At 35.3% G+C, this 72,089-nt stretch overlaps 2 protein-coding genes across 2 annotated transcripts; one reads left to right on the forward strand and one right to left on the reverse strand.

The window, feature by feature from the left end:
* The first annotated feature begins 1,312 nt into the window (after nucleotides 1-1,312).
* Nucleotides 1,313-2,179, forward strand: LOC136041103 (zinc finger MYM-type protein 1-like). The gene has a single exon (XM_065725658.1). It carries the CDS (start codon nucleotides 1,313-1,315, stop codon nucleotides 2,177-2,179), a length of 867 nt encoding a protein of 288 aa, XP_065581730.1.
* A 1,570-nt stretch (nucleotides 2,180-3,749) lies between these two features.
* LOC136041050 (acyl-CoA Delta-9 desaturase-like) lies at nucleotides 3,750-54,714 on the reverse strand. Its single transcript, XM_065725588.1, has 6 exons — nucleotides 54,576-54,714; nucleotides 37,957-38,170; nucleotides 25,020-25,153; nucleotides 14,807-15,012; nucleotides 10,846-11,031; nucleotides 3,750-4,170 (listed from the first exon to the last, which is right to left on the reverse strand). Exons 1-6 carry the CDS (start codon nucleotides 54,588-54,590, stop codon nucleotides 3,918-3,920), a joined length of 1,008 nt encoding a protein of 335 aa, XP_065581660.1. The 5' UTR covers nucleotides 54,591-54,714; the 3' UTR covers nucleotides 3,750-3,917.
* Between the last annotated feature and the right edge of the window lie 17,375 nt (nucleotides 54,715-72,089).

The raw sequence follows: 72,089 nt of genomic DNA on the forward strand, positions 1-72,089 counted from the left end.
TCGTGAACGAAAATCAAAATATTCTTTAATTCAAAAACGTTCAGAAATTAGATGTAAAAGAACAATTTTTTTACTGCAAGTAAGGAGCAACATCAAAAAACTTAAAACGAACAGAAAATATTCCATTTATGAAATGGGTTTTCCCCTCCTCAACGCCTTGCTCTTTACGCCAAAGTTTTTTATTTTTTTATAAAGTAGAGCTGTGAGAAAGAGTCAAACTTTAGTGTAAAGAGCAAGGCATTGAGGAGGGGACAACCCCTTTCATGAATGGAATAATTTCTGTTCGTTTTAAATTTTAATGTCGGTCCTTACTTGCAGTTAAAAAACTTTTTTTTTTCATTTAATCAAATAAAGAACCGTGAAACAGTGTTGAGTTGTGATCAAGTTCAAATCGGATTATTGAAATATGGGTTCATCCGGTACGAGTGGTGCAAAAAAAGGAAAATAAAACCCCAAAGGAAAGAAGCAAAATAAAGATGCAAAATAAAGATTGGCTTCGTTTTTCAAACCGACTTTAAGTAAATTTACCACATTCTATGGGGACAACTCATCGAAAACCGAAGTTTTACTGACAAACGAGCAGACCCTGGAAGTGAGACAACTTTCTGAGGAGACAAATCTGCGCGAACCACAAACGGAGGAAATGGCTTCCAGAACGATCAGTACCAATTTGTCCATGATCCCATATAATAATCCTGCCAACCAGTTTTGACTGACTATCCCGCCACCACCACCGATAGTCGCAAACAAAAATTTAACAGCTCCTGTTTCTTGGCATATCCATGGCTCTAATATTCGATAGAACAGGACTCGGTGTTCTGTTTTAATTAACGACATTTCAGTGGTTCTTCGCTAAGATCAGGCGAAAGGTGTGGAGCTAGAGCATTCATTGACGTAGGATTATAAAGTGGAAAGACATTTCTGAACTGATACAGCAGCACGAAAAGAGCGAACGACTTAGAGGATTATAAAGTGGAAAGACATTTCTGAACTGATACAGCAGCACGAAAAGAGCGAACGACTTAAGGCATGTACCGTTTCTTTGACTCAGTTTAAAGCTATTGACACGGAGGCGGCCAAATCTGTTGCGTCATGCCTCTCCAGAAAACGCGAAAAGGAAATACTAGAGAATAGACAGTACGTAAAAGCTCTACTAAAACCTACAGAATTACTTGCATGGCAAGGTTTTGCGTTTCGTGGCCATGATGAAGGGAAGTCTAGTATCAATCAAGGGAATTTCGTAGAGACAGTTCTTTGAACAGAAATCAATCTGGACATGATGAAAAACTCTCGTAAGGCCTATGGCCATTAGATGTCACACGAGTACCAAAACGACTGCATTGAGGTCATAGGAAATGAAATCAAAAGTTCTATTGTGAAAGAAGTTAGAGAAGCAAAATATTCTGCCGTTCTTGCTGGCGAGACAAAAGTCCTCTCGAAAAAAGAACAACTCGCAATCTTAGTGCGCTATGTTCATGACCTGAAAATCAAAGAAAGGGCCATAGGTTGCTACCACATGCCCAAGGTTGACGCTGAGAGTTTGGCTGACTTCATTTACAACGAAATAAAGGGTACCGGCCTTAACTGGTCAAAGTGTGTTGGACAGTGCTATGACGAGGCCAGTGTAATGAAAGGACACTTTTCAGGAGTACAGGCCCCTCTCCAGGAAAAAGCACCACAAGTGGTGTACACACACTGTCATTCCCATAGACTTAACATTGTCATTGGTGATTGTATGCAGAAAATACAAAGAATTTCATCAGTATTTTCAGTTTTTCAAACAGTTTACAGTTTCGTCTCCAACAGCAACACTCGATACCATTTGTTCCTCAAAGCCCAGAAAACTGCCAAAGTGCCTGTGCTAACGCTTGAAAGGACAGTAGTGACGCGTTGGTCTTACTGGTATAGATCAGTAGCTAAGATCCTTGGTAGAAATGACTGCATACTCGCAGTTCTGTCAGTAGTTCAAGAATCTTCTGACAGGGAGGCAGCAATAGAAGCTACGAGCCTTAAGAACCAGTTAGAGTCGTTTCCCTTCATATCCAGTTTCCATTTCATTCACGAAGTTCTTGCACTGATAAACCCTCTTTCTGAACAACTACAGGCAGCAGATCTGGTCATCTCAGAAGCTTGCACTTTAATCAGTGCAAAAAAAAAGCGAACAGCGAAAAATGCGTGATGACAAGTATTTTTTGTGTCCTATACGGCAAGTCTAAAGAGAAGGCCATTAATGTTGGAGCTGATCTGTCGGAAACAAGTGCTCTCTCTTCAGCAATACCTGCTAAATCAAAATGAGTTCAGAAGATATCCAGAAGACTAAGAGACTACTTAACGACAACAACAATTGGAAAGCACAACATTGACTCCGAAAGCACAACGGAAGACAAAATAAGGAGAGTTTTACAAGGTTTTGGACAGAGTGTTAAATGAGTTTGACGAATTTTTTTCTACTAGTTGCCACTGCTAGAACCCACACGTTGCCTTAACCTCAAATCCAAAGATTTTATAGACTCGGGTTTACTTCGCGATATACTTCGATCAGGCGGGAATCGATACTATGCAGCTGAAGTGTCAAGCTTTAATAGCTCGTGCATTTTTGTTGCAGCTTCCAAGGAAACCGGCAAACGCTTTAGGTGTCTTTGAAAGCCTCAGAGGATTGAAAGAAGCTTATTCTGAACTTCCTAAGGTCAAATGGGTAGTCCTCACACCCCCACTCACAACATGCTCAAATGAACGTTTTTTCTCTGTGTTGACGTTTGTGAAGGACTAATTCCGGACAACGATGGAAACCGAGCGACTCTCGCATTTGCTGGTTATATTCTCTGAGAAAGCTGCAGTGAAGGAGCTCGATTTTGAGAAGTTTGTCAACGACTTCGCAAAAGGGAAGCAAAGGAGATATTCATTGCTGAAGTAACTGTACGCAAGTTTCTGATTTATACAGTTAATATTCTATTTTAGTACTGTTTTTGGTCCCTAAAAAAGCTGCAAAATGCAAACCCCAAAGGTATTACAGTACCTAACGGCATCTTTGAAAATCTTAAAATCTGTAAGGCTGGATGGGGGCCCGAAATCGATGTTTGGCCCCCCTAAGGTTTTCTGAAATGGCGCCACTGACTGATACCCAATAATCTGTATTAGCAAAAGCTTCTGCTGATTACCAAGGGTAAATTGGAGCAGCACTTATTTAAAAAATCGCCATATAAGGTTTTCAAGCCACAAACTATTTCCCCTTTTTGGAAGCTTTTAGTACGATTTGGTTCCTAAATTCCTTTGAAATTAATCATCAGTTGATATGTTCAAAAGCATTTGCTTATACATAATGTGCTAATACTCATTGCATTGCGTTTGTAGTTTTTTTTTTTTTTTTTTTTAGATAACATTCGGTTCAGCTGAATAACGTTCAAGCGTATAATCGTATAATCGACCAATCAGAATAAAGATGTAAAATTTCTTAGGCATAACTTTTTGAATTTCGAAAACTTGAGAGCTTAAAAATACAGATTTCCTATCTGTATGGCGAATCCAGCAAACATAGTAAGACACAATATTAGCACAAAATACTTGGGAAAAAATAAGTGTTTGCACAAACTTTTCAAGTCGATTTTTTGGTCCGGTCAAAAACTAAACCTCTAACCTTCTTCATTTGTTTAATTCACTTTTCTTATCCCAATAATATTTGACAGATTTAAAATCATATAAATATGTAAGAATGCAATTTACCTAGAACATATTCATACAAAACAAAGATGTTGCACCAATTTTGTTTATTCGCAACATTTATTTATTATTATAATTTAAGGAAAAACTTGACATGAATAGCATATAAATAAATTAACATCACTGAACATATCCGAATCGTATATAGCCCCATTTTTGTGCCAAAGTAAATATATCATGGCAACACTGTTATAATCATTTTATTTTACTAGCACCTCAGAGCCATCTCCAGTTCTTTTAGATCTTTTTAAAACATTTTCATCCGATACTGTCTTTTTATCATATACCTGTCCAAAGAAGGAGAAGAAATCAATAAATAGTGTCGTTAGATTGGTTCTTTTCCCTCCAAGTTCGGCTGTTCTGTAGTCTTGGGGAAATGTATGATGGAAGTTATGCCAACCTTCTCCCATTGCGAGAATAGCAACAAGCTTGTTTTCCGCTGGTGCAATATATCTATAATAAAAATTTCTGAATATAAAACAGAGACTGGAAACTGGAAAATAAATCGCTGAGAACTAAACAGGGTCTTTGAAAAAAATAAATAAGAACATCAAAATAATAAAAGTTTCATAGAAAAAAAAACACCTCAGAGAATACCACCTCACACCGACACAGAGGCATAAATCTGCGATGCTTTCTTGTCTATCTTTATCTTCAAGGCGTTAGAATTTTAAGCTCCTTGCGAGTAGGAAGGACTCACTTCCCAAAAATGAAAGAAAGCCACAAAGAATCTAAGATCATATTTGGCTGGCCACGATTAAATATCATTTTGGAGTATTTAATAAAGGTGATATTTGAATAGAGGGTATAACTAGGGAAGGCAATGTACAAGGCTCGGTAAAATATACGGTAAGAATAGAAAACTAAACATACCCCCCCCCCTCTAGCACTAGTTATAATAGTTTTTGTGGGTGTGGATGCAATGGGCTTTTGTTGCCACAGACTCGAATCAGTTTGATAAGTCCATCTATAATTATTATAAAGTAAGTGTTATGTGACAGTTAGGCTTGACCCGTAACTTCCAGGGTTTCTAGGTACCGCTTCATCAGCCCATTAAGGCCGCTAACAGTTGTTAAGGGTTCCCACCCCTAGTGGTTTCCCGCTCTTTCTAGTAGTGTTTTTTCTTGCATAGTCATTTTCTTTTGTCTAATGATGTTTAGTTATTTAAAAGAACAGATATTTCTGACTTTTATTACAATGTTTTCAAAAATTTCAGAAATAATACATAAAATCAATGCAAAGGCCACACAAACGTTCGGTTCAGAATAGAGTTAGAGTTGGTGTTCTCTTTTTATGGAGATAGTCTGCAAGGAGGAATTTATGTACCCACTATCTTCCCGATAAGATTATTTAACTAGATTAAAGAGATGAGACAGATTATTATATAATCGAGCCATGTTCATTTAAAGTATCATATTTAAGTGATCATAACCTGTATCATAGATCGAGAGGCTTAAGGGATAGGTGGGATTCCCCCCTTCTCCCTGCAATATTTTTGATGAGTCGGTAAAGTCATGACAGAAAAGCAGCGTAACTGTGCCGGTTTCATTCAGTTTCATTTCATTCAGTTTCATTTCATTCAGTTTCATTATTAGAAATTCACATTGTGATCATAAGATGAATCAAAGAAGACGGAAATAATGACATGACAACTATTGAAATGTTAAACTGCCAAAACCTTGTGTTCACTCCGTAAATGCCGCGACATTACCGACTCAATTTCAAAATTTGTGAAAAAGATGAATTTGCTAACTAATGATGGGATAGCAGAAGTAGATGATATTACTGACAAAGTATTTACAATTTTCTCCTAAATTGTACCAAAAATACCTTTCTACTAAATTATTAAATAAAAAAATCAAGTTGTTTTTAACTGAAAGTAAGGAGCGACATTAAAACTTTAAACGAACAGAAATTACTCCGAATATGAAAGGGGCTCTTCCTCCTCAACGCCCCGCTCATTTGGCTAAAGTTTGACTCTTTCTCTTAAATCTACTTTTTAAAACAGTAAAAAACTTTAGCGTAAATAGCGGAGCGTTGAGAAGGGAAAGCCCCTTTCATATACGGAGTAATTTCTGTACGGTTTAAGTTTTAATGTCTCTCCTTACTTTTAGTTAAAAACAACTTGTTTTTTTTTATATTTAATTTCTGAACATTTTTGAATTGATGCCATGTTTTTGATTTTGGCTCTCCGCACATAAATAATTAAAATGAAATTTGCATTTTAATTTTTTTGGCTAAATGGTTTTCTTATAGTTTTAATTGGAAGATTTTGAGAAAAAAGAAGCGGGGGAGGAGGCCTAGCTGCCCTCTAGTTTTTTGATTACTTAAAAAGGCAACTAGAACTATTAAATTTTTTACGAACATTTTCATTAGTAAAAAATATACATAACTTACAAATTAACTTACGTAACGAACTTCTATATTCGTATGTTTTTATTAAATATATGAGGAGGTTCACCCCTCGTCAATACCTCACTCTTTATACAAAAGCTTAAATTTTTTCCCAGTTCCTTAAGAATGACCCCTGAATCACAAAGGTCGTAGAAAAAATAGTTGAAATTACTAAAAATACTTCAGCGTTAAGAGCGAGGTATTACGAGGAGATGAACCCCTACTATGCGTAATAATTTCTGTTCGTTTTAATTTTTAATGCTGCTCCTTACTTTCAGTTGAAAAAACTTCATATTTATTTTTCATAGTTTTTTTAAATAATGCTAGAAAATTCTGCGCCCCCTTCATTGAAATTATCTTCCCCCATGACAAATTCCTCCACGGAAAGATCCTCCCACGTAACCCCCTCGTAAGCTTCTCCCCCAACCAAAAAAATCCCCCTGAAAACGTCTGCCCAATAACCATTCCTATATGTAAACACTGGTCAAAGTTTGTAACTTGCAGCGTGCTCCCACGGGGATTGTGGGGGAGTAAGTTGTCCCCAAAGACATAGTTATTGGGTATTCGACTATGGTGAATAAAATGGCTATCTCAGAATTTTGATTCAGTGACTTTGGGGAAAAACGAGCGTGGGAGGGGGCCTAGGTGCCCTCCAATTTTTCGGTCACTTAAAAAGGGCACTAGAACTTTTAATTTCCGTTAGAAAGAGCCCTTTCGCGCCATTCTAGGATCACTGAATCGATATGGTCACCTTGTCTTCTGGCAAAAAATGCGAAATTCCACATTTTTGTAGATAGTCTATTTTCTAAAATAAGGCAAATTTTCTCAGGCTCGTAACTTTTGATAGGTAAGACTAAACTTGATGAAACTTATATATTTGAAATCAACATTTAAAATTCGGTTCTTTTGTTGTAACTATTGGTATAAAAATTCTATTTTTTAGAGTTTCGGTTAGTATTGAGTCGGGTCACTCCTTGCTACAGTTCGTTACCACGAACTGTTTGATGCTAAAAACATTGAAGCTCTCCACTAAATTGTACTAAAATTGTACCATTATTTAAAGAGGGGGATCCAAAAGATTTTACTAACTAAAAACGGTTTCACTACTTTCAACTTTTTCAAGAGTGATGGAGAAATTAATATTTATGAGAGTGGATAGCTTTTTTTCTAGTAAAAATGGATTTTATTTAAAAAAGAATCAGTTTTGTTTTCGTAGAGGTTATTCTGCAGAGGATGCTATCCACTTCCTTACTACAACAGTAAATGATTACCTTGATAATAAATTTAAAGTTGGTTCAGTGTTTCTAGATGTATCAAAGGTGTTTGATACTTGTGACCATTGGACCTTATTGAAGAAACTAGAAAATAGAGGCATTTACGGGGATGCGCTGCGACTTTTGACTTCTTATCTTAAAGATCAAGTCCTTTTTTTGTGAAATTGGAGGTCCATCAATAGATCATAAAGTAAGACGTGGAGTCCCACAGTGGTCCCCCATGGGACCACTCTTGTTTGCTATACTATGTAAATGACCTATACTTGGCATTTGGTGGGCTGTATATTGAAGTTGGAAGGTCCCAAAGATAACGGGACCCTAATCAAGCTATATTGCTGTTTGCAGGTGATATATGTCTTACGGTGGCAGCAAGAACAGAGATTGAATTACTAACTATCACAAGAGATAGTATGTCAAGGATAGACATACTATCGCCTTAAACTGAAGGTTAATGACCTAAAGCTGAATTATAAAAAATCTCAATGGGTAATTTTGGTACTGAAAATGATATTCTTTTGAAAAATGAGCCAATAATCAATAAGGGAATTAAAATTTTACACAATCACCAGGGGACAAGATTACCCACTAGACCAAAAAAGAGTTGCTTCAATATTAGCTTACAAGAGGATTATTTCGCAACAGAATAATTAACTAATTTTCAATTTTCTTAATTTTTCCCCAGTTGCTCTTTGATACTCATTGAAGTAACTCAAATAGCTGCTTTTCCCTAAGTGGATAAGTAGCGACAATTGTATTTATTATTATTGGTGGTGGTTTTTATTTGTTTTTAGATTAGTTTTCATTTAATTTTTATCTTGTGCTGAGGACGCCTTGTTTGGATACAGGCAAAACATCCGCGTTGTTTTAGTCTTTCCTCTCTACTGGCCGTCGTCTCGTTTGAAGTTTTCTTTTTGTAGAGTTTTATCTCTCTTTGTTGTTTATTGTAATTTTTTCGCCAGATTATTATCCTTGGTTAAAGGAATTAAATGTCAGATCTTATTGTATTGAGCGTGTACTGTCTGTGAAATACATTGGAGTAATATTAGATGAGACTCTCAGTTTCTTAAAGAACATAGAATGTATATCATCTAAAATTGCTCGGAATGTAGGATTTCTGAGGAAGTTGAAATATTTTTTCCCAGTTAATATACTTAGCTTGACATATTTTTCTATTGTCCACCCTTATTTGATTTATTTTTTTTCGGTGGGGCCATCTACTTTTCAAACACATTTGAAGCCATTATGCACTCTCCAAAGTTTGGCAATTCGGGTTCTTATTAGTGGTGAAAATAATCAGTTAGAGATAGTTATAAAAAATTTTTTATATTTTACCAGTTTCAGGTATTTTTAATTTTTATAAGGCTCTGCTTATGTTTGATATATTGCACAAAAATGCACCTGAATGTTTGATTGGTGTGTTTGAGAGAAATCAGCCTGAACACGAGACGAGGAATTCGCCTGCAATTACATAACCAATTCTTTTTTTTAGGCAGAGGAATAACTTGAAAATGGTGAAAATGTCTGATTAGTATCGTTTGCGATTTTATAGACATGAACTTTTTGAACTCCAAAACGTTTTTTTTTTATTTCCACATGAGCATGGCTCCATGTGGCTATGACATAAACTTTATTTAAAATTAAAAAATCATTTAAAATAAAATGAACACACACGGACGTATATACAGGATATTTAATTACAGAAATACAGCGTTCATGTTTAATGATGTTGCTTTCAAAGAATATTTGCGCGGGGGGGGGGGGGTATTGAAAAAAGGCCAGAATTCTGATTATTATATCTGCGTTGTGAGTATCAAGTCGTTTCTGCGTAAGCCGGTGTATTAACAATAATCGGATAATTCAATGCACTTTTAAGAGACTTTTGGACACTTAGGACTTTAATGCTTAGAGAAAGTTTCAAGATTGTTAACATTTAAGTTATATTACTTAATATTTGAATATTCCGTTTCTACAAAAATTTAATTTGGAAACGTTCCGCAAAGACAGGCCTATATGCTCGTATATTACCATCTATGTTTTCATAAAAGTCGACTCTAGCTAGTATAAAATTGTTTGGTATAAATATTCTTATTAATTCAAAATATGGATTAAAATTCATATTTTTGATATACACTTAAACTGTAATGCATATGTGACGGCTCTGATTATAATAAAATCTTAATAACAAAATAGCTATATTGTTCATATAGTAAATGCTTACTAATCTTATAATACCGTAATAATAACATATAATATAATCCTTATAATAACATGTATTAAAAATTGAAGCTTTCCATTAGAAAAGCCAATGCAAAATAAAATATTTTTGTAAGGTTTATTTCTCTCACATATTTTTGCCCACTATGTATCCCTGTCACTGGCCTAATCTGGTTCAACATCCAAATTTACTACCTTACCATATCCCTATACAACCGTTCACCACTATAAATTAAAGAGGTACATAAAAAAGGATAGCTAACATTAGGCTGGACCTCAAACATACTTAAGAAACATACTCAGGCCCTCGAGAGTGCCCAGCAGTGCCCAGTGTTTGTCTTCAGCATTCACTTAAGAAAAAAACTTGAGGACCATCTCAAATTTCTAAAGTTGCCAGTTCTTAGAGATAAGAGTAAAAGGGGTGATTAATTGTCCACACCGTCTCATTCTGGATTAGACTTTATGAGCAGACCGTCGCGATGAAAACATCAACTCATTCAAAGCAGGTAGATGCAGCAAAGCAAGCTCAAAGCAAGAAAATTTAAAATTGGGGGCACATCTTGGGACCACATCCAAACATAACAAATCCAGCAGCCAACAAATCCAAGCAGCCAGCAGGATTTCTACTATCCCTTTTTTTCCCTTTTTTTTCTCCCTTTCTTTTTTTAGAAAGGTTTCTATCTCTTTCTCTGGCTAGAAAATGCGATGAAAGCTAATTCTTGATAATATATTCAAAATAGTCGATCTGGCTGTCGTTGAGAATAAACATCAGTCTAGCAATAATGAATCCACACCAAGCCCATATCCAGGGGGTGAGGGGGCTTGGATCCACCGAAATGTTTGCCGACTAACAATGTTTGTCCGACTGTAACAAAAATGAATATAAGCGAATTTTGATAAATTTTAAAACTTTTTTGTTCTCCCACCCCCTCCCCCCCCCACAGAAAAATCCTGGATACAACCCTGGTCCACACTGTAATTCCCAATCACCCAACCACCCCAGTCACCAAGTCTCCACAGGCAACAGAAGGCATTATGGCTGGTAATACAAAAATGAAATATACAGTAAATATTTAACCAAAACAAAATCATAGTTGTCTCATAACTACTTATTAAATAAACAAACTAATTAAAATAAATAATATAGTAAAGTAAAACCTAAGCTTTGTTATGCTAACTGGATGGAGTAAAAACCAATTATAATAAAGTTGTTTAAATAGAAAAGCTAAGCGAAATAAAAACTTACTTATCGTAAGGTTTATTTCCCCACATATGAGCAAAGGAGTTGACCATCCACGTGACATTGAGAGTAAATACCAGTCTAGCAATTGCGGGTCCAAAATATGCTACCCAGTAAGACTCATCCCAGCAGATTGGGGGTATTACAGTTGGTAAAATGAAGCAGAAAAAAATCGCCAAAGGCTTGTAATATCTAGAAGAAAAAAAAATTGCTAAAAATTCTATTAACTATTCCTGTATGTTTGGGTGCATTGTGGTATTTTTGTAGGGATGGTAGATAGATTTTTCCTAGGGTTTTGTGCAAGTGGCAAATTCTAATAAAACATCAAGAATGAAACTTTCAGGGTTGGATCTAGAGACTAAAAGTATATGCTGGGAAGGTATTTTGAAGTACCTACCTCCACTCCTTCTCTCTTTGAGGGCACGGACCTTTGATGAACTTTAAAAATCTTTATTTTATAAGAGTGAAACCTTGCACAACGGATGTCAAACTTAAATGAAGTTCAAGATAAGTATTTTCAGCTTCACAACTTTGCTCAATCCCAATTTGTGAGGTTCCAAAGATCTGCAAACTTAATTCCTAAATTAAAAATGAGCTAATAGCTCATATGGCACTTGTGACGAGGTCGGAAGAACCAAGAGCTCATATGGCATGAGCTCTGCCAAAATTCTAAGAATATATAGATTGACTTAAAAGGAAAATCAGAGGCTTAATGCCGGTCGGGATTTAAAATAAGAGCTCTGAGACACGAGGTCCTTCTAAATATCAAAATTCATTCAGATCCGATCACCCACTAAGTTAATAATACCTCATTTTTTCTAATCTTTCCTCTCCCTTCAGCCCCCCAGATGGTTGAATCGGGGAAAACGACTTTATTAAGTCAATTTGTACAGGTCCCTGACACGCCTACAAATTTTCATGGTCCTAGCACGTCGAGAAGCACCGAACTCGCCAATTATGTCAATTACGTGTCTAGAACTTGTGCTTATTCTTCCCATCAATATTTATCCCGATCTCTTAACTCCGAGTGTTTTCCAAGATTTCCGGTTTCCAAGATTTCTGTTTTCCCCCTCCAACCCCCATGTTCCCGGATCCGATTCGAATTGAAATGGAGCATCTGAGACATTAGATCTTTCTATATATCAAGTTTCATTAAGATCCGGTCGCCTATTCGTAAGATAAAGATAAATAAATTTTCACGTTTCTAAGATTCCCGGTTTCCCCTTCCAACTCCCACCAGAGTCACCGGATATGGTAGGGATTTAAAACAAAAGCTCTGAAGCACAAGATCTTTCTAAATATCAAATTCCGTTAATATCTGATCTCCTGTTCGTGATTTACAAATAACTCATTTTTTCTAATTTTTCCGAATTGCCTCCCCCCCAACTCCCCCAAAGAGAGCAGATCCGGTCCGGTTATGTGATTCACGTATCTTAGACTTGGTGCTTATTCTTCCCGCCAAGTTTCATACTGATCTCTTCACTCTAGGCGTTTTCTAAGATTTCCAGTCCCCCAACTCCCCCCAATGACACTGGATCCAGTGGGGATTTAAAATAGGAGATCTGAGTTACGAGGTACCTCTAAATATGGAACTTCATTAAGATTTGATCACTCATTCGTAAGTTAGAAATACCTCACTTTTTCTAATTTTTCAGAATTAACCCTCCCCCAGCCCCCTAAAGAGAGTGGATCCGTTCCGATTATGTCAATAACGTAACTAGGACTTATGCTTATTTTTCGAACCAAGTTTTATCCCGATCCCTCCGCTCTAAGCGTTTTCCAAGATTTTAGATTTCCCCCTCCAACTCCCCCAGTGTCACCGGATCCGGTCGGGATTTAAAATAAGAGCTTTGAAAACACGATATCCTTCTAAACATCAAATTTCATTACGATCCAATCACCCGGTCGTAACTTAAAATACCTATTTTTTTTATTTTCCCGAATTAACCGACCCACTACTCCCCCCTCCCCCAGATGTTAGAATCAGTGAAACGACTATTTCCAAATTAATCTGGTCTTATCCCTGATACATCTGCCAAATATCATCGTCCTAGCTTATCTGGAAGTGCCTAAACTAGGAAAACCGGGACAGACAGACCGTCAGAACTTGCGATCGCTATATGTCACTTGGTAAATACCAAGTGCCGTAAAAACCATTAATATGGCATAAAATTCTACTCAAATAATAGAAATTGCACTTTAAAAACCAGGAAACAAAGAAAATGAAAACAAAGGTAAAGTATTATTTTGCCAAAACTCCAATAAGTATAGACTCGTCAAGTAGGCAAGTTTCGACATGGAAATCAGAAGATGCTAACATAGTAGCTTGGCAATACCTTCCCGGAGTATGTTTTTGGCCCTGAATTCATTAATGAAAGTTTATTTTCCTAACCTAACCACTTTCCAAGATAGCAAAAGGTAGCTTGTCTAGAATTTGTCTAGAATTGTCTAGAATTTTCCACCTGCTTTTTTGTTCCTATTTCAGACCCTGCGGTAGCTGAGATTGAACTAATTTTCAACCGGAGTTAGTCTTTTATAAGTGTAATCGTTACCGACAACACTGTTTCAAATATTCATCACATAAGTCAAGTTTTTAAATATTTATTGGTTAAAACATAAGGAGCGAAGGACCTACCCCCTAAATTTTGTACTTGGTTACAACATCGTAATTCCTCCTCCCTCTGATAAGGCAAATTTTTCATGAAGCTAAACCCTGACTGAGGATTTTTGTTGAGGGAAGAGATGGATTCCTTAAAACCGTAAAAAAAGGAAGAAAAAAGATACAGCGTTAGACATTACAGTCCCTACCAGGAGAACCAGTGACACCAAGACTCGTACCCCTGTCCTCGTGGACAAGAGTTTTCAAGTCTGGTGTGCCAGCCAATTGGCTTAGCAGATGAAGCTAAAAGCGTTAAACCATGGGGCTTAATAAAAAAGTTGTAAGAAATTGTGGAGAAACCACAGAATATATAATATTTCAGGGACCTAGTAGCCTACTTTCCTCTGAATGGAAACCAATTTTGTAATTACAACATCTATTGTTTCTGCTTAGCCTATAACCCAAGCCTGGACTCAGGATCTTAGTGTCACGGAAGGGAGTCCAAAAATAGCAATAGCCTATATCAACTATTTATGCAATTAAAAACAAGCTTAAAATAAACAACTTGTTATTACTATACTATATTACTGTACTATATACTGTTATTACTATACTATATATTACCTGTTATTACTATATTACTTGTTATTACACTAATATGAGTAAAAACTTTCGCTTTAAACGTTTCGAAAGAAGATTAGCAGGAGTATTTTCTATACAGTAGCTAGTCAAAGAGTAACACTAACTAACAATAACAAATTACTAACATGACAGGTGCAGAGCTAGTATCAAAGTTAGTGAATATCACTAATCATAGTAGTAAGATTAGTAGCGGTAATAAGCTTGTAAAGGTTTCGTGCTGATTCTGTTCTCAAAACGGTTCCTTATTAATTATTAAGCAATTTATTAAGTATATTTTAACAATTTCTAAAATTAATGATTTTTAATTGTGTATTAAAAGTGTAATGATTTATAAATTATTTATTAATCTACAAATTACCGAGCCTCTGCCAAAAGTGAAATTCAAAATTCTCAGACCTTATCATAGTTCCATTGGAAGTTATGACATGGTCTGCGAAACTTGAATATTATTTAAATATCGTTTAGATTGCCTATATTTGCATTTCAACGATTTGTCCCTCCTTCGGGGAAGTTCAAAACGCTTTCAGTTGAGGACAACCACAGTGTGTTTATCAAGATGGAAAAATCATAGCATATTTTCTTCAGGGATTTCCAGTGACCTTGAAGCCAAAACTGGTACCCAAAATTTTAATTCAGGGAGTGGGGACTACATATATGGAAATAATTGATGATAAATGTTTTTACAATTAGAAAACAATCTTCAAATACATAAGCTATAGTCCTTACTGTTTTTGAAAACGTACAACTGGATCAGCTAGTAAGTCTGAATAATCTAGTTTCTTTCCTTTTGCTATGACATCTGGATGCTTTTTTGTTAGAAGCCAGCCAACGTGACTGAAGAAAAGACCACGAGTGGAATTGTGAGGGTCGGCATTCGATTCTGCAAACTTGTGATGAACTCGGTGATCTCTTGCCCATTCATAGATGTCATTCTAAAAAAATAAATGAAAATGAATAAATGATAAAAAATGAAAACAAATGAAATAAATAACATACACATTCAGAAAATCGTACTTTTCTTAAAAGGATAAATTAGTTGGAAAATAAAGGAAAGCGTACAATCTTTGTGATTTCGCGAGGAGTTACGAACTCAGAGACTCACTGTACAAGCCAGGACCTAGCTCGTGTTTTTTTTTTTTCACAAGTAAAGGGCAGGGGATTGCAGTAAAAGATGCTCACGGTTTGTCTCCAATATGTTAAAACTGGGTACGATTACACAAACTTGTGTTTGATAGACAAAGCTGAGACAAAGCTTAAGGAGCTTATGTCATGTTTTACAAACGAACCTTAAAACACTGCCAGACACTTTTTTCTAACAATTACACACTTGTGCCAAAAATTCACACACTTAGAAATACCGCATTTATGATACATTGGATCAAAATGGAGAGGAGATTCACCCCCTACCCTACCTCAACTACGCATGATGTATATTTAAGAAATTGGGGAGATAGCTCCCATTTTTATAAAAACGGTAGTTTTTAACTAAAAACGCAGAAAACTTTAGAATTGTATAATTAAAACTAATGAAAATTTTAAAAATGTAGAATTTGTTTTTTGAAATCGAAGCATTGGGATACTAGAAACTTGATGGTAAAGAGAATGGTGGGTCCGGGGTTAAAACATCTCTAACATTTAAGGCAGTCCTATTTTACTCGGTAAAATAAATTCACCTAAACCAGTTTGTATTTCAATAAAGAAGCATCACTGCAGAAAATAAAACTTTAGTGTAAAAAGCTGAGGGTGGAATGGGGAAGAAGCCCCCTTGAATGTAAGAAATATTACAAGATAAATTGAATCGCTAGAAACATGTTTTTTTTTTTGCAAATGAAAGCAAAGACAGAAGTAAGAGCAGTGACAGAATTGTGGATCTGACAAAGCCCATAGGGGGTATTCCCGAAGCTGCTAGTCTCTCAAGGCGTTATTAATCACACCTGGGTCTTGGGTTTAATTTATCGCACATGTAAAGGTAAAGTACACCTACTTAATAGAGTGTTTTTACTTCTGCTTGTTACATAATAGCTTCTTTTTTTAAAAACCTACCAGACCCCGTCAAATCAAGATGTCTAAGATTGTTACGTAATAATTTTTTCTTGAAAAACCCACAAGGCCCCGTCAAATCAGGTTTTCTTTTCATTATTGTGTTTAAAAACCTGCAAGGGTCCACCGTCAAATAAGGGCATGGTCCTTATATAATCCCAATATTTTCATGCTTTTCCGCCATTTCGTGTCAGCAAACAAGGGATTTTCGCATCCATTTTCTATGAGCAGATCTATTATGAAGATTATTGATTTTTTTAGGAACAAAGGCTTGTTTGTATCCTGCTATTTCCAGGAAAGAGAAGCTGTAAGTCATCCACTACTATTCCAGCGGGAACTGAGTAATTTTTGACTGTCTCCTGGGGCCTATAAAAATAGGTATTGAACAAACTCCCCCATTAGTCTTACAAAATATTTTAAACGTGACACATTAAGATCTTTGAAAAACAGATATGTCTTAAAGCTTTTCATCCTCATGAAAAGCTAATAATTTTCTAAAAAGATTAGTGAATTTTTCCTAGAAAGCCTTTTATGCTTCATCGCATACTGAATCCCCTTGTATATTCAACATATTAAATTTTTAAATAGTTCGCTAGTGACGATTTTGGAATGACGGTTTTGTGGATTTTTAGGTTATCTTAGTGTGTAAGGACGTGTGTAAGGATAAGCATACCGTAAAAGAGATTAACCACTTAGCATAGGAGGTTATGCGTAGTGGTGGTAGTAATATGTATAGAAAGTTAGGGACGTAGTGTAAAAGCCGTTTAAAGCTTTTGCGTTAGCGGCTGCATTAATTTTTGTTGAAAATGCTTTTTTTGCCAGAAATTTGTTAAAAAAATTTAATATTTAAAATTTTGCCATTTCTTTTTCTCGTCTTCCAGGACAGGTACTGGTGGGTGAACTCCAGATTACAAGGTCCATATCTGCTGAGACTTGTATAGTATAGAACATTGAAATCCTAAATAATTGGGGCCTCAATTAGTGGTAAGAAAATTGTTAAAAAGACGTGTGCAGAACAATCTGAGAATATGCTAAATCGTAATAGTTACAGGAAATGATATACAGAAGAATGAAAAAGTTTGTGACGCTTAGGAAGTGAAGGAAGATTTACTTTGTGAGGATGAAAAAAAAGGTACTGTGCATCATTCAGAACACATTCAACAAGTGAAGTTAGGTTCTTTCGTGAAACAAACTACCATGCAGGTGCATTTTAATTCAATATTTTATACATAGAGGTGGATAGGTTAAGTTAAGTTAGGTATTTGATATAATACACCCCTCCCCCCCCCTAATGTGCAAATATATAGCCCAAACTTTTGGTAAAGCTAATGAAATAAAACAAAATAAAATGAATCCTAAATCTTCATTTCAAAATCCATGTTCAGACACTATCTTCTATCCGTATGCGTGGACAACTAAATTGAGTTTTGTCTTTGTGGCTATGAAACCGGATTTTCTCATAAAATGTACCTGCATCGTAGTTTGTTTTACGAAAGAACCTAACTTCACTTATTGAGTGTGTTCTGAATAATACACAAGTACCAAAAACAAATATTAAGGCCCCTGGTTCTAATAGTGCTGTACTTGAGTTTTCTAAATATGGTGTTATGAAGTTAGAGATACTTGTGGGGAAAATTTTCTATGGGGGGATGATTGTCGGCAAGGGGATTTTCCATATTAAAGTGAATTTGAGTCGCATATGTTTTTCTGACTCTTTGCATACGTAATCAAAATAAGTCAATTATGTCATATATGCAAATGTAGGGTAAAAAGCAGCTTTATTCGTCTCTGGAGTCAAGGAAATCCTTCACAAGAGTGTACTCAACAGCTTCTTAAAGTCTCTTGGAAATCAGATGAAAAGTGTAATAAATTCTCTGCTGGGGAAATTGTCAGAGGGGGGCTTTCCATATTAAAATGAATTTGGTTCGCATATATACTTTGTTTATATGTAATCAAAATAAATAAATTCGATAATTTATATAAATTTATGGTAAATGAGTCAGAGATTAAGTCTACTGTGGAAAGCATGACATTTCAAAAAAATCGATGTTCGTGTTTATCGATTCAGCGCATTGTCGTTTTCTTCGGTTAATGCACCATTCCCAAATGAAGAGATATTGTCGGGAGGAGTGAATTTTTCACGGGAGGATCTGTCGGAAGTATAATGGTCTTTGGGTGGAAATTTCTTGGGTAATTTTTTTATTATTTCTAAATTTTAAAATGTGATGGTTAATAATACGAAGAATGAATTCTTAGTGGGTAACGGGGGATTTCCCGCGGGGACGGGGATGTTTTGGGGGAAATTTCCTTGGAGGGGAGTTTTCCGGGGTAGAATTCTCCTTGAATTTCCTTTCCTTTAGGATAGGAGCAATGTGCGACGGGTAGACTAAGCTGGTTATTTATAATACCATTTGAATAACAAATATTATTTGCATATACTACATACCAATGTACATGTACCCACATATGTACGTACAATATATGTACATACCAATACTCATGTATGTATATTCTGGATATCAATGTATATTCAATATATGTACATACTTATTCACGTAATGTATAACCTATATACCAACGAGATCTACGTAGTTAATTTTTCAAATTTATTTAAATTTAAATCCTTGAACAAAAGAATAACTGTATCTGCAAATAGATTTTTTTTTTTCTGTCGCTGGTAAAACTAGCAAAAAGTGACATAGGCATTTTAACTTTGAGCACGATGATACGGCATTACAATTCCATCCCAAATAGAAAACGACCAATTTTTTTCCTTTATGTAAACAAAAAAAAAGAAGAAGAATCCAGAGACTAAGCAGAGATGAGAAGAAAAAAGCAACATCAATGGAAGATTTCAGATACATATATCTCCACTTTGCAGCAGATAATTCTGAAATTATTGTTGTTATTATTAAGAATAATATTAATAATATTATTACACTAATAACAATAATATTTTTATTACTAAACAATATCTTATTGAAACTGTACAACGTTGCATACATTTCTGATGACTTCGCCACGCTTTTTTAATCTTCAAAGATGGACAATGAATTGCCTGTTTTTATCAAATCACGCTTTTTAATGACTTGGGGCAATAAGGAATTGACTGCTAATCTTTGTCATATCGCCAAATAAAATACAAAACATTGTGAAATAATGAGAGTAAATCATATTTATTCAATATCGCCTTAGTATTATTTATCATTATTACTTATTAACAATGAGTAATAATATAATTGTTATTATAATATTCGATATTATTATTATACTATTATAAAAAATTATGTTGCACCAACTATTATAAATGCTACTACTACTACTACTACTGCCGCTAGCTTACTCCAGCACCAAGCCGCCTGAGGCCAACGCAGCTACGCAAGCTCCTTCTCCATCCTAATAAATTCAAAGCCTCCCTCTTTACGCCCTCCCAAGAAGTTCCAATTTCCGATGAATCTTTTCTTATGACATATTGGTATGGCCTGCATTTCGTTTGGCCCTACATAGTCTGCTGAAGTAATAACCGTACAAACTTGTGTCTGTACTTCTCCGCATCACCGGCTAAACAGATTTCTCCTGTAGTGATATTTAATTTTTCTCTCTTCTCTTTTTTTTTGTTTGTTGCTCTGTTAGTGTATTGTAAGTACTTACTTTTTTGTGTTTTCCAATTGTGTATATATATATATATATATATATATATATATATATATATATATAACTTAACCTAACCACCTCTATATATAAAATATTGAATTAAAATGTACCTGCATGGTAGTTTGTTTCACGAAAGAACCTAACTTCACTTGTTGAATGTGTTCTGAATAATGCACAAGTACCTTTTTTTATCCATTTAGTGCTATCATTGATTCATCCTCACAAAGTAAATCTTCCTTCACTTCCTAAGCGTCACAAACTTTTTCATTCTTTTGTATATCATTTCCTGTAACTATTACAATTTAGCATATTCTCAGAATGTTCTGCACACGTCTTTTTAACAATTTCCTTACCACTAATTGAGGCCCCAATTATTTAGGATTTCAATGTTCTATACTATATAAGTCACAGCAGATATGGACCTTGTAATCTGGAGTTCACCCACTAGTACCTGTCCTGGAAGACGAGAAAAAGAAATGACAAAATTTTAAACATTAAATTTTTTTTAACAAATTTCTGGCAAAACAAGCATTTTCAACAAAAATTAATGCAGCCGCTGACGCAAAAGCTTTAAACGGCTTTTACACTACGTCCCTAACTTTCTATACATATTACTACCACCACTACTCATAACCTCTTATGCTAAGTGGTTAATCTCTTTTACGGTAAGCTTATCCTTACACACGTCCTTACACACTAAGATAACCTAAAAATCCACAAAACCGTCATTCCAAAACCGTCACTAGCAAACTATTTAAAAATTTAATATGTTGAACATACAAGGGGATTCAGTACGCGATGAAGCATAAAAGGCTTTCTATGAAATATTCACTAACGTTTTTATGAAATTTATAAGCTTTTTATGAGGATGAAGACCGTGTCAAGGATTTGTATTCGGGGGAGGGGGTATAAAAACTGAAAAACGCATCAAAAGTGTGTTTTATGCATTTTATTATGTTTTTACGAGTCAGGCAAACATTTCGGAGGGTTAGGGTTCAAACCCTCCTGCTAGATACGGCCCTGATGAGAATATTGTGTTTTGTTGTTACTAAGTTGACTTTTCACAGCGTAACATAGGCTTGCGTAACGTGAAATTCTGTGTAGAGCTCGAGTATACTTGGCACTCTAAACTAAGGCACATATGAAAACACCATTACTTTCTGGACGACGACCCTAGCAGTCACGACTAAATTAAATAAGATTATAGCAGACAATCTACTTTTCCATTTTTGCAGATGCCTATGATTCATGCAAAATTGTGTATGCAAAAGAAAATTGCATTTATAGTTAGTAAAACAGGTTTGCTGAGACAGATCTATGGTTCAACTCACTGTTCGCCAAAATATTTGCAATTTTTTGCTTGAAAATTACTTTATCATTATACGTTTAAGGGTACTAATTTAGCGGGGGCAGAGGGGTAATTGCCCTTGTAAATTTTAAAAATACCATTTATGTATTTTCATTTTGAAAAATTGATGTAAACAAAAAACACCATATTAAGAAAACAAAATCCTTGACTCCCCCTCTCCTATATTTTTGTGGATATACTTCAGTGTAAGCACTTTTGTTATAATATCAGAGGTAGTAGTTTCTAGAATTTAAACTCTTAGGACTTTTAGACACCTATAGGGATACGCCATGGGGGGAGCAACCATAACGGAGTAATTAAATTTGTGACCAGAGTAATCTATGAACTGTTCAGTTAAGCAAAATACCATTCAGATTTCACCACAAGGACAAGCTTTCATTTAATGAATATGGGATCATATTCTGAGAGGAGTTATCAGAGTTTCAGACGAGTTTCAGAGTTATCAGACGAGTTTAAAAAAGAGTTGCCACATCAGGTTAGGGGCTAAAAATTTGCTGCTGGGCTAGGAATAAAGGCATATATCATAAAACCCTAATTTAGGTATTTACAATTGATGAATTCTTGCTCAAAATTTTTTGAGCCAGTCAGACCCCCTGCATAAATACCCAAATGGGTATTTGTTTTGGCACTGGATTTTGCAAATTATTCAAAGAATATGACGTCGCCTAAGTTTGCTGCTGGGCTAGGAATAAAGACATATATTATAAAACCCTAATTTAGGTATTTACAAAAGATGAATTCTTGCTCAAAATTTTTTAAGCCAGTCAGACCCCCTGCATAAATACCCAAATGGGTATTTGCTTTGGCACTGGATTTTAGTAAATATTCAAAGAATATGGCATCGACTAAAGAACTGAGGGGCCACCCAAGCTTTCCCAATCGATCTACATCTCTAAGCACCATTTGATCCACCATACACAGAACACTTCCACCATACCAAGTCTCTTTGCGATGAGTATATGAACTTAGCACCATTTATGGCAAATTTCTACCAACTGCTTTGTGCACCGCCTAATGTACATAATTTTGAAAATTGGTTGCCCCTCCTGAAGCAATTCAGGGTCCCACTCCTACAGACTAGAGAAAGTGTTTTTAACGTAAATTTACCATTCATATTACTTCAAAGAATTTTAGTACAGTTAAATAACGTATTTATGATGTTTTAAGAATTCTATGTAAATAGAATACATAATTCCCTTTGTTGCTAACACTTTCACTGTATTAAAAATCTTTCAGGCTTAGTGAATGCGTTTACTTTTTAATAGATATCATTGTCATTTTTCCGTATTATTATTCACATCGTATATGTTATACTATTATCTTATTTTTCACATTATTATTATATGGACTATGAATATTAGTAGTTATTACTAAATTAATGAATTAATGACAAAGAAAATTAAAATAAAATGCAAGGTTAAAAGGAGGAGAAAAATATATCCCATTACAATCAATTAAATCAAAAATATTATATGAACTGTTTAGAGATCAAGTTGACGAACTCCAGCTGGTTATATCCAAACAGAAGATAAAACTAAAGGATGTGCTATTGCTGGTCATGGTCCTAATACACCAAAGCTCTGGTGGTCAGTGCTATGAACTAGAGGAACGCAGGGGACATCGAAATCTGAGATTATTATGCTCCCCTCTTTGCTCCTTCTAGATTTCAAATAATAGCTTTTTGGTATTTTCGCCGAAAAATGTTTTTTTTTGTACTTCCATAAAAAAAAGTCAAGAACAACAAAATTACCCTCCTTAGATTTTGAAAAATAAATTTTAATCTACCCCCCCCCCCCTAAATTTCTAAGAATTCGAGCCACTGCTGGTGGCAATTCAGATTTTCATATTTTTTTAGTTTTTTCATTTGTTACATGAACAAAGGAATAAAAATGAAATCCAAATGCTAGATTAAAAGCAGAACATAACATCTATCCCAATGAATTCAATTAAATGAGAATTAGTATATAAGCTTTTGAGAGGCCAAATTGAAAAAGTACTTAGACATAATTAAATAAAGTGTCAACGCTGGTTATGATATTCATGCAGCAGCCAGCACATGGAGAAGATTTCCAGAATTTTTTAGTATTTCAGTTGTTTCATTAAGCTAGTGTTTCATATTTTCTATGTTTTCCAACTGAAGCAGAACAAAAGAAAAAATAAAGTAAAAAAGTCCATAAAAGGAAATTCCCCGCATGGCTTACGATGCGGCGGATACAGAGACACATCTACACACCTGATCGAAAGAAGAGCTTCAGTCGGTGTTGCCACTTTTCAACCTTTCTAAGGTTCTCAAAAAAGTCTGCAATAACGGAATAATCATAAGCTACATGTTGAGGGAACAATTCACCAAGTATCAAGCTCAACTCAGACATTTTTAATTGGCAAACGTACATAGGTCAGGGTCTATAGCCCTAGAAAAGCACCTATCTACTCAGGACCATCACTAATAAGAAGTGATGCCCCGCAAGGTACTGCTATGGGTTCACTCTTCACTATGCTTATTAATGATTCCCATTGCGTAGCAAAAAGTCTTTTAATTTCGTTTGCTGATGACTGTAGACTTATTAGGAAGGCTGTTGATAAACTTGACACTGAGGCTGTCCAGCACGACATAATTCAACTCAGTAACTAGGCTAACCAGTAGTTGTCAGCTTTAACGTGCACGAAGGTCTCATCCTCAATTTTAGATTGAGAAACATACATTTTGGATACACTCTAAATAATATACCACTGAAGTAATCAATAAGAAAAAACCTCTGAATCATTGCATATAGCAAGCCTAAATTCAATAAAGTGAAAATCCTGTTGCTTCTACCCCTAATGAAACATTATATGAAATACGAAATATTAATATTAATAAAAGTATTATAAACCCCAAATGAAATATTAATAGAGCCATGAAAAGATCCGTCAACAGTCGTGATCCAAAGCCCATCAGTACTCCTTACAAGACTTTTGTCAGATCAAATGAAAGGTAGGAATGCACCCGGAATCCCTATTTTATAAAAGAGGGGATACGTCTGCCCTTGGAACGGTCCAGAGGCGAGATAATAAAATAATTGCGTGGGTTTGTATCCATCCGTTTCAAAGAATGTTTGCACCACCTCATAATACCTAGAATTTCTATATAAGTAACCAAGAGGCATCATCACTGCTTACCAGATTGTCTATGAGGAAGCATTTTCTTGTCATCTCCTCGAGAATATAAATATCTCCCAACATCAACCACAAACTCCAACAATAGCTACTTTCTAGATACCTTGGAGGTATCCACCACCCTTCAAGGCCAAAGTTAATGCAGATCTGAGTAACGCCAAGTAAATGTATAAAAGGGAAGATCACGAATAATCAATCTGATAATAGTAATATATTTAACTGATATATATCAAATATTTAACTAAAATACGCCTATTTCGTAGTGTGTAGATGCCCTGTATTTGTCCGACTTACTCAACATCTACGTTGAGATGTAGAACCAATTAGAATATTCTGCTTCTTTCAGAAGCAAGCTTAAATCAGCCTCTGATTCAGCCTCTGATTTCTAACACGAAACATTGGCGATAAGGAATTGAATTCAAATTTGTATGTAGAAAAAAAAACAGCTTCTACAATTTACTAGCACACAAATAAGATGTAACTATATTTTTACCATAAATTTTTACCATGTTATTACTATTTCGCCATAAATTTGCAGTCGGAAAAGCGAATTTTTCTTACTCTAATCCAAAGCACGAAAGAACAGAATATTCACAGACATGACGACATTTCTTTCATAGGGTGATGTGAAATTCAGGTGCACAAGTGAATAACTCGCTTCTTATCAGATCTTTACTTAGGACTGAAAACCGAACAAAATTTTAAATTAATTGACCTTACCTGCCAAGCAACACAGTTGGCAATCATCAGCATAATTCTAAGGGGCAGTTTAGCCTTGTAGGAACGATGGGCCCATAGCCTATGTGCCCCAGCAGTGATTCCAAGCATGCCACCGATGTAGTACAAGAAAACGGCTGAAAAAAAGAGTTTCAGAATGTGAGTTTTCTCATTTTGTCCATTGCTGATGGTAATGGAGTTGCCCCAATAGTCCCAGTTTCCCGTTCTCATTTATTAAAAATAATCTAAAACCTCTTGTGCACGCAGCGTCTTCTGATTTATTCAGGCACACATGCCATTTTGAGAAATTCTGAAAATCTTGGTCTAATGAACAATCCCCAAGTGCTCCAAGCTGATCGAAAAACAAGACCTAACATGGTCGCCTTTTCAAACTAAACCTATTTGTGCCGAATGAATAAGTTATATAAATTAGTGCCATTACTAATTGTGCTGCAAGGGGGATGTCAACCCCGGAGGAACACTTACTACATCTTTCGATGTTCCGGGACAAAACGGCTATCTCAAATTTTGATCCAAACCATAGAGGTTAGGGGGGACCCAGATAGCAGAAAAGGACACTGGTGGAATGTTAAAATACCCTCCAATAACTTTTGGTCCTTAACAAAGGCACTAGAACTTTTGATTTCCAATTGAATAAGCCCCTTTCCAAATTTCTACGACTACCCCTTTCATGCGAAGTGGCCTTAAAGAAGTTTTCGGCCCTTTTCTGGTTCTCGGTTGCGCCCCCTTTTCAGAAGTGGGGGACCAATGTTCTTTTAATTTTGAACCAATCGTCAAAAAGTTTGTGAAGCCTTTTAGGCTCGCTTCTCGGGGGCAAGGCTGGCTCCAACACAATTATTTATGTACGTTAGGTTCCTCAATGTTCAAGGACTTGAGCTATAAGTTTCCAACTGATTACGGAGGATAATTTTCTGAATATTTTGGAACCCCTAGCTCCCCATAGCATATGTATGATCGCTTTGACCAAAGAAGAATCCCTGAAAATTTGCCATTCACAAACCCAACATTAAACAAACTCCTCTTTTTTCCACTATAAAGACCATATGTAAATAATTGGCAATTTATATAGTATTCGGTGTTTTCCAATAGTGTTTTTGAGGGCCATACTATCCCCTGAGGCATGTTTACCAGACTTTTCGATTATTCTGAATGGAATAGCTATAAAAAAAATTTCGAACATATATCTATCTTGGTGATTAGGAGAAATGGTCAGCAAAAAAGGCATGGGAAGAGAACTGGTTACCCCACAGTCATTTCCGGCTTTTACAGAAGGCACTACAACTTCCAACTTCGTATTTATGAAGTCCAGCCCCAAGGCTCTGTGACCACTTCTAGGCCACGCCAAGAGGACATACAAAGCATAAAATAATGCATGGAAGGTAGATGGTGCCACTTACTCAGGCAGATTCACAGCACCGTCTCATATTTTTGCTGAAAAAATGTCTTCTTTTTCGTTTTCCATGTATAATTCTCAGAAGCAGGGCGGTAAAGGGTCCATTTAAAGAAACAGGCAGTTTGCACACAAGAAATAGTAGTAAGTGAGAGTTCCTTTGTGTTAAGTATAGATGAATTAGCAAAGACCCTGGATAAATTATCGCTAGTCCATAGAAGTCGGCATTAGCAGTTTTCCTCCTAGAGAATTTCAAATAGCGATACATCAGATACTGTCACTTGCGTGTTTATGAGGTGCCTTTAAAGAACGTGTTTTATCATGCACTTGGTGCGTGATGTCGATTGAAAACTCCCATATCAACAGTCGCGAGGTTTATTTAGGCGAAAATTTCAAATTCAATATACAGGTTTTAAGCCATTGCCTATTTATTCCGGTCTGCGTCACGGTTGTTCGCTCGACTACCACCGGATCTCTATATAACTGGTATTGGTAAACGATTATGTTTGATTTTGGTTGTCTATGTAGGGCCAACGCTAATAATAAAATTACAACTAGGTTGAGTATGAAATTATAAGACAATATTTTAATAAAATTATGAAAAGCCCAGTAGGTTAAGAGACAAATAAAAATTATGTAAAAATTTGAAAAAATTATTGTCAAAGTTAACAAAAATTTTTTTTCAATAATTATACTGGGATTTTTGGATTCTCGACCCCGATGGCGGGAGGTCCTTCCGATTGTATATCCATTTGCGGGGGATCTCATTGCACTGTTTTATTAAAAAGAAATCTGTAGCTCTATGCACAAGGCTAGAGACAAGGCTTTGTCGGATGTAGATTTGACATGCAAAGACTGGTCATGACGCTTCTTAAAAAGCTCATCAAAAAGTTGTTCATATGCATTTTGTGACATTTTTACGAGCTAAACCAAAAATTCGGGGAGGGGGGGGGGGCAAAACCTGATCCCGTCTGGATAAGGCCTTGTTCGAACCAATCAAAAATTTTGAAACCAAGAATTAGATGAATCGCTTGATCAAGAATACCAGACACTGGTAAACTCGGAAAACAGTCTAAAGTAAATCAAAACGTTTCAAAACAGTCAACAGTTTCAAAACGTCATAAAGGGATAGGAATGGTCCAAAAGCAAGGTCACAGGGCTTTTGCATTTAAAAACTTATTTTACATTTTTGAATTTTTTCTAAACATCTTTTTGAGTAGGGGGTGATTATTAAACAGCGAGGAAAAACGGTGATTTCTTTTATGATATAATAAAAGCAGAAGTTCTTTTACTATTTCTGATTGGTTCTTGTCCTTGTTTTGTGTGTGTGTGTGTGTGTATCTCTTGTGCATAGTATTTTTTCTATATTTACTCCTCTGGTGTGCATTTTTGTGCACAGAGGGAACATACAAATCATCATTATTATTATTTTTGAGACAAAGGCAAGTGAAACTTCCCCTGGACTCTCTTAGGGGTGATTTAATTAAAAAAACAAAATCAGACAATAGTAGTAAGAGGTGCGTAAACAAAGATGAGTGGGAACCCCTCTGGGCTCAGTACAAGGTAACTTGCTACACTGGCATATCCAAATGAAAAAGTTTGTCAGAATTTGAGACTGCGTTGGTAGGCAAATATCAAGATATAAAAAGTTGCTTGTGAATGTTTTCTAAGAAGAAAGGGCAAAGGTTGTTCCGGAAGAAGAGCACGATTTTAAAGCATGATGAAGTTGCTAAGAGAAATTTAATCGCAAAAAAGGGGAAAAACCCGTTTATATTTGGCCGTTAAAATTTTAAGGATGTTAAAAAACTGAATTGGAACAAAATCTACCAAAAATTAAACTCGATCGTATTGAATAAGGAAAAGCCGTTGGCATGAGATTTCCTTAGTATTTTTAAAGTTTAAATATTTATAATTCAACGAAAGTTAACACTTTTGCAAGAACAAAACTTTTCAGTAAAATTGAAATTAATATTCAAAGACAAATATGGTTCGCAGGAAACCATGATTGTAAAGCAAAAAAAAAAAAAAAAAAAAAAAAAAAAAAAAAAAAAAAAAATATATATGTGTTTGACTATTGCTTCAAAAATGATAAGCTTTCCAAAAGTTAACATTTTGGAAAAATAAAGTTTAAATTACTGACAGAGATGTGGATAAAAATAGGGCTTAGAGACATGATGAAGCTGTTAGAAAAGATTCAATTATGCTAAGCACTCCTAGCCATGGAGCCTTCCAGGGGGGAGGGATATTTGATATTAGATGGGTTTTTTGCTGATTATCAGTACCGTATACACTTTGCTCCGTCTGGGTTTGCAGCAGGTAGTGATCAGCGGATGGTTGATTATTATTTTCTCTCTTAGTATGTGTTTTTCCCTATTTTATTTTATTTTCTTTCTCCCTCCACTCCCAGCCTTGTGGGGGTTATGTGACGTTGATTTTTTTGTGTCCATATGAGTGTTTGTTGTATTTTTTTGAATGTTAAATCTTAATATCTTTAATGCTGCTAATTAAATTCATATGAAATACTATTCTGTCCAGATGACTATTTTACAACATATTCCAGGAAATAATAATCTAATAATGCTCTCTTTTCCTATTTTCAAGATACAGAATTTGCTATAGGACTATTTCAAGGACTTTTGTTTGGAAGTTCAATCTAAGTATTTAACACATGCTATTCAAACTTTTTGTCTAAAGCAAGTGGACAAAAACTGATATTTATTAAAATTTGAGAAAAAGAATTTCCTGGAGCATAGTCCAAGAATTAGAGATGTCTACAATTGAAACGAGAATTATGACAAGAATGATGAGGAATGAAAAATGATGACAAAAACTGATATTTATCAAGCTATGAGAAAAGAGTTTCGAGAGGCATAGTCCAAGAGTTAAAGATGTTTAAGGTTGAAACGAGAATAATGACCAGAATGATGATGAATGAAGAATGATGACAAAAACTGATATTTACCAAGCTTTGGGAAGAAGAGTTTCCAGGGGCATAGTCCAAGAATTAGAAATGTTTAAAGTCGAAACGAGAATGAAGCAAGAATGATGAGGAATGAAGAATGATGATTAGAATCATGACAAAAACTGATGTTTACCAAGGTTTGAGAAAAAGAGTTTCCGGGAGCATAGTCCAAGAATTAGAAATGTTTAACACTGAAACGAGAATGATGACAAGAATGATGAGGAATAAAGAATTATGACGAGAATGATGACAGAAACTGATATTTACCAGGTTTTGAGAAGAAGAGTTTCTAGGGGCATATTCCAGGAATTAAAGATGTTTAATATTTAAACGAAAATGATGACAAGCTTTCGAAGGTTTGACAGAGGAGCTGAGCATTTTTCGAGGTAGTTCGGAACACACATCTAAGAATCTAGTACTATTGTTTTTTTTTGTGGCAACCCTACCAAATGTAAACACCGGTAGTGAGAATTGATCTGTCACTTTTTAGTATCAAGGACATTAAAATGCAAATTTGTTTGTACTGGACCCATTTCAGGTCTATTCCTACCTGAAACTATGATTTAAAAATTTTTTTTTAGTTACTTTCAAATTATGAACTACTATTACTATTAATATTATTATTATTTTTATTGTTATTATCATTATTGTTATTATTATTATTATAATTAATATTGTTATTATTATTATCATAATTACTGTTATTATTATTATTATTAACCATAGCATCATATTTTCGTCAGTTTTGCGGTTCTGTCCCGCTTTCTAGGGCTATAGTGAGAGAACGATTGAGACAGCTAGGACACATTCTGCGGATGAAGACTCACATATTGTCGAAGATAATCCTTTCTGGCCAACCGTCAAGGGCCGAAGGAAAATCTGGTCATCCCCAAATAAGGCGGGAGGGGTTCGTAAAGATAGATTAAAGGAAAATCAGAACTTCTTCGGAGGGTGTAAAAAAGGAGACTTTGAATGCACTGGAGCGGAGGAGGAGAGTGCATAACTGAGCTATAGTGGTGGTGCAGTGATTTGCAAAAAGTAAGCATAAAAACAGGAGTTGCTAAGTTGAGTCACAGAGCAATAAAAAAAAATAATTAGTTAAAATTTACAATACTTTTCGTCCTTAATAATCCACATTAGCAATCAGTTAATTCCAAGAGACAACCAAACCCCAAAAGGTGGAACTAAACCTTCTCAAACTGTTAGGGGCTATACATTTTTAGCCTATTTTTGGATGATTTGATCGCATTATTATTTTTTTATTATTATTATTTTATACCCACTATTACAAAAAAACTAAATGACTGCATATATTTGTCTTTTTCATTAAACATTTAATTTACGATATTACCGTAATTACGCTAATACCGATATAACACCTTTCTAAGAAATATTTAGTAGTGTAAGTTTCCGCTTAACTAATAAAAAATTTGGATTTCATTATCTTTACACCGTTTTGGAATTATCAAGGAAAAACATACCGATTAACGGATTTACAACGAAAGGTCTACTCCACTTTTTAAATACCCTGAAGTGCTGAAATCCTTTATGAAACAATGCTATGGATTAAGATAATAATATTGATTGAAATTGATTGAAGTTAAAAGTGATTAAACTATCTATTAAGTTAATTTAACTAAATTAAACTAATTATATGTTAAATCTGTTATCTATTACTTTTATAACTGTCAATCAAATAAATTAATTTATTATATAAATTTAAAAACAAACTATTAAATCAATAAACGAAATTGATTAGCCAAGGAACAAATAGGAGAAAAGCCAAATATGCTGGAACGACTACCCCATTAAAGACCAAATTCATATTTTGGTTGATTTTCAAATTTGAAGAAGACCTTCTCTTTTATATAAGCTCTGTATATGTGCTGTGACGGCTCATTTCATGTGAATAGCTATCAAAAATTATATTCTCAGATTTTTATGGTTTTCCAGGTCATACGACTGATCAAAGCGAACTTCAACTTCCTGAAGCGCTTTCTAGAGTGTTTTCATTATTAGTTTTAAGCTAGACCACAAATGATTTATAGCGAACATGTTTAAGGGAAACAAGGGATTACTCACTTTCCGTCACGTGGTGTACATTCCGGAGCACTATATGTGCTGCACAGTGCCAAAAAAACATGCGGTGGTAGTGTGCTTCCACGTTTGACAAAGTTCTCACAGCCCTCGGTATACTCTCGCCACGATGACTCATGCACGGCAAGTACCAATTGACGCGCATAATTCCGCGATAGCAAGTACTAATTGACGCGCATAATTTTTGAAAGTTGGCGACCCCTCAATCAGAAACATACAAAACGCTTGATTAGGTAATGGGACTCCCTGAAGTGTGGCGATTATTATTGAAGATATAAAACAAAAAAGGCCCCTTGGAATCAGAATTGACGAGATTTTGGCATAGTTTTATCACTACTTGTTACTTGATCATCAGCACCAAATTATTAAAATTTACACCGTCACGTCCTCTACAACAAAACGCATAAAAAATATCGTGTTTACAACCCATAATTCTATTAAAAAGCGAAACTACGTTCCACAAGAACTATTCACAAAATAACCTTTTTTGAGATTAATACTAAGAAAAAGACTAACCATCAAAGAAGGGGGGCAAAGAACCCTGTGAAAAAACAATCCAGGGGATTTGGTGCCCATAAGGTAGTTTAACATTCTTGCACACAGAAAAAGAGAGAGATTACTTTAAAATAAATGTTATGACTTTAAAGCTTCCCCTAGTTTACATAGTAGCTTCAGATGGGGGAAAAACTATCAGGATCTGCGTTATTATCACCGATAAAAAGTAATTTAAAAAACAAGTTTTTTCAACTAAAAGCAAGAGCGACATTAAAAACTAAAACGAACAGAAAAAGCTGTGTATATGAGAGGGGCTACCCCGTCCTCAACACCTCGCGCTTTACGCAAAAGGTTTTGTGAATATTTTTGAAAAAAGTTGTGAAACCGGCAGAAATTCGTCTCCCACAAATTCCTTCCACAAGGGTGTCTGCAAGAGAGATATTGAAAACTGGCCACCGATACCGATTTTACCTCTTTTCTCAAAAATATAAAAAAAAAGTTGTCCATAAATGCCTATATGATTTTTTTCAGGTTAATGAATTATTAAGTAAAACCCAATTTGGGCTCTAAAAGAGACACTCCACAAATCATGCCTTGCAGCATCTGGTGGAATGTGTAGTGGTGCGTTGGATAAAGGGTGCTTACCAATATCAATTTTCATTGATATGAGGAATGCATTTGATACTGTAGATTTCACGATTTTGCTGGACCGACTCAAGTGTCTGGGATTTCGCAGAACTTCTTTACGGTGGTTTGAAAGTTATCTCCTTGAAAGATCCCTGCGTGTACTGCTTAATGATGTGACTTCATCTTCTTATTGACTAAGATGTGATGTGGAGTACCGCAAGGTTCCTTTTTAGGTCCCTTACTTTATCTTGTGTACGTAGATGCGGTGCTTTTTTAATCTTTTCCCCCTCAGAAAATCCCCGTCGAAGGACACCTTCCGAAAAATGCCACCCCCACGCGGCTGGTTGGTCTCCAATCCTTTGGAATTTAACGAAAAGGATTAAAACTCACCATTTTCATATCTATTGAACTCTGAAGTTTCTGCTACCATGAGGTGGAGGTGTGGATGAGGAAGGAAATTCCCCTCCCACGCAGAATAAATTCTGCTCGTTTTGAAATTTGATGTTACTCTTTACTTTCATAAGAATAGCGTAGACCAGAAACATTCCCAAAAATTATAATGAAGTAGATATTAATTTCACATTTTTGATGTTTTTTCCAAAGTTTCTTTTGCCCCCCCCCCCAACAGAATCCTGGTTATGGATCAGGGAAAAGGCCAGGGGATATGGAATATTACAACGACATACCCCTTAAAAAAAATCTTGACGACATTCACTTAAGGTTTTTTTTGTAAAAACTTTATCCACAAAACAAGTAAAGTGAAGTGCTTCATTAACCAAAAATTAGTAGAAATAAAGTAAAAAAAAACAAAAACTATGAAGTCTAATAGGAAAAAAAAAATTCTGTGAAAAAGAATATGTCAATAAAACGAACAAAAATTAATTTTAAAATTTTGATCACAAACAAGTTTGTCAAAGAACATTAAAGAGCTCCATTCAGACAAAATGAGTAGAAATAAATTCAAAAAATTTTCCCAAAGGTAAAACTACCACAAATCACCATCAGTAAACAAATTAAACCCGAAACAAACAGAAATTATAATAAATAACCAAGTCCAACTCTAAACAAGCAAAAATTAACATGAGTAGGGCTGACAACCCCTACGCCTTCTTAAGACCAGAACAGAATTTGTACTTTTCTGAAACAAAATATGTTCAAATGTTTTCCCTCTTCTGACTTTGATAGATAAAGAAGTATTAAGACTATAAGGAATAAATATCAGAATATGTATTTCAAACAATTAATCCATGTTTTTTTTTTAATAAAGTGCAAATTATGTTCTGGTCTTGTGGTGACATGGGGGTTGTCAACCCTACTCCTTTTAATTTTTGCTCATTTATGGGTGTGACTAGGTTATCTTTTGTAATTTCCGTTCGTTTTGGGTTTAATTTATTTATTAGTGATTGAGGGTAATGTCACACTTGGAAGATGATAAAAACCAACTCGTAGAATCTGACAACTGTTCCCAAATCCAACTATGCTTTCAAAGGAAAATTAAACATTTAAAAACTTTTTTGAACTTTTTCTAGCTTAATTTTGATAGTTTTCACCTCTATTTTTTCTTCCTTATTTTTAAGTTGGCGCCCGCTACTCCAAAAAATTGCAGAAGTTTATATAGAGGTTTTTTCAGCAAGAAAAGATTTGCGGTTTTTTAAAGTTTTTAAGATAGTTATGGTGCGTTAATTCCTGTGTTTAATTTTCTTAGCACTTCTCAATGAAACTAAACAGAAACTTAGACTCCCTATTTGCGGAGGTATTTTCCGAGGGGGGGGGGGTTCTAGGGAGCATTTTCAGCGTTAGAATTTTCCAGGGGCATTTTCCGAGGGGGGCGGGGGTTAAATGCCCAGAACCAAAGAATATATTAATTAAAATGGTTTCATTTTCAATTAAAATGCTGGTCTTTCTTTTTATTTCAATTAAATTTCGATTATAGTGGAATATCAATTATAGAAAAATCCTATTTCTATGAAAGTGGTGGCCTTTCTTTTTATTTCAATTAAATTTCAATTATAGTGGAATATCAATTACAGAGATATCCTATTTCAATTAAAGTGGAGGTCTTTCTTTTAATTTCAATTAAATTTCAATTATATTGGAATATCAATTATAGAAATATCCTATTTCAGTCAAAGTTGTGGTCTTTCTTTTTATTTCAATTTAATCTCAATTATAGTGAAATATCAATTATAGAAATATCCTACTTCAATTCAAGTGGTAGTCTTTCTTTTTATTTCAATTAAATTTCAATTATAGTGGAATATCAATTACAGAGATATCCTATTTCAATTAAAGTGGAGGTCTTTCTTTTTATTTCAATTAAATTTCAATCATAGTGGAATATCAATTATAGAAATATCCTATTTCGGTCAAAGTGGTGGTCTTTCTTTTTATTTCAATTTAATCTCAATTATAGTGAAATATCAATTATAGAAATATCCTACTTCAATTTAAGTGGTAATCTTTCTTCTTATTCTACTGCAAATAGTACTGCATCATCCAGCCATCTGAAGCCTACACAGCTGTAGACCCTCCTCTTCCACTTTTTATTCTCCCTCCCCATGAAGTCTCAATTTCCTTAAAATCCTTTCATATGATAATTTATCATACCATTTTGAAAGGAAAATTAATCCGAGCCTATTTCCTCAATAGATCTGATTGAACTAGTTTGAGTATGTTTAGGAGACAATGAGATAACATCCTAAAGAAAACTAGCGGTACAGCCAACTATATATTTCTGTGCTTGTGACTCAACTGAGGAACGGGGGTTAGTTATCCAAGTAGACAGTTTTGAGTATACAGGATGTTTCGGCAACAATGCAAAATTAAAACGTGTTTTTGAGCTTTCAGAATCAATGTTCAACTTTAAACGATTTTACGAGAGCCTCAAAACTCTCAATAGATTTATCGACAAAAATAAAGATAAAAAAACTATATTCTTTAATATAGTTTAAAAAATCATAATATAACATAGTTTTTTATTGTTTTATAGTTTATTATTTTTAAATAGTTTAAAGAATAATCTTTAATGTAATTTAGTAAAAGTTTTTAATATAGTTTCTTTAAGAAAAAAGAATTTTTAATTAATTAAAGAAACTTTTCAAAAAGTAATTTTTCAAAATAAAAGCATTGAGCTGCATTAAACAAAGGACGAGCAGAAATAAAGTAAAATAATAATGCAAACCTAAAACGAACAGAAATCACTATCAATGAATAAATAAAACCCAAAACGAACAGAAACTACGATGAACAATCGAATCAAATAGGATACGAGAACAAATGAATCAATGTTCTTTTTTTTCAAACAATCTGTAAAATTTCGGTAATTCTCTGTCAAAAATCGGTAGATGATTTTCAAGGTAGATGGTGGAGAGCCATCTATTGGTTTCCGACCAAAAATTACAAAACTCTTACAGATTGTTTGAAAAAAAACAAAACATTGATCAGAATCCAGGGGAAAGTAAGATGTTTCACCGTGAGGAACTAAAATTTGCCGAATCGCTGCAGCGTATAACTATGATAATAATAGAGTTTAGGGAACTCTTGAATACAATAAATATTTACAACTTTTTCCTCATTTTGTCGAGTATACTGGTCAGATTTATCGGGATGCTGAATGCTATTGGTTACATAAATCCCTTTTTTTCGTAACAAAAATGTTTTATTTTGACATAAGTGTTATGCAAAACTTCGTAATAATCAACTTTTGATAAAAAAAAATCCAACATAAACGGTTATTTTGTACTTGTTTTCTTTATTTTCTTGCACACTGTTCATATTTATTTGCTTTGGAGCATACCATTATTTGTTCCCCCTTTTAAGATGTTTTTATTCTGAATTAAACTTCTATTTTGTTGTGATATAAAATTGAATAAACCTTCTTAATAATACAGTTTCGGCACAATTCAAATATAGATAAAAATTATTTAAACACATTTATAGGAAATCGTTATGCTCCAATTTTGGCATAATACATTTATTAATAGCTATTTATATCCTTTTTATTCTTCGTTTGTTCTGATACTATTCAAGTTTATCAATATTGTTTTCAGCTATTGGTTCCGTTATTGTTTTCTGCTATTGCTTTCCTTATTCATATTCTAGATTTGACTTTAATTTTAATTTTGTATTTGGTACTTGAAAAAATTCTTATTTAAACAAAACTGTCATCTTTCATCATCCCATAAAGTTTAAAAAGATAAGAAAAAATGTATAAACACCATTGTTTACAATTTAGCTACAAATATAAACAGGATGGAATATCTCCCAATGCGTACGTGCTCCCACGGGATTTTCTTTTACTTTTCAACTGATTTACAAGAAAAAAAATGATCATGCTTCAATTTTTTTGACTGGCGATTTTGATCACAGAGGAAACATGTAGTCATTTTGGAAGGGAGAAGGGGCATTGGTTAATAGGGAGTTTTTTTTCCCGGGGGAGGATAATAATGCAGAGTTTTTTGTGTAGGTCGTTTAGAAATTATTTCCCATAGATTCTATCTGAAATTAGTCAGAACGGCAAGCCCCACAAAAAAAATTAAGAAAGTAGCCTTAATTACCCCCCCCCCCCGCCCACGCAGACACACTCACTTTCGTATTTTCTTTCACACATGAGAATGCAAACATCGGCGAATTAAATAATATTTAACAAAATTAGCGAAAATGTAACCACTTAAAGTGATTAAATGCAGCACAATCATCATGAGCAAAAAAATTAAAAATCTAAAAAAATAAAAAATACGGAAAGGGATGGAGATTTAAGCTCGGGCCGAGTTTAAAAGTCTTTCTAGGAAAAATGTATTAATTTACTAATAAATTTATTAATTTATTAAACAAATTTATTTATTTATTCTAAATAAACATTATTTGTTCATCAAAAAATCCCATTTCGTAAGCCATACATACATCCCCATAACATAACACATTCTACTTAGCATAAATTAACTTATAATAACGTAAAATAACATAAGACGTAAGTGCTCCGCTACGGGAATGCTATTGTTTCCTATTTACCAGTGTATATAAACTAGTATTCACCATGGAAAGAAGCAACACAATTTCCCAAAAAAGCAAAGATCAACTAGATTTTCTACGAACTAACTGAAAAGAAAAATATATCAATTTCTATTATTTCCCATTTAGCGACAAATGTAAGGAAGTATGTAAGGAAGCATAAAGGAAGCAGAAAATGTAAGGAAAATGTAAGGAAGCATAACAAAATGTAGCAACTAAGTTTCCTGAAATGAAAAAAAAGTAATAAATTTCTCACTTCTAACTTTCTCTTTCTAATAATTTCTCTTCTGTTTTAAGGAGAACCGAAATAATATGAGAAGATGAGAAGAAAAACATACCAAACGCTACGGTTTCCCATTTAGCAGTAAACATTAGCAAGTATACTCCATAGAGAGCAGCAATATGAAGAAAAGTGAATAGAATAACGTTGAACCAAACTATTTCATTTTTTATTTGCTTTCTATCTTCTTCGTAGCTTTCTTTATCCAGAAAATCTGTTGCATCTGCTTTTGCTTCCTCATAAGTTGTAATTGTGCCGCTCGTTGATAATTGCTGGAAAAGAATAAGCTAATTAAGAAACATAAGGATGGACGAGAGGAGAGTGCATGACTGTTTCGGTCGAAGGCGGCTTGTTGCTACAGCCAGCTGTTAGTCGTAGTAGTAATAGTAGAAACAATGTAATTAAGTAAATTCAGTAAATAATGTATATATATATATGTATATATATATATATATATATATATATATATATATATATATATATATATATATATATATATATATATATATATATATGGTTGCTAGAGGGTTAGAATTTGGTGATTTGATTCCTAAAGCACAAATATTCGAAATCGGTTGCTAGAATCAAATACAGATATCCGGTTGCTAGAAGTTAGACTTTGATGATTTGATTCATAAAACACAAATACTCGAAATCGGTTGCTGAAAGCAAACACAAGTACGTGGTTGCTATAGGGTTAGAATTTGATGATTTAATCCCAAAGCACAAATACTCGAAATCGGTTGCTACAATCAAACACAGATACCCGGTTGCTAGAAGTTAGAATCTGATGATTTGATTCACAAAACACAAATATTCGATATTAGTAGGGGAAAGATACGGAAAAAAAATGGTCGAACCAGGAAAAAATTGGTACAGGAATTATTTTTGCACCACTGTGTTCAGAAAAGAAAGTTCTACAACATACCAAAAATCTAAATCTCCATTCCGTTGCGAAATTCCCTTTTTTTCACGTTTTTTGCGCCTATTTTTTAGATATTTCCAGAATCTAAGAATGAGGAACCGTGAAAAGAAAAGTAGTTTATTGATGGTTTCCCTTTTAAGAAACGATTGTTTTTGTGCTCTTTTATTAGACAGAAACATCACGTTTAATCATATAATTTTTTTTATGTTTTGTTTTTGTTTTTGTATGAAGTAAAAAAAAAAAAAAAAAATCAAGCGACACACGATCACGGGGTATTTTTCGCAGAGGAGACTGAATTTTTCGGTTCAGAATGAGGGTTTTCGTTGTAACATTCACCGACAGCTTACTTATTCCCAGTTCTCTTTTTTAGATGGCTGAGACCGCAGTTTTATGTCCCCTTTGTGAACGTTCAATAGACACCTCAGAATCGTCGATACTGGCAGAAAAAGGAGCTACGGCGATCAATGAAGCTAGCAAAACGAGAGGTACCAGCATCTCTGTCGAGGCAGGGAACCAGGTCCATATTGTTTGCAGAAAGACTTTCACAAACAAAATATACTTGTCGAAAATTGAGAATGAGAGACGACGAACCTTGCAAGAAAAGACGGAAGCAGAAAAAGTGGTACTCCGATCACGGACTCCAAGTTTCAACTTCCAAGAGTGTTGCTTTTTCTGCACTACAAGGATAAATCTCCACACTACCCACAGAAAAGGACACGAGTCGGTACAAGGTTCGGACTAAAGACTTTGAAGAGAGTATAAAGGCAGTGTGCAAAAGCCGTGATGATGATTGGTCAAATAACGTTTTCTGCCGAATATGTGCAGTGTCAGACCTGCACGCAGTTGACACCATTTATCACGCAGCCTGTTCTTCTATGTTTCGATTAAATAAGAGCCTTCCAGCCAGATTTGCGACGCAAGAACTTTTTGGAATACTCGAAGATACTGAGCCAGATAAAAAACGTCCAAAAAGGGGGAGGCCAGGTCACGATGAAAGATATCAGGCGTTTTTGAAGCTGGCTACTTTTTTCGAAGAAAATGACGAAGAACAGTATACAGTCAGTGAACTTGTTGTTAAAATGGGAGAGCTTTTGAATGGGACAGACCTTGAACCGTACTGTAGCAAGTACTTGAAGAGCAAGCTTCTGGAATATTTCAGTGACCAGCTAGTATTTGCAACTATTGACGGTAAGGCTGACGTGGTGACATTCAAAGAAAAAGCATCAGCGATACTCCAGAATTTTTATTACTTGGACAAAACCGATAACGAAGAGAGTGAGAAAATCAAGCTTATTAGAGCAGCAGCAAAGATTATCAAAAGTGATATCAAAGGACTGCCAGCACAGAAGGAATCATATATGACCGCAAAGCAGATTTCTTCTGGAGAACAGCTGGAAGGCTCTCTACCTGATAGCCTAATGGTGTTCTTAGATGAAATATTCGTTGGAACTGATATTTCCTTCAAAGTGCTTGCCATTGGCAATTCCATCGTTCAAGCAGCTCGCCCGCGTGCCCTCATTTGTCCACTGCAACTAGGCTTAGCAGTGCAACTGGATCACCATTTCAAGTCCAGATTTCTTATTGACACTTTACACAGCCATGGATTCTGCTCCTCCTATGCTGAAGTCCAGAAATTTAAACGCTGTGCATCAGTCCATGATGAATCTAGCCTTGCAGGAGATACCTCCGCACATGCTGTGCAGCATGTAGCTGATAATGCAGATCACGATGTTTGCACGATGGACGGAAGAAACACTTTCCATGGGATGGCTCTGCTAGCAACAGTCACGCCTCCTCTCATTAACAGCCGATCGCCCATTCCGAGAGTTGAAGTTTCATTAGATGGAGTAGCCCAAAAAGGAAAAATTCCCATCTACCCTTACCGCTTAAGTGAGACAGTGCTTTCAAAGGTGCAATATGAGAAGATCCCTGGCAAAATGTCAACAACCCGTATGCCTCACTCGATCAGCACTGGTTAGCTACCGGGTTCCTGAATGTCCCAAGGCCGAGCTGGAATGGATTCATGCAGTCAGTTTTCTCTAACCAAATACATCATGAAACGGGAAACCTTCGCAGCAAGGCAAGCGTCTTATTTTTGCCCATGATTGACCTCCCGTCTAATAACGAATCCTGCCTTTACTCAACCTTGCGCTTTGTAGCTTCGCAAGGCAGAACCTACGGATTCACAACCGTTCTCACATTTGACCAGCCGCTCTGGTGGAAGTCTATGAAGATCCTCAAGTCCGACACGACGAATGAGCTCAGTAGTATTGTTCTCAAGTTAGGCGGTTTTCATTTGATGATGAGTTTCGTCGGATGCATAGGACACCTCATGGAAGGTTCTGGTCTGAAAGAGGTTCTGGAATTGGTATGCGCGACTGGTGCAGTGCCGCACATTCTTTCTGGAAAAGCGATTTCTAGAGCTGTTCGAGCTCACATTCTCGTGAGCTCGGCCATATATACTCATCTCCTAGAAGAAGAGCAAGCGACGTTGACATCTCTAGACATGTCTACTGTCTTCGCTAACGTACTGGATGGATACCTCCCACCCGAAGATCTCAGTCATGATCCCCAGCTCAAGCAACTTGAAAACTTTCTCAAGCAGAGACGCCAAGACCTGCTGACTCAGAGAACTGCGAAGCTCTGGTTTCAGTATCTTGACATGGTTGGGATACTGCTTAAGTTCATATGTGCCGAGAGACTAGGCCTGTGGGATTTGCACCTACAATCTGCAGTAGAGATGCTTCCGTTTCTAGCAGCATCTGGACATAACCTCTATGTCAAGTCGGTCTTGATATACCAGCAAGAGATGGCTAAGCTTCAAACTAGTCACCCACCAATCTTCGAAGCATTTGAACAGGGAGGTCACACCATTAGAAGATCAGAGCGACGCTGGGCTGGGCTCTCGGCAGATCTTGTCATCGAGCAGGAGTATATGATAAGTCTGAAAACATCGGGCGGTCTTACGACTGGAGGTGGGATGACAGAACAGCAGAGAGCCATTTGGGTTCTGTCAAGACCAGCATGCCTGGAGATCTCAGCTGCTGAAAATTATCAAATGCTCGTGTCGTATTGACGGCTGTGATAGTGAAAAGTGTACCTGTAAGAAAAACGGACTTGAGTGTACTATAGCCTGCCGTACCTGTAAGGGAAGCTCGTGCAACAATTCGAAGTTTCAAGAAGAAGAACTTAGTGAAGAAGAATAGCAGTTAACTGTGATGATGGAAAATCTAGTTCCTATATTTTGATGATGTGCAATTTTTATATATTTGAAAAATAAGATAAAAGCTTTTCTCTGAACACATTAAGTTAGAACCTGCATTGTCTCATGGTGTTTGGCGCTGAGATGTTTCGTCATTCCTGTTTATGGTTGTTTAGTCTTTTTTTTCTAAGCCTTTCGTTTACATAGCCAAATAGACTACAACGCTGGTAAGAGTTTTTTTCCCCAAAGACACAGTTTTTTTCCCCATTTTTTTTGCTGATAAATAGTTTTCTTTTGGTCAGGTAACGAAACGAGTATCAGAAATGAATTCAGAGCCAAAAGCTGATCTAAAATGATGTGTAAAACATTATAGTTTACGTTTTTAATTTTTTTTTCCCGGTTTTTGAGAAAATAAATAAAAAAACATTAAAAAAAACGATTTCGCATCGAGCTAGAGATTTAGATTTTTGATATGTTGTTGAGCATTTTTTTCCGGTCCGGATGGTGAAGAAACCATTTCTGAACCAATTTTTTCCTGGTCAAAACTTATTTTTCTCCTACTATATTGGCTGCTAGAAGCAAACACAAATACGTGTCTGCTATAGGGTTAGAATTTGATGATTTGATTCACAAAACACAAATACTCGAAATTGGTTGCTAGAATCAAACACAAATACCCGGTTGCTAGAAGTTAGAATTTGATGTTTAGATTCATAAAACGCAAATACTCGGAATCGGTTGCATTTGTTGCGTTCTACGATTTTTCAGTTTGGGATGTGATATGATAAGTGCTTGATTGTGTATTGTAACTTTGCTTAAAAACGAAACAAAGATGCAGTTTTCACGTATAGCTTGTGCTTAGTCTTCAGATTTGTGTTTTTAAGTGTCGTGTTTTCAGATCTTTTGTGTTTTCCGATTTCTAGCTTCTACGGAAATATGATAAGAACTTGATGGTAGATATGCTGGAAATTGGAACAAAGATGCAGCTTTCAGACATAACATGGGCTTCGTTTTCATAATTCTTTTTTTAAGTGTTGTTTTTTTAGGGTTTCCAGTTTTTTTTTATGTTATCAGACTTCTAATTTCTACATAGCAGAGGGTAAGGAAATATGAAGAAAAGTGGTCGATTCTTGTAATTGGAAGAATTTCCGAAACATGAGCGCTTTGAAAAGCGGAGGATGATTTGTTAAAAGTCATCGAAAGTAATTATCAAGGATAGCCTTAGGCACTCTTTTGACTGAACGTATATCAAACAATAACCTTTCCAATTAAGTGGTTCGATCCTGCTTTCCTAATCAACAACCAGAAAGCCTAGACCACAAAGTGAAACTTCATACACACACTTCCTCCCGTGAAATTTTAAGTTCTTTTAAATCTTTTCTTATATAATTCTTTCTTATTAGGACCAATAGCGGTTCTTGTCTCTCTTTTGCCCGGGGTAAAATCTTGATTAGCGCCCCAGCCCCTGTCTCCCGCGAAATTTTTGGGCCTAATTTCAACAGCACTTTCATTTATTAAATAAATCATTTTCAATGTATTAATTAATTAATTGTATTTTCTTATTGTTTTTAATTTATTATTTATTTTATTAATAAATAATTTATTAATATTTTTATTTATTAACTGTGCCTTCTACAGTATTTTAATAAAAAAATTAAATTTCAAAAATTAGAAAATGAATATAACCGTTAGATTATTTATCTGAAATCTTGCGACCCAAAGAATATCTGCATCCAGGGCAAGTCCCCCCTGAAACAACATCCCATTAGAACACCTACATTTCGTTCAGCCTCAGATGGATGACAAAAAACTATGATTTTTTCACAAACTGCCTTCCTTCGTCGAAGTGTCCAGTTTTTTTTGTATCTGTTTTTACTATCCAATGAAAGGACGTGTCCCCATTTGAACTTTTATTTTTTTCTTAGAAAGGCGTTTTGGCCTGTCAGAAAAAATACCTAATTTGAGGAATTAATTTGAAAAAGAATGTCTTTTGTTATAGCTTTAACAAATGGAATCGAACCCCAACAAAGCTTAGTTACATACAAATTCATCAATATACGTTTTGTTAGAAATTTAAATAAAAAATTCAAAAATTATCATATCGCTAAATAAACGTCCAGAATTGATATCAAACAGTTCGTGCTAACGAACTGTAGTAAGGAGCGACCCGACTTAATAGTAAACGAAACTCTAAAAACGAGCTGTTCCCTCCTCAATGCCCCGCTATTTACGCTAAAGTTTTCTACTGTTTAAAAAAATAGAATTGATAGAAAGATTCAAACTTTAGCGTAAAGAGCGAGGAATTGAGGAGGGAACTGCCACTTTCATACACGGAGTAATTTCTGTTCGTTTTCAGTTTTAATGTTGCTCCTTACTTTCAGTTAAAAACAGCTTGTTTTTTTTTTATTTAATAAGTACAAGAGAGAAACCACTAGGCAACAATCCAAAAGTCAATAAACTACAGAATGTGTCATTAAAACCATATACACGCCAAGATTATGTCATCATTTGCCTCTTTTGCTTCAGCAAAACTAACAAATCAATTTACAGCTTTTGGAAATTTTGTGATGACATATTTCACACTAATTATAGCATAATTTTTACTTTAGGAAAGAATCTCCCTTGAAAAAAAATAACTAAGACTGGTGATTAATTACAAAGTGTTGCAGCCCTATTCTAGAAATTATGGACCCCCTCCAGCGGAGGTTTTAGGGGAGGGACAGAGGGGGCACTTACCCAGGGAGCAGAAATTTTAGGGGTGAAAAATTTCAAATAACTAAACTAATGGTTATAATTGTATTGCAATCTTGGAATTTCATTTTTATGAAAATAAAGTAGAGGGCATAGTTAATAAATAATTAATTAACGTTTAATTGATTAATCAAAATGAAAATAAGTGAAAAATAAAATATTAATAATAATAAAAACAATCAAGTGAAAATAATTAATGATAATACAACAATTTAAATATTAAAAAAAAAAAAAAAAATATGAATAACTAATAAATTGAAAACAATTTTGTTTATAAATGAAAATGTTATTAAATTTTCGCCTGAAAATGACACTTTCCAAATAGAATTAATATTACCAAAGACACCATTTGGGTGAGGAAAAATTTATGCTTGGGGGGTTTTAAGTGGGGATTGATGCTTGGTTCTCTCCATAAAGTAATAACTCACATAGGTTCCAAAAGCTATCTAACATATGAAAGAATTTGAATCTTCTTTTTTGACACCTACTTGAAAACTAGCACTAATCTCAACCATGAAAAGTTTAACAGCATCTTTAACGTTCATATATGTACGTTAACGTTCAAATTTTAATGTTCATATATGTACGTGCCAATATTAGCACGAAGCTGAAATAAGTAGAATACAAGGGGCCATGGTTCCTCCCTAGTGAAGCTTGGGAGGGGTTCAGCCCTGCTCCCGATGAAACTTAGGGGGCTGCTCCGAAATCTCTGTAGGCCACAAAATTTTTCAGCTCCAAGGCTTAACATTGGGTAAGCCCCAAGGCTTATCCCCCCTGGAAAAATATGCGTGCCTATGATTTAGCTTATATGACACTTATATCGGAAAATTGGAAGAGGGCGTTTGAGAGAAGAGCTACCTTGCAATAAGAACCACTGAGGCCCAGCTGATCATTTTGATGAAAACGTATAACGTGTCAGGCCTAAAACTAAACAATTTTTGCTAAATCGATAAGGTGGGGAACATTTTGCGTCAAATTTTGTATTCAAAACTTTCTACCAATCGAGAGGAAATGAAAAACGTTAATTAAAATATCCTATGCACTTTTTTAAAGGCTGACAAGTAACTTCAGTCTTCTAAACCTTTAAAAGTTATATTATCCATGTAGTTGAGAAATTTTATGATTAAGGAATTCGGATTTTGTAACAAACGGATTCCGTTTATCCAAAATAGTGTACCAATTGAATGAAACTTAAAAACTCAAGTAAAATTATACCAATAAGTTTTTGAGATGATCAGTAATTCCTTAGGTGCATCCGTTCCTGGAAACTGTATTTTTTTTTCTTTTAATTTAAGTTTTTAGGGCAATACCATATTGTCACATCGAAACTTGAAAGTAAGCAAGCAGTTGAATAGCATTTTCGTCCGTAGCAGTTCAAACATTAACAATCTGTTGATTCCTAAAGACAACTAAACCTTCAAAGAAAAGCTATACCTAATTAATCTTTTTAGTCACAAATGTTTTTGTACTGTATTTGTTGATTTTTTGTCCACAATTCGTTTTTTTATTATTTACTAATCAATAAATTATCTATTTTCATTACTTTCTAGTTTGTTATTTGAATTATTTAATTACCATTAATTGTTTTAATTCAGTTATTTTATTTATTATTATTCAGTTTTCATTATTTAACTATTTCTTTATTTTTTAATTTATATTTATTTTATTTATTAATAATTGATTTATTATTTTCATTTATTAACTGCGTCCTCTACTATATTTTAATAGAAATTGAATCTCACAAATTAGAAAATGGATATAACCGTTAGGTTATTTATTTGAGAATTTGAAATTAATTTTCGGTGTTCTCGGTGCTTTGATTTCCTCTTCTATGAGCAAAAAGCGTGCCGAGATGGTTCAGTAATTAGAAGATTATTGCATACAAATGCTTCGGAAAGTGAAATTTTCCATTACGCATGACGCTTGAAATACTTGTAAGCCAAAAAATTTGAATAGAATATTTTATTATAGTTTTCGTTTTCTATCGATTAGTCTAAAAAATTCTGACAAAAAAGGAATATCTTTCTTGTTCACTACCTTATTCCTTTTTTTATCTTTCCCCATTATAAATATTTTCTGCTAAGACTAGAGACTGTGAATCAATTTGCTAAAATCAAAATATGTCTTTAAATATCGACTTATTAGAAGAAAAATCCAAGGGATTGCACACTTTGATACTCATGTATTGACAGTCAAGTTGCTTAGAATATTTTGTTATTGTTTTTCATTTGTATCGAATTGCATGAAAGGGTTTGACACATAGATGGCCTCTACCTTTATTCAATACCTATCTCCTTTTTTTTAACCTTTTCCCTTATGAAAATTTCTCATGCTTTCTGCTTGAGCTGCAGACTATGAATCAATACGCGAACATCAAAATTTCAAATTCAAAAATAGCGACTTGTTATATAAAACTCAAAGGGATTACATACTTGAACAGTCGTGTATGACATGGCGGGTGCCAAGGGTGACCGATAAAATCTATATATATATATATATATATATATATATATATATATATATATATATATATATATATATATATATATATATATATATATATATATATATAAGTTGTTTGTTTTTGTGTCTGTCGACTGACGTCATGTTTGTGTGTCGACTGATGTCATGTTTGTCGACTGACGTCATTATAAGGATTGAGCTGTATGTCGTCATGAAGTTGTTCGTCGACTGACAAAAACTAAAAAGAAAAAAACACCGGGACATAAATGACGACCGGGACACAGGGAATATAAATGACGACCGGGACACAGGGACACAACTACAACGGGGACGTCAGGGGGCACAGGGGGATATATAAATGACGACGGGGACACGCAATGGGACAGCGAAGAATGTTGTATATTCGCAAGTTTTACGTAGTTAAAAACATATATATATATATATCTATCCATATTCACAGGTGGTACACAGGGACACAACGACAATGGCACGTAACGACTTACGCGCGCGGGGGGGGGCTTAGGGGGGCGCAAAGCACCCCACTAACTAGGTGTTGGGGTGGCACGAAGCGTCACTCCAACAGCTAGTTCCTTAATAAAAATCCATTGAGCTCTGATGAATGTGATAAAATACAATTTTGTTATTACATTATTCAACAGGATAACCATAGATTCATTTGGAATAGTCCTCCTGTTTCGTGATGATCATTAGTAATTAGAAAATATTAGAACAAGACTACACCCTTTACTATAATTATTCTGATGGCCTACGACCCCCAGGTTAGGTATCAATGGTGAATTAGGCTAGTTCGGATGGGCCCCCGAGCCACATTTAGTTATAATTTATCAACAATTACACAACATTTATATACCCACAATCCGGTTCAATCGTCAGCAATTACAAAGTAGCTAAAAAAGACATTCTTAATCAAGACTTAATATTTTTAATATTAATTCAGTATTAATTTTTATTATTAATATTAATTAATATTTTAATTAATTAATTAATTAGTTAATTTTTAATAATTAATTTTATTAATTAGTTAATTAATTTAATTAATTAATTTTTAATATTTTAATATTAATTCAATATTAATTTAATAATTAATACATTCTTAATATTTATTCAGATTAGTCCCGCCTATGCATTTTATTACAATCTATCAGCAATTACAAGGTATTTAAAGATTAGCATTCCTTTGCACTCGTCATTAATTACAAAACAGAAAGAACAAATTTGAAGTTTAAATAAAAGTATTAGTTTAAATTACCCCCCTCCTCCATCCAAGGGCTCGGAGTAATTGTTAGCAATTGCAACATATCAAACAGTTCGTGGTAACGAACTGTAGTAAGGAGCGATCCGGCTCAATAGTAACCAAAACTCTAAAAAATTCAATTTTGATATCAATAGCTACATCAAAAGAATTGCATTTTAATGCTGATTTTAAATATATTAGTTTCATCAAGTTTAGTTTTACCCATCAAAAGTTACGAGCCTGAGAAAATTTGCCTTATTTAGGAAAATAGGGGGAAACACTCCCTAAACGTCGTAGGATCTTAACGAAAATGACACCATCAGATTCAGCGTATCAGGGAACCCTACTGTAGAAGCTTCAAGCTCCTATCTACAAAAATGTGGAATTTTGTATTTTTTGCCAGAAGACAAATCACGGGTGCGTGTTTATTTGTTTTTTTTTTTTGTTTGTTTTTTTTCTTTTCCCCAGGGGTCATCGTATCGACCAAGTGGTCCTAGAATGTCGCAAGAGGGCTCATTCTAACGGAAATGAAAAGTTCTAGTGCCCTTTTTAAGTGACCAGAAAATTGGAGGGCATCTAGGCCCCCTCCCACGCTCATTTTTTTCCCAAAGTCAACGGATCAAAATTTTGAGATAGCCATTTTGTTCAGCATAGTCAAAAACCGTAATAACTATGTCTTTGGGAATGACTTACTCCACCACAGTCCCTGGGGGAGGGGCTGCAAGTTACAAACTCCGACCAGTGTTTACATATAATAATGGTTATTGGGAAGCGTACAGACTTTTTCAGGGGGATTTGTTTGGTTTTGGGGGTAGGGTTGAGGGGAGGGGGCTATGTGGGAGGATCTTTCCTTGGAGAAATATGTCATGGGGGAAGAAATATTCAATGAAAAGGGCGCAGGGCGCAGGACGAATCGGGTCACGTTAGAAGAAAACGTCAAATTCAGAGCTTAATATACAATGCTGGGTGTTCGGAGCCTCTCTATTATGGAGTATAATTTGAAAATAACACAACTATACGAGCGATAAAACATATATACCACAACCATAACTCAACTAACGAAAGAACTGCTAAGAGATAACACAACTATAAAGCGAAAACAGGTGAAAACTAACGGGAAAATAAACGAACTAAGAGGTAGAAGGGGCCCAGAGAATAAATATAATCCTTTTCCAATTTTAAGCCTACCGCAAAGGAGTAATAATATCAGAAGCCCCGAAATACCGAATTATTTTCTTTCAAACATTTCGTGGTAACGAACTGTAGTAAGGAGCGACCCGGCTCAATAGTAAACGAAACTCTAAATAATAGAATTTTGATGCTAAAATATACATCAAAAGAATTAGATTTTCATGATGATTTTAAATATATACGTTTCATCAAATTTGGTCTTTGTCATCAAAAGTTACGAGCCTGAGAAAATTTGTCTAATTTTAGAAAATAGGAAAAACACCCCCTAAAAGTCACACAATCTTAACGAAAATCACACCATCGCATTCTGCGTATCAGAGAACCCTATAGCAGAATTTTCAAACTCCTATCTACAAAAATGTGGAATTTCGTATTTTTTTGCCAGACGACAAATCACGGGTGCCCTTTTATTTATTTTTTTTTTTCTTTTCCCCAGGGGTCATCTTGTCGACCAAGTGGTCCTAGAATGTTGCAAGAGGGCTCATTCTAACGGAAATGAAAAGTTCTAGTGCCCTTTTTAAGTGACCAAAAAAATTGGAGGGCACCTAGGCCCCCTCCCACGCTCATTTTTCTCCAAAGTCAACAGATCAAAATTTTGAGATAGCCATTTTGTTTCGCATAGTCAAAAACCATAATCACTATGTCTTTGGGAATGACTTACTCCACCACAGTCCCTGGGGGAGGGGCTGCAAGTTACAAACTTCGACCAGTATTTACATATAATAATGGTTATTGGGAAGTGTACAGTCGTTTTCAGGGGATTTTTTTGGTTTTGGGGTGGGGTTGAGGAGAGGGGGCTATGTGGGAGGATCCTTCCCTGGAGAAATATGTCATGGGGGAACAGAATTTTAATGAAAAGGGCGCAGGATTTTCTAAAATTACTATAAAAAAAAAGAAAAAATAAACATGGAAAAGTTTTTTTCAATTGAAAGCAAGGAGTAGCATTGAAACTTAAAACGAACAGAGATTATTACGCATATGAGGGGTTCTAAAAATACTTTAGCATAAAGAGTGAGGTATTTAGGAGGAGATAAATACCTCGCTCTTTATGCTATAGTATTTTTAGTAATTTCAACTATTTATTCTACGGCCTTTCTGATTCAGGGGTCATTCTTAAAGAATCGGCACAAAACTTACGATTTAGTGTAAAGATCGAGGTATTAACGAGGGTACAAACCCCCTCATATACATAATAAAAATTTAAGAATATAAAAGTTTGTTACGTAAGTTAATTCTTAAGTTACGTATATTTTTTACTAATAAAAAAATTCGTTAAAAATAAAAATTTATAGTTGCCTTTTTGTGTAACCGAAAAATTGCATGGCAACTAGGCCTCCTTCCTCATCCCTTGTTTCTCAAAATCGTCTGATCAGAACTAAGAGAAAGCCATTTAGCCAAAAAAGGAATTAAAATGTAAATTTCATTTTAATAATTTATGTGTGGAGAGCCAAAATCAAACATGCATTAATTCAAAAACGTTCAGAAATTACATTAAAAAAAACTAGTTTTTCTAACTGAAAGTAAGGAGCGACATTAAAACTTAAAACGAACAGAAATTACTCCGTATATGAAATGGGTTGTCCCCTCCGCAATCCCTCGCTCTTTACGCTAAAGCTTCTAATTGTTTTAAAAAGCAGAATTGTGGCAAAGAGTCAAACTTTAGCGTAAAGAGCGAGGGATTGCGGAGGGGACAACCCATTTCATATACGGAGTAATTTCTGTTCGTTTTAAGTTTTAATGTCGCTCCTTACTTTCAGTTAGAAAAACTAGTTTTTTTTTAATGTAATTTGGAATAAAGCTGGAATCACCAACATCATAGGGTATGGGGAAAAAATCTCAAAGGTGAAATTTTAATCCAGGGTAATTTAATCCAGTCGTATTTATTATAGAAATATAATTATATAAGCAAATCATATTATAATCATAATTATTAAAATTTATTTAAGAGGCATGCCAAGAATTATAATAAAATATTCTGAATTAAAAACTTTTCTGTGAGATTTCCTGCAATATTTCGACGATTCCAAATGGCTTCACTTTAATGGTCTATCCGGGGGGTCTTCAAGTTAAAAGGTCCATAGAGTACTGCAAGGTCATACTTTATAAAGAAGCACCGACCCCAATTGAAGAAGCGATTTGCCACCCCCCCCCCAAATTAAAAACAGTTTTGATATTATCATTGAAAAATACTGTTTTTTGATACCGTTTTTTGACACTTTCAGTCAAAAGAGCATATTTCTATGTGTCGGGACACGTAGCCTATAGACCCTATACACTACCAAAAACGGTTTCAACCGTCCAAGCCAAAAAGCTTCAGAAGAGACCAGTAGTTGAGCTAAATTACTTTGACAAGGAATATGACTTGTGCCTTGAAGATTATTCATCAAATACAAAACGAATGTCCTAAACAGGGTTGCCAACTGGAAACATTTCAGCAAAAGATCATATTTCTATGTGCCGGGACACAAGGACACACAAGGGCAAAAAAATGACACATTGTAGAGATTTTGGACAGAAAAGGGCAAAAAGGGAACTAGATACATATTTTGGTAAAAAATATCATTTTTCACCGAAGTAGTGCTTTTTTTGGAATACCTTTTTTTGAATATCCAGGTTTTGCCACAGATAAATAAAGAATCTCCCTGAAGTAAGTAATTTAAATATTTACACGATTTTCGTGCTTTCACACAAAATCATTTTGTATGAATGTTTTATATGGATTTTTTTTTGTTTTCATTATATTTGATGTTAACTGGTCGCTTTGAAAGAGGTTTAAAAAGCGTGTTTTGGTCAATAGTTCAATTAATAAAAAAACAACCTAAAGGTTTAAATATTTCCAGATGGACACATTTTAGCTAAAAATGAAAAATTTTTGGATGCTCAGGGGACACATTCATAGACCAAAAAAATGGAAACCCAAGTCCTAAAAGGTATAAACTCTATCAAAAGGGCTTCAAGCAAAAAGATCTATAGATGCTACAAAGGGATGTTGGCAATTTTTTTCAAGGGAGCCGATATTTAAAAAAAAAATAACAAGAAGTGGCCAAAAATTCCAAAGATTACGACCACTCGTCACTGTGTATTCCTAGGGTACCAGGGTTGGACTGTCCAGCCAAGAATCTCTAGACTCGTGATTCCCAACGTGAGCCAAAGCCCCCGCCAATTGGGCATGGCAATATTTTGTTAGATTAGTGGCAGGACGTGCACCCTTACGCTGACTAGACTATGAGCATTAAATTCGAAAAAAAAGTTCTTCATGTGAATGACGTCACATTTATATCCATTTAAAGAGCAAAAAAGATAGATGATAGTATTGTAATGATGTAATACAATTGTACAAAAAGGTGTAATATTTTTCATTAGTATAAAGTATGCCTATAGGAAGACCTGTAAAAAATACCAATTAAAAAATTTGAATATAACGAGGGGGTATTAGGATTTTAGTAATGCTTAGGTGGGGCATGGCCAGGGGCGAAGCTCCAGCATCTTTATTGGGGGTAAGAGAGGTCCATATCCGGATAGCCAAGGGGCATGGGGTATATAATAATTTATTTTCTCCTAATTATTGGAGGGGGGCAAGGTTAAAAATTCCGCTGTTCATATTGTTGACTTACAAATAAAGCGAACTTACCACTCGATGCTTTTTTTACGCTCTTTCCAAATATAATAATTACTTTTGTCGCCAATGAATTTTACCCCACCCCTATATATACAAATTCAGAATATGCATTTGCACACTAGGGGGAAAGGGGCAAAGCTTAAACTTTCCTTTCATTTGCATCAAATATAAACTTTTCCCCTACCCCCCTAATATGCAAATATATACCTTGAATCGTAAAATTCTAGTTTAGCTACTTTTATATATCTTGGAAAGAGGTATGTATAGGAAAACGAAACTTTCAGTAATGGATCCAGGGCCAAAAAAATACTCAAGGAAGGTATTGCCAAGCTTCCATGTTAACCCTCTTCAGATATTTAAGTCTTAGAAATTTGCCTACTTGACAGAATCTTGAAATTTTGACTAAACAACAATTTACCTTAATTTTCAGTTATCAGTTTCTTTTTCTCTGGTTTTAGTTCGGAAAATGCAATTCCTGTAACTTGAATGTAATTTAATCCATATAAATGGTCGTTTTTTCTTCTTCAAAATTTAGGAAATGTATTTGTGGATCTTTGAAACCTCATAAATTGGGATTGAGCGAAGTTGTGAAGATGAGAACGGTTGTGTGGCACTTTATTTAAGTAGAAGATCTATTTTGCAAGGTTCCACTTTTACAATACAAATATTTTAAAGGTCATCAAAGGTCAGGACCCTCTAGAGGGAGAAAGAGTAGAGGTTACTACTTCAAAAATACCTTCTCGGGACATAATTTAGTCTGTAGACCCATCCCTGAAAGTTTCGTTTTCCTGACCTAACCCCTTTGCAAAATAGTGAAAAGTAGCTAAACTAGAATTTTACCCCTTGAATTATAGGGGTGGGGTAAAATTCATTTACGGGATTTTTGGTTTTTATATTTTGAAAGAACATAAAAAATGCATCAAATAGTATGTTCACTTTATTAGTAACTCAATAATATCAACAGCGAAATATTTACCGCCGCCCCCAATAATTTCGAGAAAATAAATTATTATATAGCCCACGCCCCTTGACTATCTAGATATGGGTGTCTATTGCCCCCTCCCCCTTAAAAATGCTAGAGCTTCGTCCCTATCCATGCCACATCAAGGTACTACTAGAATCCTGATGCCCCTCGCAAGCGCCTCCCGCCAAACGGCGCCCCTAGGTATGACCCAAAATCAGTTGGGAAGCGACCCAGTGCCTAAATCAAGTTATTGGATCCTCAATAAAAATTACACCTACTGGAATAAGCACTATAAAAATTGAATTACCTCTTTGCCTTTCATTCCTCCCAATTTATTCCACTATCAACAAGTCTTAAAGATGAAGTAAAGACTTGGAGCCGGCAGACAGATCAACTCCACAGTGAATGTTCAATAATCAAGAAAGAAACTCTTTAGTCACGTGTCGCAACAGCCTCGTGAGTTTTTCGCCAAGAGAAAAATCGTGACGCGGAAACCCTTTTTTATTAGAAACGAAAACATGGCACAAATATACCGGGTACTATATATTAAATCATTAATGAACCGTATATTTTCACATAGCAATGTGGAAGCGAAAGTTTTTACCTAGGGACAAGGCCATATTCAGGGGGTTATGGGGTTTGAACCTCCCATGAAATGTTTATCTGGCTCGTATAAATATAATAAAAAAGGATATAAACATTTTTTTTTGTTTTTAGGTTTTTTTGTGTAAGTTTCCCTCCCCTGAAATAATTCTTGTGTGAAGCAGCTCCCGAAAAAAAAAAACCTGGATACAACCCTGCCTAAGGATGCCTTAAAGCACAAAGGACACAGAAATTACCTCCACCCACTCTTGAGCCCATCTTAGCTTCATCCCTGGTAACTGAGAGTTGCTATGATTTTTCATTTAAATACTTCAAAATCATGAGGCTATTATTCAGGGCTCCCATGACGTCAGAAAATTTAATAAAGTTTTTCCTGAAACTGCGCACCATACATTTTGTCACATTTTGCTCACACAAGAATATCATCTTTTTTTACTTTACAGCAATTCTATATAGCAAATAACTGAATTAATCAGACGTGTAGCTAAGAAAACCCTCTTCTGGACAATTTTGAGGACTTTCTTGAAAAAAAAGCTGAGAAAACTATCTTTTTAGGTTTTTTTGCTTTTAACAATAGATGATATTTTTTTTTAAATAATAGATAATTTTTTTCTTATCTAGCCCTTATTCTTTTACCAAACAAAATATTTGAACAAGTATTCACTATTAAGTATGAAGACACCATGTTTATGTGTGTTTTATTTGAAATTTATCACATGTCTTTTGCTATTGGCTGAACTTCGCCGACTTTCTTGACAAATTTAAATAAAAGTTCAACTTTTTTCTGACAGCAATAAAGTCAACAAAGTTATGCGAGGAAAACGGTTTGTTAACTTTTTGGACAGCTTTATTAGCTTAAGTAACGTCGTAGGAGTCTCGCATCAAATTTTCGTAACTTCTCGTATTTCATAACATAAAATTTTCGTAACAAATCGGAAACGTCAAATTTCCGGCAGTGTTGCCACGCTGACCCAAATAAAGAAGCAGAATTTGACCCAAATTCCAGAAGCTTTACCCTCAAGGAAAGTTATACGTTGAAAAGCTGTTTAACAGCTATTTTGCTTATTTTCTGCTAGCTTTTCATTCATTTTTTTTTTTAATTTGACACCTGCTATTACCACTATATAAATACATATGAAGATCTTTTTATATCTCCTTTTAAATCTTTTTGAAGATTAAAAACTAAATTTCCTCTTTTTAATAGCCTTTGAGAGATGTATGCTGTCGTATAAGTGTTCACCTAACCAATTCCAATAATCAGATTTCATGTTCACTGCCCTTGGTTATTTAACGCAAGGCCTGAGAAGTAAAGTCCCCGCTGATTGGTGTATGATAGCATACCGTACAGATGTAGCTGCCACAAATCAGGTATTTACAGAAAGAATTCGTGTTGACACAATGTTATATTCCCACTCCCCATGTGCTCCCAACTTATGGCCCCCTATTAACTTTCCCAAAGGTTGTCATAATTAAGAGGTACTATTATGCCAAGGCTGTATCCTAAAAAAAAGTATCTAAAAAAGTATCTGCCCGACTCGTAGAAACGTAAAAAATGTATATAAACACATTTTTGAGATGTATATCAGAGGTTTTTTAGCCCCCCCCCCAAATAGAAAAAATATTCCAACAAAAAAAACTGATATGGCCCTGTATTATTTACAAGCTAAAAAATAAGTAAGGCAAGTTAAAAAAAATGGCTAAAGGAAGCGATTTGTAATAAACCCTATGTTCCAGCAATGAACAAATATTTCCAACCGGCCACATAAGTGAAGACGGAGGTGCTTACCCGCCTCAGCATTATCCAATATTTTGAGGCGTCGCTGGTTTTCTTATAAGTTCATTTCAATGTGATTTTCCTTTTTGGAACATAATTTCAATGTTACACCCCTCCCCCCTGTAGAAGACAAATTCTAAGTATTAGTCTGCTTCAAAACAAACAGCATTGATATTTTTTTTATCTTGAAAAACGGACCCTTTTCTTCTTCTTTTATGCTAATTCGGTTTAATTCGTAGAACTTAATTGATTGCGTCCAGGCACCATCCTATGCCTCCTGATTAGGGTCTTTCCTAAGGCTGGTGGAACCTAAACCACAATTAAGTTTGACCCTCCTTCCCTGTCACTTAAAAAAGCTATATGAATTAGAAAAGAACTAACCCTATCACCTTTATAAAAAGTTGAGCCGTGATCCTCCCCAAAGTCACAGTACCCGGATCCCCCATTTATTACCACAAAGGTACTATTTAGTACCATAAAAGCACTATAAAAGCAAACTGGGGCCTGGGGGGCTAACCGATATCTGGAAGGGGCAGTTACTGCCCCCTCCTTCCTGCCCCATAGAAAATTACGCCCCTGTCAAGGAGTCAAATTTGGTATAGATTATGAATGATGACAATAATACTGATACAAATAAATGCCTGGTTATTTTCGTACGTTATGAGACTTCGTCGACATCTTCGTAGTATTCATATATCTATTTGTATTTTGTAAATCGTGGCCATGTCCTGGGACATCAGGACGAGACCCCTAAATTAGGGACTGTACCAAAATATGATACTGATACAGTATATACACGCATATACTGTATATAAAAAGATATACACAAATCTATCTTAAATCAGGGACTGGGAACATACGTGTTATAGCGACCACACCTAAGAAGCAAAGTTAGGTTAAATTAATGAAATATGCCAATATATGATGAAAATATAATACTCTAATGACAAATTACTGAAAATACAACAGAGAATCATGGAAAGTAGACCACCCAGAGCGTATTATATTAAATACCTAGTCTAACCATATTAAAGATTTAATTAAAATATGCCTCCATAGTATCTATTCTCGGTCAGGCTAAGCTGATTATATACGAGAGGAACAGAAAACCGGTTTCATTACAGATCAAGAACAAAGTGTGGTTCCTATAACGCGTAAGTATCAGGGACTGTATCAAAATATAATATTGTGTAAATATACACACCTTATATATAAAAACATGCAAAAAGTCTGCCTTAAATCAGGGACTGTCTCGAAATATAATACTGTCACCGTAAATATTAGGGCCCATTGATCTCTCTTATCCACCCTCCCATGATGCTACAATGTCAATATTGCTGAAGGACACTCGTTAGCCAACAATAGAACTTAATTTGAAGAGGTTGAAAAGCTTCCACAACCATATATATACATGTGAAAAAAAATAGGATAAAATTCAGAATTCAATTTTTAATAAAAACAAGAGCTAAGAGCTCATATGGCACTTGTGACGAGGCATGAAGAGCTAAGAGCCAAGAGATCATATGGTATGAGCTCTAACAAAATTCTATGAATCAATAGATTGATTTAGAAGGAAAATAAGAGGCTTAATGCAGGTCAGGATTTAAAATAAGAGCTCTGAGTCACGACGTTCTTCTAAATATCAAAATTAAGTAAGATCCGATCACCCACTCGTATGTTATGAATACCTAATTTTTCAAATTTTTCCTCTCCCTTTAGCCCCCCAGATGATCGAATCTGGGAAAACGACTTTATCAAGTCAATCTGTGCAGCTCTCTGACACGCCTACCAATTTTCATCGTCCTAGCACGTCCAGAAGCACCAAACTCGCCAGATCACTGAACCCCTCCCCCAACTCCCCCAAAGAGAGCGAATCCAGTCTGGTTACGTCAATCACGTATCAAGGACATTTGCATATTCTATCCACCAAGCTTCATCCCGATTCCTCCACTCATAGTGTTTTCCAAGATTTCCCCCTCCAACTCCCCCAATGTCGAAAGATCTGGTCGGGGTGAGCTCTTATTTTAAATCCCGACCGGATCTGGTGACATTGGGGGTGGGGGTGGGAGGGGGAAACCTAATGTCTTGGAAAATACTTAGAGTGGAGGGATCGGGATAAAACTTAGTGTGAAAAATAAGCACAAGTCCTAGATACATGATCGACACAACCGCTCTCTTTGGGGTAGTTGGGGGGGGGGGGGGTGAGGGTTAATTCTGAAAAATTAGAAAAAATGAGGTATTTTTAACTTACGAATGGGTGTTCGGATCTCAATGAAATTTGATATTTAGAAGGATATCGTGTCTCAAAGCTGTTATTTTAAATCCCTAAATCATTTTATCTTATTTTAGATCTGGTGACATTGGGGGAGTTTGGGGGGGGGGCCTAAAATCATGGAAAACGCTTAGAGTGGAGGGATCGGGATGAAACTTGGTGGGAAAAACAAGCAGAGATGTTAGATACGTGATTGACATAATTGGAACGGATCCGCTATATTTGGGGGAATTGGGGGAAGGGGTTAATTCTGAAAAATTAGAAAAATGACGTATGTTTAACTTACGAAGGAGTGATCGGATATTCATGAAACCTCATATTTAGAAGGATCTCGTAACTCAGATCTGTCATTTTAAATCTCAACCGGATCCAGCGTCGTTGGGGGGGGGATCTTATAAAATACTTAAAGCGGAGAGATCAGGATGAAACTGAATGGGAAGAATAAAAAAAAAGTCTAAGATAAGTGACTTACATAACTGGACCAGATTCGCTCTCTTTGATGGAGTTGGGGGAGGGGGGTAATTCAGAAAAATGAGGTATTTGTAAGTTACGAACGGGTGATCAGATCTTAATGAAATTCGATGTTTAGAAGGATCTTGTGCTTTAAAGCTCTTATTTCAAATTCTGACCAGATCCTGTGACATTGGGGGGGGGGGGAGTTGGAGGAGGAAACCGGAATTCTTGGAAAAACTGAAAATTGGGGTATTTTTATCTTACGAATAGGTGATCAGATCTTAATGAAACTTGATATATAGAAGGATCCATTTTTGACTTGAATTGGATCCGGGGACATAGGGAGTTGGAGGAGGCAAACAGAAATCTTGGAAAAGGCTTAGAGCGGAGAGATCGGATGAAACTTGATGGGAAGAATAAGCACAAGTTTTAGATACGTGATTGACATAATTGGAACGGATCCGTTCTCTTTGGAGGAGCTAGGGGGTGTTAATTTGGAAAAATTGAGGTATTTTTAACTTAAGAACGGGTGACCGGATCTTAATGAAATTCGATATTTAGAAGGAATTCATGTCTCAGAGCTCTTATTTCAAATCCCAACCAGATCTGTTGACATTGGGGGGGGGGGAGTTGGGGGAATAGGAAATCTTGGAAAACGCTTAGAGTGGAGGAATCGGGATGAAGCTTGGTGGATAGAATAAGCAAATGTCGTAAATACGTGATTGAAGTAACCGTACTGGATCCGCCCTCTTTGGGGGAGTTGGGGGGAGGGGTTCGGTGCTTTGGCGAGTTTGGTGCTTCTGGACGTGCTAGTACGATGAAAATTGGTGTGTCAGGGAGCTGCACAAATTGACTTGATAAAGTCGTTTTCCGAGATTTGACCAGCTGGGGAGCTAAAGGGAGAAGAAAAATTAGAAAAAATGATGTATTTATAACTTACGAATGGGTGATCGGATCTTAACGAATTTTGATATTTAGAAGGACATGGTGACTCAGAGCTCTTATTTTAAATCCTGACCGGCATTAGGCCACTGATTTTCCTTTTAAATCAGTCTATTCATTCTTAGAATTTGTTTTTAGAGCTCATACCATATGAGCTCTTGGCTCTTAGCTCTTCTGGCCTCGTCACAAGTGCCATATGAGATCTTAGCTCTTGTTTTTTATTAAATAACAAAAAACTAATTTTTTTTAGCTGAAAGTAAGGAGCGACATTTAAACTTAAAACGAACAGAAATTACTCCGTATATGAAATGAGTTGTCCCCTCCGCAATCCCTCGCTCTTTACGCTAAAGCTTTTAATTGTTATAAAAAGTAGAATTGTGGCAAAGAGTCAATCTTTAGCGTAGGGAGCGAGGGATTGCGGAGGGGACAACTCATTTCATATACGGAGTAATTTCTGTTCGTTTTAAGTTTAAATGTCGCTCCTTACTCTCAGCTAAAAAAAATTAGTTTTTTGTTATTTAATTTCTGAACGTTTTTGAATTAATGCATGTTTGGTTTTGGCTCTCAGCACATAAATTATTAAAATGAAATTTGTATATTAATTCTTTTTTTGGCTAAATGGCTTTCTCTTAGTTTTGATCAGACGATTTTGAGAAATAAGGGGTGGGGAAGGAGACCTAGTTGCCCTCCAATGTTTCGGTTACTTAAAAAGGCAACTAGGAGTTTTAATTTTTAACGAACGTTTTTATTAGTAAAAAATATACGTAACTTAAGAATTAACTTACGTAACAAACTTTCATAATCATATATTTTTATTATGTATACGAGGGGGTTCATACCCTCGTTAATACCTCGCTCTTTACACAAAATCGTAAGTTTTGTCCCAATTCTTTAAGAATGACCCCTGAATCAGAAAGGCCGTAGAATAAATAGTTGAAATTACTAAAAATACTTTAGCATAAAGAGCAAGGTATTTATCTCCTCCTAAATACATCGCTCTTTATGCTAAAGTATTTTTAGAACCCCTCATATGCGTAATAATCTCTGTTCGTTTTAAGTTTCAATGCTACTTCTTCCTTTCATTTGAAAAAACGTTTTCATGTTTATTTTTCATTGTTTTCTTATAGTAATGCTAGAGAATCCTGCGCCATTGTCATTGAATTTTTCTTCCCCCATGACAGATTCCTCGAAGGAAAGATCCTCCAGCATAGCCCCCTCTCCTCAGCCCCATCCCTAAACAAAATAAAATCCCCCCGAAACGTCTGTACACTTCCCAATAACCATTACTATATGTAAACACTGGTCAAAGTTTGTAACTTGCAGCCCCTCCCCCAGGGATTGTGGGGGAGTTGGTCACCCCCAAAGACATAGTTATTATGGTTTTCGACTATGCTGAACAAAATGGCTATCTCAAAATTCTGATCCGTTGACTTTGGGAAAAAAATGAGCGTGGGAGGGGGCCTAGATGCCCTTCAATTTTTTTGGTCACTTAAAAAGGGCACTAGAACTTTTCATTTCCGTTAGAATGAGCCCTCTTGCGACATTCTAGGACCACTTGGTCGATACGATGACCCCTGGGGAAAAGAAAAAAAACAAACAAACAAATAAACACGCACCCGTGATTTGTCTTCTGGCAAAAAATACAAAATTCCACATTTTTGTAGATAGGAGCTTGAAACTTCTACAGTAGGGTTCTCTGATACGCTGAATCTGATGGTGTCATTTTCGTTAAGATCCTACGACTTTTAGGGGGTGTTTTCTCCTATTTTCCTAAATAAGGCGAATTTTCTCAGGCTCGCAACTTTTGATGAGTAAGACTAAACTTGATGAAATTTATATATTTAAAATCAGCATTAAAATGCGATTCTTTTGATGTAGCTATTGATATCAAAATTTTTAGAGTTTTGGTTACTATTGAGCCGGGTCGCTCCTTACTACAGTTCGTTACCACGAACTGTTTGATATTTTTGTCAGTTTAGTCTGCACTGAGGACGGTCAAGCGGAGGTCTTGACCGAAATTATTGGAGGGCTTGAAAAACCACAGAAGCTACTATTCTTATAAGAAATCGCGCATTGCCCAACAGTTTCAGCTGATATTGCACGTTCCTTGAGCACAGCTTCTTCTATGATGGTGCTGGTGTCTTCCAGCCAAGCCAAAGAATAGCGATTCCTTCATACGCTTGAAAATACACGTACATTAATCGATAAATACCCATACCAGAAACGATTTTGTTCCTAGTATCTTTTGAAGAAGTTCTACAGTAGTTCTACAGTAGCAATGTTTCCCTCAAGTATTGAGCTACCATAAGGGAACCCAGTAACTTCATCAGTTAGTAGAATCCACCCAACAGAAGGACAACATTAGAGAAATTCTCTGTGAGAGATTAAATTATAGAAAGAGTTTTTTTTAACTGAAAGTAAGGAGCAACATTAAAACTTCAAAAGGACAAAAATTATTCTGTATATGAAAGGGGCTGTCCCCTCCTCAACACCTCACTCTTTACGCTAAAGTTTGGGTCTTTGTTACAAATCTACTTTTCAAAAGAATAATCACTTTCACTTCTTAGCCCCAGCCTGTTGTCTCTTTGCACTTCAATAATAGGGCAACATTCCTACAGTCTTTATCTTACCCTGCTGTGACAATTCAGCACCTTCTCCCCCCCCCCCCAAAAAAAAACACGAATAAAGAACTGAAATAAATGAAAATGTGAAACAATAGGATATAGGTGGAATATTTCAAAAATTGTCAATAATCATTATTTCTCTTTGGAGACTCAGTTTCGGACGATGGGAGAATTTTTCGGGGGGGGGGGGGGATTTTCCGTGGGAGAAATTTCTGAGGGGAATTTTCTTGGGGAAATGCCTAACAGTATTATCAGCTAAAGGTGGTTTCAAAGAACATGTAAAAGATATGAAAAGAAAAAGAAAGTAAGTTCATCAGCAATGCTGGGATTCGGCTCTTTATTGAATAAAAAAAGAACTTTTTCAACTGAAAGTAAGGAGCAACATTAATACTTAAAAAAAACAGAAATTATTACGTATACGATCGGGGGGGGGGGACACTCTTCCTCAACACCTAACTCTTGACGCTAAAGCTATTAGCACTTTTAAAAAACTTATTATCATTCTAGTCAAGTTTCAATGTTTTTCATCAAATCAAGCTTTTTATTTAATTTCTGAGCGTTTTTTTTTAATATTGCCAGGAACTATGGCTACACCTCAACGGAAAAATCCCTCCTCCTGACAGATTTGTTCACCTAGAAAAGTCAATCCTAGTGAAAATTTACCCTGTTCTTACATTTAACATCTTCACGCGTAAAATTGAGTCGGCAAAGAGAAAACAAGACATAAGACGAATTTTGTATAGGAATTGTGGCAATTTACCCCAGTGTAAAATTCCCCTTAAAAAGTTCACTCCCCAGAAACTTCCCTTCTTATAAATTATCTTCGTGGAAAATACCAACAGTAGAAAATTTTCCCCCCCACACCTGGAAAATGTAAGCATACTTCCCAATAACAAACACTATACGTAAACAATGATGAAATTTCGTAGCTTAAATTTCGTAGCGTCCTTTCCTCAGGAGCTATGAGGGATCATGACATCTCCAAAGACACAGTTTTTCGGCCTTTCAGCTATACTGAACAAAATGGCTATCTCAAAATTTTGATCGGACGATTTTCAGAAAAAAGGGGCGTGAGAGCCATCTCCCAATATTATAGGACCACTGGGTCGATACGATCAGCCCTGAAAAAAATGCTGACCCGTGATCTTTGTTAAGAGCTTGAAACCTCTACAATAGGGTTCTCTGATACACTCAATCTGACAGTGTGATTTTTAATAGGATTCTATAACTTTTAGGAGATGTTTCCCCCTGTTTTCGAAAATAAGGCAAATTTTTTCAGGCATGTAGCCTTTCAGGTTTAAGACTAAACTTACTGCAACATATATATTCGGAATCAGCATAAAAACCTAATTCATTTGATATATCTATTCGTATATTTATTAATACTAAATTATGTTTTTTAGACTTGCAGTTACTATTGAGCCGAGTCGCTCCTTACTTAGCTAACATTTCGTTACCACGAACTGTGAGAGAGTACATAAAAAAACAAGTCTTTTCAACTGAAACTAAGCAACAACACTAAAACTTAAAACCAATAGAATTTTTTACATATATGAGAGGTTGCCCCCTCCTCAATACCTCGCTTTTTACGCAAAAGTTTGATTTTTGTTCCAAATATTTAGGAACGACTCCTGAAACACAAGGGCCATTTAATTAGGATAACAAGCTTCTTTTTAAAGTTCTAAAACACACTTCAGTGCAAAGGGCGAGGTATTGAGGAGGGGGAACCCCTCTCATATACGTTATAGTTTCTGTTCGTTTTAAGCTTTAAAGCTGCTCCTTGCTTTCAGGTATTTTTTTTTGGTTAGTGTAAGTTCTGATCGTTTTTTAAATAATATCGGGAAATTTAGCTCTCCTTCCATGGAAAACTCTCTTCCACTACTAAAAACTCCTCCGTGGAAACACCCTTCTACCTAACCCCCTCCAGAAAAATTCCTCCTTAACTAAAAGTATCTGTATACTCCCCAATTGCGAATACTATACATAAACAATGGGCAAAGTTCATAGTTTGTACCCCTTTCCCCAGGGGCCGCAAGGGGAAGGGGGGTCAACGGTCAGGTTACTCTTAAGGATATGGTTACTAGATCTTATGATTATGCTAAACAAAATGGCTATCTCAAAATTTTGACCAGAAGACATAATGAAAAAGAGGCACGACGGGAGGGGGCTAGGTGCCCTCCAATATTTTAGGCGACTTAAAAAGTGCATTAAAATTTTTTATTTCCGATCAACGCAAAAAAAAAAACAAAAAAAAAAAAAACACACCCTTGGTCTTGCATCGGGCAAAAAAAATGCAAAACTTCACATTTGTGTATATAGGAGCTTGAAACCTCTATAGTAAGGATCTCTAGTATGCTGAATCTGAGGGTGTGATTTTCATTAAGATCACTTATATTTTGGGGGGTGTTTCACCCTTTTTCAAAAATTGGGCAAATTTTTCAGGCTTGTAGCCTTTGACGGTTAACATTAAACTTGACGAATTTTATTTAGTTTGAAAAAACATCAAAATTTGATACTTTGATTTTGATGAACCCGTTGTTATCAAAATTCTGTTTCTTTGAGTTTCGGTTACTATTGAGCCGCATCCTTCCTTATTTACACTTTGTTATGCAGCAGAGTTGGAATCCATACACTTGTAACTCTCTAAAAGATTAACTATTGCACATATTACAGCGCATAATGAATGTTGACTGGGACAAATGATGCGGTAGCCTATTAGCTAATTGTTGCTAGCCTATCAGAACATAGTTGAACAAATCATCGGATCTGGACATACCTATCATAACATCTTGGAGATACCTATCACAACATAGGTGAACAAATCAGCGTATCTGGAGATACCTATCATAACATCATGGATATACCTATCAAAACATAGGTGAACAAATCAGCGTATCTGGAGATACCTATCATAACATCATGCAGATACCTATCAGAACATAGGTGAACAAATCAGCGTATCTGGAGATACCTATCATAACATCATGGAGATACCTATCAGAACATAGGTGAACAAATCAGCGTATCTGGAGATACCTATCATAATATTATGGAGATACCTATCAGAACATAGGTGAACAAATCAGCGTATCTGGAGATACCTATCATAATATTATGGAGATACCTATCAGAACATAGGTGAACAAATCAGCGTATCTGGAGATACCTATCATAATATTATGGAGATACCTATCAGAACATAGGTGAACAAATCAGCGTATCTGGAGATACCTATCATAACATCATGGAGATACGTATCAGAACATAGGTGAACAAATCACCGTATCTGGTGATGCTACAGTCGAAAAGAAAAGGTCATGGCCGTACCAAATAAAAGCTATAGTAGGTGGAGCAGGACAATCTTATATTTGGAATGAGGTGCTAAGACGTCAGAGAAAGATAAATTCTTACGGCTCGGTATAAAAGCAGAATGAAAGACCAGGAAAAATGCCCAAGTTAAAGAGATTTTTGGCTTTAAGCATTATTTTAAATTAGGTTTACTATCTAAGATATAAGGGACCTGGTTTCGTATTCAAAGAAAGTGTCTAACATTGAGATATAGAAATAAGGCATTTGATAGCAAAGGCTGGCCTCAGACAGGGACAGTTTTAAGGGGGGCAGAGAGGGCACTTGCCCCGGATATAGAAATTTCAGGTGCATAAAATTTCAAATAAATAATCTAACGGTTATAATCATTTTGTAACGTCCTGTGATAGCGTAGTGGGTTTGACCTTAGCTTTGTTATGCGGAGCTCAGAGGTTTAATCTTGCTGTAGCAACGCACTGCAGTGTCGACGCAGACCTTAGTAGTCAAGAAGCGTCCTTAGTCCGATTGCATTACATTACTCGTTTTGCAATTTTTGAAAGCTATTTTTACTAAAATGAAGTAGAGGGCATAGTTACCAGTAAGTATAAGCAAATGGAATCCAGAATCTTCCTCTTTCCAGAAGCTATGAATTGGGACGAGTTAGTTTATAATTTTGCAGAGACTAAAGTAAGAAAAGTAAGATTAAATTAAATAAATTTGTTTTTTAATAAGGAAGTATTTTAATTTCACCTGAAAATTTTTGGGAGACGGGGAGGGAGGCGCTAATCAAAATTTTGCCATAAGCGTAAGAGAGGCCAGAACCACCACTTGCCTTAGATCTTGATTATTCTTGCCCAAGATGTAACTAGGAGTGGAGTATCTGGCACACATTCTAGGTAGGTGGCAGCAGCCATCTCATTAAAGAAAATTTTTTTAGGACGAATCTGTTGAGTTCCAAGGGATCCCAAAAACTACCTTAACAAAAACAATCTTTCAGGCATGAAAATATGTTAATGAAGCAGTAATGGAAAATGGGTAATTTAAACTTGTGTCTTTCTTTTCTTTTTTTTTTGTTGGTGTTTTCCGAGGATGAAAGACATGGTTATTTTAATGTTATAATATTGTGTTATGTTGAATGGCCTTATTCGGCTTATGATCAATTTATTTATTTATTATTTATTTATTAAATATATATTTATTTATTTATTTATATATATAATATATATTTAAATATATATAATATATATTTATAACATATATTTATATATATTATATATATAAATATATATTTATATATATTATATATATGATAATATATATTTATATATATTATTATTTATATTTATTTATATATATTTATTTATTTATTGCTGCTATATTTGGCAGGATTGTGGAAACTGAAAACATTGCGGATGTTTTAATTATTATATTGCGTAATTAATTACCGCAAACTAAAAAGATTAGGTTTTCAAGATTGAGTTTATTGGCCGGAAACTTTCTTTTAACGATTAGACTACCATCCTGTTTTGAGTAAATTCGCATACATAATCTAATAGGCAGAGTAAACTGCATTTTCCACAAGAAAGAACAAAAAAAAAACAAAGTTAGAATAAACTTTTTCCTGAAAATATAGGAAATAGATACTCGAAAAAGGGAGGTATTTATTAAACTCTATAATTGAAAGGGTGATTCAGAGATACATAGAGATTAGTTTTCTGAATTAAATAGAAAATAGGTCTAGTTAAATGGAGGCTGAATTGCAAGGGGGTGAGATAAATGGGGTTGCGTAGAGTGAAAGTTGAGCTAAATAAGGATTCAGTTCAATGTTTTTATTAGACTTTATTATTATATTTGAAAGGGTGGTTCAGTCAAAAATATAGATATGGGTTTCAGTTGAATTAGAGCTGATGTGAATAGAGACAGGGTCAAATGGGGATGAGTTTAAAGATGGTTCGTCTAATAGGGTTTGAGTCGATTGAGGTTGGTTTAAACGATGGTTCAGCTGCATGGGAAATCCGTAGCGTATATTCTCCCCGCTCCAGCACAAAATTTGAAGTCAACTTGCTTTCCCCTCCCGTAAAAACATCTCTCTGATTCCTCCAACTGTGACTCACAGAAGGGTAGACTTATTAAATCTAGAACTTCGGAGACACTCATATGAAATACCAAAGGCAACAAAAATTAACTCTAATTGTTTGAATGGGTTAAGCGGAAACTTTATTTTCTAAAGGAAAATAACTGTAAAATCATGAGGTTTTTTAATAGCAGCGGGGCCAAACTTTAAAATGAAAATGTTAAAAATATATACCACCAATTAGTTACGAAGACCTAGCTTTCCATTTGAAGATAGAGTTGTCTTTGAGAATCAGCAGATTATTGTTACTTAAATTTTTACGAAGGAAAAACGTTGTCAAATTTATTTGATTTATTTCGCTTATTTATTTTTATTATTGAACGTGGCAACACAGACTGTTGCATTGCCATAAAAGCTTCATGATTTTAAAATAAAAGAAAAACCCTAGAAAACCGTGGTCTTTGGGTATGAAGATATGACACTCAGATTTCGTTGTGCGTCACTTTCATTTGTGATTTGTTGTGATGCCCGTTGAAGCATGTCTTCTAACAGAGCATTAATTATCAAATCCCGTTGTCGTATAAGACATATGTATTCTAACTGCAGATTTCGATGTGCACTATTTTCATTTGTGATTCGTTGTAACGCCCATTGACGCACGTCTTCTAACCGAGCATCAATTATCGATATCTGTTGTCGTATAAGACATATGTCTTCTAACTGCAGATTTCGATGTGCACTATTTTCATTTGTGATTCGTTGTAACGCCCATTGACGCACGTCTTCTAACCGAGCATCAATTATCGATATCTGTTGTCGTATAAGACATATGTCTTCTAACTGCAGATTTCGATGTGCACTATTTTCTTTTGTGATTCGTTATGGCGCCCATTGACACATGTCTTCTAACCGAGCATCAATTGTCGATATCTGTTGTCGTATAAGACATATGTCTTCTAACTGCAGATTTCAATGTGCACTATTTTCATTTGTGATTCGTTGTGACGCCCATTGACACATGTCTTCTAACCGAGCATCAATTGTCGATATCTGTTGTCGTATAAGACATATGTCTTCTAACTGCAGATTTCGATGTGCACTATTTTCATTTGTGATTCGTTGTAACGCCCATTGACGCACGTCTTCTAACCGAGCATCAATTATCGATATCTGTTGTCGTATAAGACATATGTCTTCTAACTGCAGATTTCGATGTGCACTATTTTCATTTGTGATTCGTTGTAACGCCCATTGACGCACGTCTTCTAACCGAGCATCAATTATCGATATCTGTTGTCGTATAAGACATATGTCTTCTAACTGCAGATTTCGATGTGCACTATTTTCTTTTGTGATTCGTTATGGCGCCCATTGACACATGTCTTCTAACCGAGCATCAATTGTCGATATCTGTTGTCGTATAAGACATATGTCTTCTAACTGCAGATTTCAATGTGCACTATTTTCATTTATGATTCGTTGTGACGCCCATTGACACATGTCTTCTAACCGAGCATCAATTGTCGATATCTGTTGTCGTATAAGACATATGTCTTCTAACTGCAGATTTCGATGTGCACTATTTTCATTTGTGATTCGTTGTAACGCCCATTGACGCACGTCTTCTAACCGAGCATCAATTATCGATATCTGTTGTCGTATAAGACATATGTCTTCTAACTGCAGATTTCGATGTGCACTATTTTCATTTGTGATTCGTTGTAACGCCCATTGACGCACGTCTTCTAACCGAGCATCAATTATCGATATCTGTTGTCGTATAAGACATATGTCTTCTAACTGCAGATTTCGATGTGCACTATTTTCTTTTGTGATTCGTTATGGCGCCCATTGACACATGTCTTCTAACCGAGCATCAATTGTCGATATCTGTTGTCGTATAAGACATATGTCTTCTAACTGCAGATTTCAATGTGCACTATTTTCATTTGTGATTCGTTGTGACGCCCATTGACACATGTCTTCTAACCGAGCATCAATTGTCGATATCTGTTGTCGTATAAGACATATGTCTTCTAACTGCAGATTTCGATGTGCACTATTTTCATTTGTGATTCGTTGTGACGCTCATTGACGCATGTCTTCTAACCGAGCATCAATTATCGATATCTGTTGTCGCATAAGACATATGTCCTCTAACCGCAGATTTCGATGTGCACTATTTTCATTTGTGATTCGTTGCGATGACCGTTGTCACATATCTTCTAACCATAGATTTTTATCAAATCCCAATCAGAAGCTACAGTCTTTTTTGTCAAAAATTGAATTTTATTTTGAAATGATATGTTTTGACAATTACAATTGCGCGGATGTAGTAAATTTCTATAAAATGAGTCGTTGAGCGGCTCTCTATGATGATCCAGTGCCCTGATAGCAGTAGAGAAAAAATAGAAGAAAAAAAAGGACACTTCATTGATATCCATGCAAAAAGCGATTTTCCTTGTTGTTCAAGCCATGGCGCTTTAAGTTTCTTTGTTTGGTTTTTGGCCATTGCAATTCGAATGGTGTACTTTTATTTTGATCCGAGGCCATTTTTCAGGGGTTTTCACGCTATTTTTGGAAATTCTCTTATTTTATTATTAAGACTAAATGAGATAGTAGTTACCATCCCCGAATCAGCTAGAAATAAAAATATTTTTCATGTGCCTGTTTTTTAGTTTTAAATGTGCTTTTTAATTTTTGGTTACTATGGGCCGTGCTTCGTCATTTACTAGATTGTAGCTGACGATGCAACCGTGACTTTGATTACAAAATTCAAAATTTCTATCAGTGTTGATGGTAGGGGGATGTCTCAAAAGGACAAGGGGCTGGTTGTCCTCCAATCACTCTTCAACATCCCCCTCAACATGAACTAAATTTTCAACTCAGTACCCTCAGCCGTTCCTTAGATGTTGTTGACACGCCCTTTTGACAACCAGTCTGCCTTCATGTGACAACCATATAGAGTGTGTTGCTTTTCTTCGATATCGCGCTAAGCATTTCCTAAAAGTTTGTCCTTAATATTGTACACTTTTTTGGAGACCCAGGGTCAAACATGCCCCTTTCTTCTATAACAATAGCTTATAGCCTTTACTATAGCCAAAGCTTGAGCATTGTTTCTGATAACATTCAAATATTCCCATTTTTCAAAACTTAGTAACAAAACTATAATTATCAAAAGTTTGATGACATTCGTCAGAAATTTTCTTAGAAAATCAACCACTGGAACATAAGTCTTTCCACTAAATCTCGAATGCATAAATCATTATGGTTGCTAAGACAAATTTCTGAAAAAAAAAACTAACAGAAAACAACCAAGTATAAGACACAGCCTTTCTTCATAGGTATTGGAGGCAAGGGGACACAATTTAGGGAACACATCTAGGACTACATTTTAATACCAACTGTGTTAGCTATATCAAATAGTTCGTGGTAACGAACTGTAGTAAGGAGCGAACCGGCTCAATAGTAACCAAAACTCTGAAAAATGGAATTTTGATACAAATAGCTACATCAAAAGAATCGAATTTTAATGCTGGTTTTAAATATATAAGTTTCATCAAGTTTTGTCTTACCCATCAAAAGTTACGAGCCTGAAAAAATTTGCGTTATTTTAGAAAATAGGGGGAAACACCCCCTAAAAGTCATAGAATCTTAACGAAAATCACACCATCAGATTCAGCGTATCAGAGAACCCTACTGTTGAAGTTTCGAGCTCCTATCTACAAAAATGTGGAATTTTGCATTTTTTGCCAGAAGGCAGATCACGGATG

This window comes from Artemia franciscana, chromosome 21, assembly GCF_032884065.1.
Source record: "Artemia franciscana chromosome 21, ASM3288406v1, whole genome shotgun sequence".
In the NCBI taxonomy this organism is placed as follows: Eukaryota; Metazoa; Arthropoda; class Branchiopoda; order Anostraca; family Artemiidae; genus Artemia; species Artemia franciscana.

Bases quoted from the DNA above. Each gene is read 5' to 3' on its own strand.
- LOC136041050 (XM_065725588.1), bottom strand. The intron at 25,154-37,956 runs GTATGTTTTTCT...TCTTTTTTTCAG, and splicing joins ATGGGAAACCGTAGCGTTTG to CCGTTTTCTTGTACTACATC. The intron at 11,032-14,806 runs GTAAGGACTATA...TTTTTCTTCTAG, and splicing joins GTTGTACGTTTTCAAAAACA to ATATTACAAGCCTTTGGCGA.
- LOC136041103 (XM_065725658.1), top strand. From the start codon at position 1,313: ATGTCACACGAGTACCAAAACGACTGCATTGAGGTCATAGGAAATGAA.